The sequence below is a fragment of the Aythya fuligula genome, chromosome 3, assembly GCF_009819795.1.
Source record: "Aythya fuligula isolate bAytFul2 chromosome 3, bAytFul2.pri, whole genome shotgun sequence".
Taxonomy (NCBI): domain Eukaryota; kingdom Metazoa; phylum Chordata; class Aves; order Anseriformes; family Anatidae; genus Aythya; species Aythya fuligula.
In genome coordinates this window covers 49,316,397-49,369,924 of record NC_045561.1, presented here as the reverse complement: position 1 = coordinate 49,369,924, position 53,528 = coordinate 49,316,397, and the positions used below count along the sequence as shown (strand labels likewise).

Sequence of the window (53,528 nt, the reverse complement as noted above, 5' to 3'; positions counted from 1 at the left end):
TCATGCAGTGAGGATCAAAAAGTAAGTACTGCAAAGATCTTGTAATTTGTGCTCATACCTGCTCAAGACAATGTAATATGTACGTGTAATGTACAAACATAACTCTGCAAGGAGAGTATTCGTATGCTGCCAAAGAAGTACGTATTCCTGTACTTCAGAGACTGTTACAATATTGCTCATTAACGTGACTGATTCATTTTCAGGTGGATGTCCAAAACATTTTTTCTTCCAAACAGGTGGAGGGAAAAAAATAAAATCAACCAAGAAATGGTCTGCTAGTGACTTACAGCCAAGGTACAGCTCTTGAGTAGAGCTGTGGCTCTGCATTGGGACTACCTTGTGGGACTGGCTGTGCTAATGGAAAGGCATCTGTGGGAGAACTCGAGCTCCAGTGGAAACAGGTCACTATGGTACACAGCAATACACACACACCAAATTAAGTAGCAGGAGTCCCCTGCCTATGATCTAGTCTGCAAAGTATGTCATACACATCTTCTGTCTCTTGGCTGCAAACTGTTGCCATGACCTGTGGAAGGTTGCTATGTTTCGGGCTGTTTATGCACTCATTCTAAGCTGCAGTTCATATTTTCAAGGGTTTTTAATGGTTGATGAAAATAATGTTGGTTCCTCGGAAAGGATTATTTCTGTGTCTGTTAAGTGAATTCAGTGAAGCTTGTCAGATCAGCTGAAATGAAGTTTCTTTAAAAGAAAGACAATTACAATTGACAGACTGGTGAATACGTGAAACCAAGAAGATGAGGAAGCAGCAATGTATTGGATTGATATGGTGGTACAGCATCATCTTGATACAAGAAAATAGATGATGTAGATACTCAAGATCCCCGTATGCTGTTATCTACCTAAGCATTAAATCTACTTCTTTACTAGCTTTGGCTAGTGATGCAATCTCATGTATGTGGTGGGACTGTCAGGTAGGAGGCAGTGTGATTTCTGGATATTTTTTTTTTCACTCTTCTTGCCCCTTTACTTGCATTTTAAATATAATTGCTTCATCCTCCTCCACTTTCAGCCTAAGGAAAATGCTCTAAGTTGTGTTTGTTTTTTAATGTAATTGAAGGAAGAAATTGATAAGGTCAGTCACCAATAAAATGGATTTCTTGTTTTATGAGGAGCATATAAAAAACAAAGAGATCTATTGCTCAAGAGTATATTGGGGACAAACTTTTCTTGTTTAACTTTCCCACAGCTGCTTTGTAAACAGGAGCATTCTTTCACCTTTTACACAACAGAAACTGTTTTGGATTTTTTTTTTGTTCCTGAATTCAGGATTAATAATCTAGTCATTTATGTTCAGAAAATAACTAATTAAGCATAATTTATAACACTAAAGTGATGCTGACTGTAAAGACCATGTCAAATGCTTTGCCCTGTAATGCTGTGTGTGACGTGGTGAAGGCACACATAAAACAGTAGCAAGAAAAAAAAAATTCACAAAATGAAAAATAAACAGTAATTTTTTCTTAACATGGCTACAGGAATATAACATAAAGGAACCTCCTGTCAACAAGTGATTTGTTGGGGGTCCAAAGATCCCTGAAGCTGATGGTGCATTAGTTAGGCTGGAACACAGCTACTAGAGTCTCTGCATCTGCTTTTGAAGATGGTAGGAGTGTGTAAGTCTCCACAAAGAAAGCACGTTATTCTACTTAAACTGCTATATGGCATGTTACTTTTGGGGCAGATTGCATTTTCTGGAGTGTGCATTAATGGAATAAAATTGTGGTATTCCATGTCAAATGCTTTATGTTGTGCCTTGTTGCACAAGGCCTGAAACTCCCTTTTTTTTTTTTTTTTCCTGAGATAAGTATTTTAATGAGAAACCTCACACTCCATTGGTGGTAAAAGGCTGGTTTCAAACAGCATACATGATCATGAGTACCAATTTACTGTTCCATACCACTTTTCACTTGAGAACCTCAAGGTACTTTGCAATCAGTAAATCTTTACTCCTCCCCTAAGAGTTCACAGAAGCCCTCTGAGTAAATCCAGGGCCTCTTTTCTGTCCCTTTGTGTGAGGTCAAGGAGCCACATTGATGCTAGGGCTACCAGAACTCCAGCTCTGCTTGGGGACGTACTTCCTTGGCATGGATTTCCCACAACAAATACATAAGGCTTCCCAAGATCATCCAGCCAAGAACCGTGTGGGTAACTGCTTGAAGCAAGAATTTAGCTGTGTTCTGGGTTTGTCTGCGACATTTGTTGATATGTGGGCACTGCTGAGGCTGATAGGGCATACTGAAAGGGCCGTCTGGTGAATTATATGGGGACTTTCTGCAGCTTCCAACACATTTCAGGCTGGGGAGGATGCAGAGATGGCTTTTTGTTTTTACTGGATTTATAAAAACCAAACCCACTAGAACAGTTATTTCTGTGTTACTGTAATGTTATTGCAAATTTATGCTGTCTAGTTACTTTTAAAGATAAGGAACTATTATTTTTAAGTTAAGGAAATATGCTATACCAACCTCTGTGCAAAAGCGAAAAAAAAAAATAAAATCTCCTGTAGTGTCCTACCTATTATTTGAATACAGTTTTCCAACACAGTTCCTGAAATGGTTACTCATGCCAGAACTCCTTAGCTTAGTCTACATAAAAGGCTGCTATTAGCACTAAGTAACTAAAACAGCACATGGAGTTATCACTCCCCTGAAACAGCACCTAAAAATGAAAGAAATGGACTAATAGTGCTTATCTGGCAACAGGTTCTTAAAATCTTTAAGCTGTTTTCAGTCTCCACACTTTACTGCATAATACACAGGTATTCCTTTTTACCAGAAAGACTGTACAGCGTGCTGCTTTCTCCTTCCTATAATTAGAGCAAACATTTGGAGATTGCAATAACACTCTCTCAATATCTTTGCAAGAAAGAAAATAACCTAAAAAGGGAAGAAAGGCTAGTCTAGGAAGGAGCACAGCTAATCTAAACATCAGCCAAAACTTGCAATCAGGGAAAAAAACAAACCCAACCACTCCTAAATGCCTTCCCTTCTTCAACCAGATCCTTTCAGGATCTGTGTTTTGGTTTTGTTTTCCAAACTCTGTCTTCACTACAGATTTCCCTACTTGGAAATATTATCATTTGAGATCACTACAGCAACAACAGATAAAGCTGTGCCAAGCTGCAAACAGGCCCATGGTGTAAAAGTTTGCAATCTGTAAAGGACATGCATGCTACAGACACAGGCTACCCTACCGTGGAAATATTACGTTAATCTGTCATTTCAGTAGTGTTCATGTTGTTCAGAGAGCCGTGTGCTATTTCTGTATTTAGTAGACACGTCTCAAATAAGAAAATTGTGAAGAAAAATTCAACTTGGAAAGTTGAATTGTGGATTGTCAAATTCTAGATTACTGTCTTTATTATAATTTCAGCCAGTGATACTTTTGCTATAAGAAAGGGCTTTACTTTTCAAATTCCCCATAGGTAACAAATGATTCAAAACGCTTAAGTTCATGAAAATAACAGGACAACTTTGTGCCAGGAAAAGACAGTAGAAGAAATCATAGGGCCTTGTGTAGCTTTAGGAAACTACAAACATTGCTGTGTTGCTAGTTTGTTGTTAGATTTGAAGCAGCTCTAGGCTCCCACTTAGTAGACTGTGTTGGTCCAAGTATCCTGCTTGAACCTAAAGTGTAAAGGACATGAAAGCACAATTTATATTATCAAAATTCAGACAGGCCACAGTGTTCAGATGGTAGTTTATTCTCACAGAAATGAACAGTTAACACTAGCTTCTGGGACACTTAAAAGTGATTTGATTATTAGGATTCTGGCATGTTTACACCAAAGCTTTTTGATGAGACCTGTAAGGCTTGCCAATTTGGAAGAAGGACCTAATACAACAAAACCAGGAAATGGTCCCGTCTAAGTTTGAGGTTGCAGAAGATGATCAGCTTATAGGGAAGGCTTTTAGGTTTGAGAATAGTGTTGAGAACTGCAGGGAAAGAGTGCTGGTCATGCAATACAAGGATAAGGGGTCATTTTGGCAAATGAAACTGTTTTTTTGTTAATTCCTTAGGGTCACACTTAAAACTAGATTTAGGTTATAGCAATGGCCCAACAGTGAAAAGTACTTCTTCAACTCCTGCAATCCCAAATAATAACAGTATATATAAGCCCCACCATGGGCCTTTGACTCTTGCTAAAATGCTAATTTAGAGATGAGAAATCCATAGACCATGCAAAGCCAGCAGTGGAAATAAAAACACATTTTAATTTGCTTCTGAGCTTGAAGCCAAACCTTATGGTACCTTTAGCTCACCAGTGAACTAATTAGATCCCCAGATCCAGTGATAATCCCCTTCATCCTGCCTGCAGACCTTACCCAGGCCTCAAATTGATAGTATTCTTCAATAAATATTGTTCTATCTGTGCTGCCCCCAACCCACAGGACTTCAGAGTCCCAAGCCAATCTCCAATTCTAATTCTTATCTCAGTCTTGCAGCATTCAGCAAGAAATACAGTTTTTCATTTTTTCTTGTTTTCTCTCCCAGTGTTAACCCTAATCTGAACTATAACCACAGCCTGGAAAGCTATACAGCCATAATCCCTTGACAATCCAACAACAACAACAAATAAACAAAACAAAACAAAAACAAACAAACAAAAAGCTCAAGTCTTCACTTAGTACTTTGCGAGAATGGCCCCCTCATTTATTTAGGTATAGCCTGGAGACCCATTACTGATAGTCATTTACCTCTCTCAGTCCCAAACACTCCTCTTGACCCTGTGGGTTTCTGAGGGAAGAATGTGCAGGGAGTCAAGCTTGTCACTTCCTGACATCTTCAACCTTAATCCAATACCCAATATTGGCAGGCCCAAAATGGATTAAAGCAGGATCTGGAGAAGAAATTGATTAAATTAGCTTTAAACCTAGGATTTTGCACACAATTAAAACATTTCTTATGACTCTACATAGCTTACAGGTCTAAAGTGAGGGCTCAGTACTTACAGGCACAAAGAAATTAATGTTTGTCTTAAGGTACATATGTGTTGCTGGTCTCTTTACATTAAGGCTTAGACAACATCCAGGAACTGAATTATTGGATTGTTGGATCCTTTAATTTCTTGGCTTGAACGGTGCCTGGAATGAACAGCAGCATATGGTTTTAGATAGATGCAAGATGCTTTTAAGGCTTGAATTTTGGGATAGAAAACTATCATTACATTCTGTATTGCCCATAATATTAAAATGAAGGTGTATGCTAAAGGAGTAGATATTTGAAAGACGATTATGAGATAGGTTATGGGTGACTTGACTGTAAGGTTGAGGGAAAAAAAAAAAAAAAAAAAGATTAAAATGAGTTGCTTTGTTTGACAAAAGCAGTAGCGCTCCAGCAAGGGTTGGTGCTAGCAGAAATGGATGGAGGACTGCCAGAATTCCCTCAGCTTTGGTGACGTCTGGGACAGTGGTGGCATGTCACTTACACAAGTTCAATGAGGATCAGGGAAAATGAGCTAAAGCATTCTTAAAAATAAATTTGGCTGCACATAGTCTTCAGCATGTCATCACCACTGAATGCAGGGAGCAAGCAGCCACCTTCTGAGGCAGGACTTCTTTTGACTCGCTGAAAGGCTTTCATCCTGTTCCCAGACCCTGACCTACATAAAGTTACTGCTCCTTCTGTTTCTGTCCTTAAATGCTTCTGCAGCGGGTGTATTCGGACAAGGACCGTCCTATAAATGGTTGGATCGCCTCCTTTTTTCTCAGCCTTTGTGTAAACCCTGAGTATTGCTATGGGCAGGAGTTGCCAGATTACAGCCAGCAGGACAGACCTGCATGCATGCAGTTGGGAGGTGATTTTTAGGCAGCTTTGTAAACCATTTCTCCCCCGAGAAGATACAAACAGAGAACATGTCAACGCCTTGAACACCTAGGCTTTATTTAAGACTATTCCTCGAGAATTGCTTGTAAGGCTGCACGACAGCAGGAATTCAACAGCGTGCGTCCTGCACTGAGTGAAGCAAGTCCCTCAGGTCCAAGTGCCGCCGCTCCAGTCACCCTGCACGACGTGCAACCGGGGCTCACAGGAGCTCAGTTTCGGAGCCCCACCACGGCTGCCCGTCCCCTCAGGGCCGTCCCCATCCCCGTCCCGGTCCCCATCCCGGTCCCGCCCCGGAAGGCCGCGGCGGCACGGAGCGGCCCCCTGGCGGCGGCGGGGCGGCGTGAGGAGAAGGGAGGCGAGGCCGGCTCGCCGTGTAGCCGGGCGGCAGCCATGCTGTTCCGCTTCGGCGTGGTGCTGCCGGGCCGCATGGCGGAGGGCGACGGCGCGGTGCTGGTGGCCGGCTCGCGGCCGGAGCTGGGCCAGTGGGACCCGCAGCGCGCCGTGCCCATGAAGCCGGCGCGGGCGGCGGCGGCGCTGTCGGCGCAGGAGCCGGCGCTGTGGCTGGGCGAGGTGCTGCTGCCCGACGAGGAGGCCGCCAGCCCCTTCTGGTACAAGTTCCTGCGGCGGCAGGGCGGCCGCCTGCTCTGGGAAGGTAACGCCGAGCTGCGCCGTCCTGGCGGCCTCAGGGGGCTGGTTGAGCTTTGCCACAGGAATTACAGGGAAAAAAAAAAAAAAAAAAAAGAACTGGGGAGAAGCGCTCTCACGTCTTTTCCAGCCCCTTTGCTGTCGCAGTCCTGCTTACACCATGCTTCTCCGTGCGGTGTGACATGCTGAGCAACTTCGGCATGCAGGCGGCTTAGTGAGCTGGCCTGGTTTAAATACTGTGCATAAAGTAACACTGCAAAGCTGCCCCTTTGCCTCTTGTCACGAAGGAAAGGATCAGACTTTGTGAAAGGACGGATGACCCGAGAATTTGTGACTGTCATAACATAAAATAGTTTTACAGGCCGTGCACAGAAGTGGCACATTATAAAGCTGTTTCTTTTCATCCATTTTAAGGGCACATACCATGTTTCCAAACTTTTATATGGCCATTCTGCCATATAAACTTAAACATGGATATCGTCATAGCTACTGCATGAAAACACAGTTCACGTCATGAAGTACTGCTTACGTCATGTCATAGCAAATGTTTTATTTTTAGTTACAATAAACCTTACATTCTGCCTGTTTTAACCATGTTTTTCTTTTGCAGACGTGCAGGAAAAGTGAATTTATGAAATAAAAATCTTTGCGTCTGTCCAAGGAAGCAGAATTTTTTTTTTTTTTTTTTGAAGGTGCCGAGTTCTGCATAACATGTCAGTGATACTGGTGTAGAGAGAGTGCTTCGTCACACATGATATAGAAATAATAATTAAAAAGAAAAGAAAAGAAAAAAGGTGTTCCAGTATGTAGAGAATCTGTAATTTTAAGGTGATGGTTACTGTCTAGTTCAGAGTAATGTTCCCTCAGGGTAGTTGTCCATAGCTGGGAGTGCCTTTAGTACATGTAGTAGCTTGTCAAAACAGAGTATTCTTATTACTCTGTAGTTCTATTGATCAAGTTTTAGGATTAACCTGTGTGGAGTTTTGTTCTTGTCATTGTGTATGCTCAGCAGTTTGAGCTTACAGGTTCACTAGAATGATAAAAGATAAACTGGAATATCATCCAAAAGTAGTTATTTTTAGTTAGTCACTCATATTAACCCCTTTTTTTCCTAAGTTGTTATTTACAAAAAAAGAACTATGTTTGCCTAAATCCTGAAACTTATTGTTATTCATAGCTCCCATGAAGGGAGTTTAAGAATGTTTTTCTATTTAATAAAATAAAAAAGACTGAAAGATATTGTTTGTCATTTTTTCTGATTTTATTGAGCTATAGTTGAAGATGCTTGACTGTCATCTGCTTATTCTTGAAAAAATCGTAGTTTGAAAAGACATCTATTGTAAATTTTTTTTTTTTTTTTAATAAGTAAGTGCTATACTTTGGATATTTACTATTCTATGTGTTTAGAATGAAGATGTGCTTTGGGAGACACTTAGCAGATACAAAACATCTGCAAGAAAGAAGACTTGGGCATGAGGAATAGAGGAAGGTGCAGAATGACACTTTAATTCTCTAAATTTATGAGTTGAGGCATTCATGTATTACCAGAGAAACTCTTGATCAGTTACGGATGTCAGACGTTTACATATTTTGGATGTGAAATAATACAAAACTTGACAAAGTGTTGTATTTAAGAAAATTCCTTTTTTTTTTTTTTTTTTATTAATATACTTTGCATGAGAATTCCACTGCAAATTATGCATGTTATTTTTACAACCCTAGAGCATATGTTGCATCATATATTTTGAGTATATATTTAGCTCATCCTCATAGCATTCAACGTGATGGGGAAACTGAAACAGACAATGAGGATTTGTTTCCATGGACTAGAAGAGTCAAAGTCTTGGGCCAGTGTTTGGTGGCTTTTGGGTTTCGCCAGATGGTCTGATAAGAAGCCTTTGGATCAGGCTTGGCCTGTGGGAGGGTTGCTGGCTTGACACCTGTGTCTTGGGGGAAATAGTTTCCCTCTGTAGGAGGATGGGGTGGGAGAGGAGACTTTTGTGCCCCCAGGGGGTTGGATACTTACCTCTGTTGGTTCAGACTGTCCCAGGGTGATGATGCTGGTCTGCATCCAGGGCCTCTAAAGCTGTTGGGCTCCTCTGTCTCAAGTCACGATTCCTGCATGTGCTGTGGTCCAAATAAGGTTTATTGGGAATGGTGCTTTGCTTACCTGCTGTGAGTCCAGATTAAAGGCCTGAAATTCAGGAGGATTTTGAACCATACTGCAGTATGTGTGGAAAACCGGTTGATGGTAATGAGCCTCAGAATCTGGGAAGAGTTTCACCCATTAGAAAAGAAAAGTTTAGAAAAAATAAGAGTTTTTTTTTTTTTTTTTTTTTTTAAGCTATATCCTGTGTAGCTTTCTGTACTCTGCTTTTGATGTAGATTCTTCAGAACTGGGTTTATGCATCTCTGAGTTTGGAAAGTACAAGTATATTGTGCCTGATGTCAAAACTAAATAAATTCAAGATGGAGCTTATGCTTGCATTTATTCTTGTGAGTTCATGCCTGAACACTAACCATGCTTTTTTTTTTTTTTTTTTTTTTTCTTTTTTCTCTGGTCTAAATAAACAATGCAAGGTACTATGTAAGATACAATGTTCCATAAAAGAACAGACAAAATGCCAAGGGTATGCCCTAAACTGTGTTTTGATATGATCAAATTCAATCTCCTGACATACTTTCATATAACCATTGGTTTGAGATAGTAGGTGCTTGCTAGAAGCTTTGCAAAAGATAGAGTCATGCCAGTTAAAGCTTAGAAGCTGGGTTCTAGCAATTTGTGAATGTGAGCAGAGCCTTAATTCCTTACCAAAAAAAAAAAAAAATCAATTCTGGAGAGAATAGAAAAGGAAATGTCTTGTTTAAATTCACTTGTAACTATTGTTCTCTGTGGTTTCTTGGAGGCCCCAAGCAAACAATAACACACAGTTCAATTTAGAAACAACTATGCTGCACAGCCTCTGACTCCCTGTGTTGACCTTCCAATGTTTCCAGCTCGTGCAAGCTTGTTGGTTACAGTATAAGCCCTCTGTTTGATAATGAATGCTTCTCATAACAGTTCAAAAGGACTGGTAAAGTTAGGGTATAATAATATTTTTCATAATATTTTAACAAAACTAGTGGAAATATTACCAGAACTACAACTATTTGCAACTAAATTTTGAAGTATCAAGCACTTGATTAGTAACAATTAGAGCAGTTTGCACGTTTTGCTGTGCATGTGTCCTGGTTTTCTTCTGCAGTTTAAATGCAGCCATCCAGGAGTGGCAGCTTCCTGCTTCTCTTGTCTGTATGAGAAAAAGAAACAGGTATGTGGCAGTGGGATCCTATTCTCTGCTGGTTGTTATGAAGAGTTGAGTTTTTCCCCATATTGCAAGAATTGTTTTACCTACTTTCCAGTGCTGTATCAAGAGCTTTTTTGCATGCAAATAGGAAAAGGAGCTGCTAGGAGCTTTGATCACTATCCTCCAGGTAACTACACTGCAGCTGAGCCTCAGGGATTACTGGGTGCAGAGAGGATGGGGTGCTTGGTTTCTGGGGGAAGCCTGCAGGTGTGGGTCCCTGTTGTCCCTGGTCATGTCTGGCTGCAGGGTGCTGTGCCCAGTCCTGCTTGTAGTGCAGGTCAGACCATTGGGATGAACCCCCTACGTCTCCTGATCCACCAGGCTACAGGGACTGTGGCTTTGTTGCTTGTCTTTGACAGTGGCCACTTGCTTCATAAAGTGCTTCTACAGAACATTTTGCCCTTAGATCTTCCTTGCTGGATCTGCTTGCCCAGGGCTTGGTGCTGCAGGGGATGAATTAGCCGCCCTAGGGTAAGTAAGGCTTGCAACGCAGCCTCTGAGCTGTGCAGAGCTGGGGAAGATAGGGGCTATTGGTATTTTCCTGGAAATGGCAGAGCTCTTCACGGCAGTTGTTCTCACAGTTTAGTCCAGCTGCATACAAAATGAGGGTGAGCAAGTTATTATTATTATTTTTTTTAATAGGTGTTAATTCATTTTTAATGTGGCAACAGAAACCAATCTTACCTCTTGGCCTCAACTGTGTAGAACAAGAACACTTGCTGATTTTAATGCAGTGATGTTTTAAAGGCAGAAAGGGAAGTTAATACCTAGTTGCCATTCAACTTCAAGAGACTGTAACAGAATAAACAAACAAACAGGGCTAAACTGTAGTGGTATAAGGCACAGTAAAACTTTGAGATAATTCTAGAGAAGTACAATTTAATGCAACATTATTTTTCTTTAATTGAAATGCACTTCTTCTTCTTTCTTCCACAAAGCTAATCTACAGATCCCCAAAGGTTACATAGAATTTCTATTACTAAACAAAGAAAAAACACAAAATGAGAGAGTAACATTTCTTTGGTCCTTTTAAAAGAACTATTTTATGTGTCATTATTCCCACTGGGTGTCGCCATTTTACTTGTGTATAGCCAGTGACTGCTTAGCTTCATGCAACTGCTTACAAATTTCATCAGTATTTAGTGTAATCTGTTCCGCTTTTGAAAATAATACAGGATTTTACTTCCCCACCCCAATCTCATTCTTAAGTAGGTAATGTCTGGGAAGGAACATAAAGTGCAATTGGGTTTTGATGGTTGAATAATTATGTATAATATGCTTTTTGTTCATGCAAGGCTATTACTTCCTGAACAATGCTAGATTCCCTAGCACCTTTTAGGTGTGAGGAAACTTTGTTATGATTAAAAGAGAATAATTTTGGAATCTACTACCCAATGCCTCTTTAATGAATGGAGGGGAGTACAATAGCTCCTGTTATTTTGTTATTCAACCCTTTCAAAGCATAGTTATCGTAAATTACAATCATCATAGATGGCCGGTAACAAGTTTTTTGTTCCATCCTCTCTGTATGTCAGCATTAATCAACTTGTACTGAGCAGACATATGAAGCAATGGAGAGTTGCCCAAGAAAGTGCAAAATTAAAAGAATAAAAATAAACATGCACACATACATTTCCCTGGATTTGGCAGGTATGTATAATTTCCTACCCACAGAGATAATCAGGGGCCAGCTCTGGCTGCCGTGAGAGGCTGATAAACATTTGTGCTTATAGTGATGAATTTACAATAAATGTATTACTTAACAAATGCCTTATTTACCATTATTGCCATCACCCACTTCACTCCCTGCCCTCACTCCCAAGGGACAGCAGCATGCAATATGGGTCAAGACTTTATTTTCAATGGTGAGAAACTTCAAGCAGTAATAAGTAACTGCCATGAGCCTTTGGTTAGGATTTTGCCATGGCTACTATCCTGATGTAGCTTTTTTCCTGCCTATAGTTTAGTGATCTTTTCTGGTATGGTCAAAAGCAAAAATCGGTAATATACAGTACAATACCATAGAGAGTTTGAAAGCAGTAAGACTGTATTACATTATGCATTTTATTATCAGGCATTTTTCTATCATCTGCATTTTCTTTATACTTATTTCCACCATCTGTCTAAGAAGAACTTTTGTTTTCGTGAGCTGAATTCCCTTTGAGTTGCTTTTCTCTGGCTTAATCTCCATCTGACTGGACATTTGGCTAAAAATTATGACTATAGTAGCAGCTCCCACTGAGAAACACCTGTGCCTAAGCAGACCTAGAGAGAGAAATAAAGCAGGTGTTTTTGCGAGTTGCCTTTGAAAATTCCTATTTTCTCATCTATAGTTAAAAAAAAAAAAGGCCTTGTTGATTAGCAGCTGAAGAGGGCTTTCTTGTAAACCATTTACTTCTAATTCTGGCATAATTAAAATCTATGAAAAGAATGCTTTTAGAAGTAGACTAATAGGCTAACAAATCATGAGTTCAGTCTGGATTTTAATAGATTTAGAACTTCTTTCCCAGGTTATGCATATTAGTCCTACAACATGAGAAGTTGAAGCAGTCTGCTTTAAATCTGACAGAAAATAAATATGTAATGAAATAGTCTTTTGCTTTTTGGATATTTCTTTGGGACTAGCAAATGCAAGGAAACTTTTCTGAAAATCAAACCAGTCATGAACAAGAAGTTATTGAACTAAGTGTGGCAAGTTAACAATTTTGTCTCAAGTATTTAAGTAATTATTTAAGTAATTCAATAAATTTGCCTACTGTTTTCTGAATCTAATGGGAAGGCAGTTTACTGACAGCGGAAAAAGCATTAAAAAGCAAGGTAAGTGTACTTCTATTAAGCCTGCAAGTAAGGATTAGTACATGACATACAGAATTCAAATGTGTTATTTGACAGTATTTGTCAGAGAGGTAAAAACAAAGGCCAACTGTGCAGGAGCTTTGCTTAGGGTTTAGAAAAGTGGGACTCCCATCTAAGGGTCTGTGGCAGCCTTCCAATGCCAGAATACGTAACCTATTGAGGGGTATTTCTGCCTCCCCTATCTGTTTTTTAACAATCAGTAGCAATTCAGTCTTGGTGGGACTGAGACAGGTCTTATTTCCAGACGTGAAAGACTGAATTTCATTCTAACAGGCAGGAGGAAGGCTTTCATGTCAGAGTCTGATATAAAGGGTAAGTAAATTTGAATATTCTAAGTGTAGTGGTGGAAGTCCAGTTATAATCATGTCTGATAATGACACCTTGCAGAATCACATTCAGATACCGTTCAGGTTGCTGATTCAGGAATCAGGTCCAAACCAGAACTTGAGGACTTTCCCTATTGTAATGTAGGTATGAAAGAAGCTAGCAAATACTTAGGCTTTTAATTTCTTAATTTCAGAGGGTTTTTATACGTTTCATTTAGTTCCTGTTCTATTTTTTTTTTAATCTTTTATTCCTTTATTCCATTTCCTTATCTTCAGAATGTTCATAGAGCTTATGATGTTATTAAACTCTTCCAGGGGAATTTCGAAGCATGAACTCAAGATGTTCATTTACCTTGTTTAAAGGACCTAGTTTAATATTTCAGATTGTTTCAGTTGTACCAAAATGAGTCTGTGTGTTGGCAGACTGTTGGATCATATTTTTTTTCATCTCTGTGGTACAACTGTAGTAAAACAGTATCTGAAGGTTTTTCTTTGTATTCTCTTACTGTATGTGGTTAGTTCAAATCTCAGAAGATCCTCTTCTGGTCCCTGTTGATCTTCTCCTAGTCCTTGATCTTTGGACATATTTTTCTTACGTGTATGTTCATCTGTTTTTCCTTCATTTTATTCTTGTCTCAGTCTTTTGCCAGTCCCATTTTTCAGTTATGTGAAGGTCTTTGGTTTTAATCTTTTGTTTGTTTTTTCTTTGTACAGCCAGCTTCCTTAGTATGCCACTTTGATCATCCTTCATATGCATTAAACTAGGAGCCATATGTGCAGTCATGCAGATTTTGAAAGAGCACTCTGTAAAGCTTGAACCGTAGGCATGACTGCTGATTGCTTTGTTCTTGAGCAATTCCCTAGATCAGTGGATTCCACTGAGCAAGTATCAGCAGTAGAAAGAGCAACAAGTAGGCTACAAAAGCAATGGGATTTGATAATTTAACCCCTAGAAACTTATTTTTCATTTCTCTGTCAGATAAACATTTTTGCTCTGAAGAGTCACACGTATGGAATTTAAACAAAATCATTCTGGACTTTATTGAAGGAAAAGAATGCTACCCCATCATTTAAACTAGGTCCTGTATCTTCTATTAAACTGTTCCAAATTCTTCATGTTCTTTAATTCGGATACCCCACTCAATCATTTAACAAGAGGATTGGTACTGTTCAGATGTTTAACTCACTGCTTTTCATGACTAAATTATACGTGTCTTCAAATGATCTGCATATTTGCCTCCCCAAAATAAACAAAGAAACCATTTTTTGCCACTTGGAAAAAAAAAAAACAATAAAAACAAGATTAAGAAAAATATTAATTTAGAAGTGGCTTGGACTATAAAAACATGCCCTTCCTGTTGTGTGTTGTTCTTTCTCAAAGTGCATATGTGCTTGCTTTCTTTTCCCCAAGGATGAACAGTAGAAAATGGATTTTATATTCTTTTATTTATTTTATTTTATTTTATTTTATTTTATTTTATTTTATTTTATTTTATTTTATTTTATTTTATTTTATTTTATTTTATTTTGTTTTATTTTATTTTATTTTATTTTATTTTATTTTTTTGCTTTACTACTGTCTCCAGGAAAGATGAAATGCTATTAAAATTCTCCCAACTGTTTGAAGATCCATAATGTTTTCTTGACTTCAAAAATTTAAATTCCTCTTAAATAATTGTTTATAAACAATTATTGTTTGTAAAACGTGCCTGTAAGCCTACCCAGTGGCCTGGTGCTGTGTGCTCTGAGCAACATGTGAGAAAATGACATTTAGTTCTGAGACCTGTGCTCTTCTCTTGTAAATGCTGCTAAGGGGATGCACAGCTACTTTGCCTGAGCAGAACATTTAAATGAGAGCTGTGATGAATTCCTGCCCTTGAAGACTGATCGAATCATGGGGAATTTATTCAAAGTATCTTGAAGTCTTTGTACAATGTTTGGCTAAGCTTGGAGAGACTAGCCAGTGTAAGGGAAAGATGTATTTATGCACCAAAGGGTTCCTTTTGGTGAGAGTTTGCCTTGTATCTCACATAGGGATTTTACAGTATGCCTTTATGAGTGAAGTCCAGAATACCCAGCTTCTAACTGGGATGCAAGGTCCTCCATATGCTCAGTTTCCACACTGGACTGGCCAGTGGTGCAGGCCTTATTGCTGGTAAAGATGTGATGCACCTGCGGTCCTGGAAGCATATTGGATTGCAGCAAATTTAGAGCTTCAGGTACAGAGATTAAATTTCAGCAGTAAACCTTCAGTTTTGGTAACTTAGGTTATGAAATGCTCTGTGTATTTGGGAAATAAGTAAATAATAAGTTGTGCTGAGCACAACATTTCTGTGTGGAATGCTGCTGACTGATTTAGTGAAGTCACTTAGAAGATCCAGTGGGGATCCAAGCCCAAGTGGAGTGAGAAGTTAGTGTGAATTCAAGCAGCTTCAACCATGAGGAGACATGTCCAGACTCTGCATGCATGCAGTCCTGTGGTGCTTCTTTCTGCCCTGGGCACTTTTCTTTCTGGTGCTTGAGCAGAAGGTAAGAAATTAGAAAGGCCACCAAGATATTTCCAATGCACTAAGACTTGGACACAGCTGAGCTTGGTCCTACTGCTTTCATCATGATCTGTTTCCTCCCAGACTAACCAACCATAGCACTCAGACAGCCCTGGGCTAGAGAGAGAGGGATGAGGTGATGTTCTTTTGTGTCTGCGGTGCTGCTGGTCACTGCCTGTAGCTAGTACCCTGCCCAACTCTCTCTGCTAGGAATGGAGAAGTCCCACGCCTCAATGATTCAAATCCAGAAAATAATTTGCTTGGCCTATAATGGCAAGGGAGGGGAGAGTATATGTTTCACGTAGTGTACCAAATTTTCATCCTGCCTCAGACAGCTGTTTTGTTCTTGGCACAGACTCTTCCTGTGCTTCTGAGAAGTCTTGAGCTGGGTCTTTGGAGTCACTAAGGCATGATTGCCTGGACGTACTAAGCATTCGTCCATGAGGTTGCATCATGAGGTTGATGCAAAGGGAACTCACGAGGAAAGGTTTATACTGATAGGGTTAGGAAAGAAAGAGCTGAAGATTGCCTAGGTAATGATTTCTGCTCATGCCCCATGCAGTGCCCATTTTTGTAGTTGTATGTGCTCTGCAAATATATAACAGAAAATGTGATCCTATTTGTTTTCTATTTAAAAAATTGTTTATGATCAGTTAACTTAAATAAAAACTGGTTTAATTGGCTGACTTTTATTTTTGGATAAAATGACTCTGGAAGATAAAAGTTAAGAGAATTCATTCTTTAGCTGTTTTATAGCTGCTCTAAATTATAGATGAGTTCTGCATTAGTCCTCTAAACTTGTCATGTGGCTCTACACCTAAAACTGTTTCCTTGCATTGTTATTTTATAGCATCCAAAAAAATGGTTTTCCTGTGACAAACTCTGCTAGCAGAAGCATGATGTAAACTGATAAAACTGTTTTTACTTAAAAAAAATAAAAAAGAAAAAGAAACAAAAAAAGGTTTCTATAATGCATCTTGTGAAGCAAGTGGTGGCAGGAAGGACTTGTGTGGGAAGATATTATTTGGGAAGTAGGATCTTTCGGATATTACCTGGGTAGTGAAATCACAATCATTTGTGGTAAATGCCTTCTTTAATAACTTTTGCAAGAGGAATTTAGCATTCAGTATCCTGAACAATTCAGTATAATCTTTTTTTGTTGTTGTTGTTCTCCATAGCAGAATCCTTTAGATGTAATAGCCCTCTTCCCTTTGTCTCTGAAATAATTTCACTCTATTTGTTTTTGTATTCATGTATGTTCTGTTGCACAGACATCATATTTCAGTAAGAGGGGTGTTAATTCATAGACCAGTTTATAATATAAAGAGAAGTAAAGAGCTGTGTAATTCTCATGAAAGATGATATGAATGCAAGCTGTTACTGTTTACTTGAGTATTAAAATGAAAACAGAAGCATTGGGATGCTCATTTGACTGTAGGCCACAGCAGGAATATGAGGTTGAGTGGTTCAGAAAAATCAACAGTGATAAATAACAGTTAGAGGAGGAAGCTTTTAAGAATGAGATTTGACAAAACCTGTTTGAGGAAACAAATGAAGCAAATGCCTAGTGGCAATTTACTCTTGGCTTCACTTGCGTGCATGTTGTAGGCTAGATAAGGAAACGAATGATGGTGGAGATGAAAAGATTACAAGGCAAGGAAGTTAATGCTACTGCTATTTAAGAGAACAGATGATAGTGAAGAAAGGAAAAAAAAAAAAGAGCAAATAGTTAAAGCTGAGGAAGTATGATGGGCAGTAGAACTGGTGAATGGTAGAAGTACATGTACCTCAGGCAGAAGCAGCTGTAAACGGGCAAATGCAAAGTATGGAGTGGCGCAGTTGTGATCGCAAGCATGAAGCTTCAGACTTGCTTGTCTTGTAGGACCTACTCGCACTTTGGGGAAAGGAGAAATTAGGCAGGAGGGAGAGAACATGGTTTGATTGCAAAAGTTGATGCAGAAACCTTAATGGAAGAGGAGGATCAAATGGAAACAATGCCCACCCCATCTAGGAGCAGGGCACCAGGGGACAGGTTAGGCAACAATATGAGCTTGCAGGTGGATGAGGGTCAGGGTCAGACCCAGCCTTGTAATGGCTGGCCAGGGCTGTGGTGATGTGCATTGCTACAGCTGTCAAGAGTATAAAGCAGGGAAGGCAAGGTGTATTATTTGTGGCTGTAAAGATTTTGTTGAATGCATGATGTCAGTTAAGTGGTGTAAACATCCATAGGTTTTGTTGAAGTAAACCGCTTTCTTCAAATACTGCTTAAACGTGGTAGAGAATGTGTAAGCAATTAGAAATGTAAGATAAAAATAAAGTGATAAGACTGATTTATTTATCAAAAGTCGTGCCGTACCATTGCATATGGTACATAATGGCTCAGCACTATTGAAAGAGAAAATAGTTTTCTGCCTAGTATTTTCTTTTTCTTTTTGGTAAATAATAATATTCACAATTATGGTAAAATCTGCTGCGTTGCATCTGGCAATAAGGAGTTTGTTTCAGCTTTACTATTAAATATTAGTCTTATTCTCTAATCATTGCATTTCATATCTCCTAAAATGAAATTCTCTAGGAAATTTCCCTAAATGCGATGCCTGGAAGCTGGTAATGCATTTATGTGCAGTGTGAAATTGAAGACATTCCTTCAGGCTTCATTTTACTCAGAAATTTTCTAACATTATTAATAATGTATAAATGTAACAAGTTTACATTAAAAGGAAATCTTAGACTAGGTCATTTCTGATCTGCACAATAATTCCTGCATAGCAATTAGTATTACACTAAGTTTGTAAAAACAGAGGGGGAAGAATATTCATATACTGAGTTTTTGGAGGCTAGATAACCTTTTCATTACTGACATGACCCTGTTCACTTCAAATTGCTCACTCTGGCATGGTATTAAAAATCAGTTGCTTGTAATAAAGCTCAGATGACTGATATAAGAGAAGTTGAAGGGGTAATGTATATTAGGTAGTGCATAGCTGTTACAAAAGTTTCTTACTTTACACAAGGCCATGTAAGGCAAGAGTGCTTGCTCAGTATTGCAGATGCACCAGCCTCTCTCAGGGTCACTTTGGACAATTTTCCTGTGTGCAAAGAGACTTTGTAAGTGTGACATATGCATCTAAAGAGCACAAAGCAATCTTTTATTAGTTAACAAACATAAAATGCAGGATTTAATGAGCTCCTAGGCTAGGCATTAGTATGCTGTCAATCCCCAGTACGACACTTGAAGAGTCTTTGCTGGCCAGATAGTTGCAGATCAGATGGAGGAGAGCCAGTCTTCACTGCTCCTCCAAATAAGTCTTCATTGCTGCTGGGTTGCTGTTTTCCACCTGCTTACTTTGCTTCTCTGGGATTTTATGTCATTCCACGTGGGTGTTTTTCCTCTTGAATCCTAGGCTGGTAATTCCAGCATCAACAGCCCTACCTTTGTTTTGCATAGCTATACTCTGTATTTTCTCCAAGGTCTGTCTCAGTTTAGCAATTTCTTTAGAAGTCTGAGGCAAGGTTAAGCAGCTGTGCCTTGGATCATGGAAAGCTAAACCCCGGAGAGGGAGGTCACACAGCACAAATATTAAACACTGAGGTCAAATATTATCAGACATCAAATGAGGAATTTCAATGAAATTAATTATTCTTGAAATTGCAAGTGCCATGGTTCACGATTTGGGATACTTATACAGCTTTAATTTTTCTTTAAATCATTTGCAATAAGTGATTGAAATGCTGCATTTTTTATTTTTATTTTTATTTTTATTTTTATTTTTATTTTTATTTTTATTTTTATTTTTTGTGGGGGGGGGGGCAGTGCTATTGTAGTTATTTCAATTGTTAATCATATGTTCTAGAAATGTAGTCTGAACAGGTAGCAAACACCACTGCTCACCTTAAATACTCAGTTCGCAGCACCTGCAGATCATTTGGAAGATTTTCAGTATATGCAGACTGCAGTCGTCCTTTCTTCTATTCTAGGTAATGGGCCCCATCATGATCGAAACTGTGTTTACGATGAGCGCAATGTAGTCGATGGAGTTTACTGCCTCCCAATAACACACTGGATTGAAGTCTCTGGACATACTGATGAGATGAAACATACAACTGACTTCTATTTTAATATTGCAGGACATCAGGCTATCCATTACTCCAGGTAAAATACAAGTCCATGCCTTGGCCTGTGTCAAGTATTCGAACAGAAAATCAGTATGATATCAGCAAACTTTGAATTAGAAGTGGCCAATGGCAATATGCATGCAACAGTTCCTCAGAAAAGCTGCACAAAGACTAAACACCTCTTTGCAATTAAATGTCTCTTTTTTTTCTCTCTCAATAAAATGCAGAGTTTTGGAGTTCAAGGATACCTGCATTCTATGAAAAGCTGTATGAGTTGCATCACATATGAAAATGCTTATCACTAATTTATGGATAAATTTTTGAGGAACTGTTATCTTCAAGTGTTTGTAAATATGCATCTATACACATGTATACCCAATGTTTTTGTATTTAGGATTATTTTAACAAAGTACATAATTTGGGGAAACAAAAAGAATATATTCCTGGACCAGAACTCTAGGGCATCGTGTTATTGCTTACTTGTGGAAGCAATGGCAATTAGTGACATTTCTTATAGATGACTTCTGCTTCTTAAACAGAATGAATGCATTCCCTTAAAAAAAAATAAAAAATAAAAAGTAAAATTGAGTTAAGTCTTAAAATGCATTTACTTCTGTGGGATTCTGTTGAGTCTAACTGATTCCTTCTTCTTTTTGAGTCTGGAAGACCTCTGTAAACTTGGGTTCCTGTAATTGTAACTCATCTTTGTAGTGCTGGGTTCAAGAAGTGCTACTAGAGCCATTGCTGCTTTGTGAGGTAAAGCAGAATAAGATACAGATATCTCTAAAGCCTGCACTGAAATGAGTCTGATGCGCTCACTAGTGAAGCATGCTGCCTGAATTAGGAACCAGTAAGACTTAAAGAAAAGATAGTAAGCATTCTTCAGGGCTGTACATAAAGCAGAGGCTGTGTTTAGAGCAGTAGACTTGGCACTGGTGGCTGTGCACTGAGGACTTGGGGACCATTTGTAACTTTGACCTTGTCTCCATCTGTGGATGTGACAATAAGTTTGTTGATTGATTATCAGCATCAGTACTGGCAAACCTGATATGCCATGTGCAGCTGATGAGCTGAGGTTGCTTACGGAATAGTTAATGATCTTAGGATCATTATTTATTTTATTTATTTATTGAGAATATTTATTTTTTGAAAATATCAGATGCTTATACTTTCACTGGGTCTTACCATTCCTTTGTGTGAATTTCTACAGATTACCCTTCCGGCTACTCCAGCCTCACTCTCCTGTCTCCTTCTACTGTTTTATCTGAACCCTTATGTAGTGTAGGAAGCAGAACTGTTTTTTTTCTCATGAGAGTTGCAGCGTATGACAGAAAGATTTTCTTTTCTTGGTGTCTTCTGGAATAATACAGATTCATAAATAGTGTCAGGCATATGTGGGTATTCATGTGACTTGGTACCATTCCCCGGAGACCTCCTCAAGCTATATAATACTCCTGACAGATTGTTATCTGTATATCTTAAGCATCCATTTCCAGCGTCCTATCAGAGAAAAGATCTTGTTTCCTCCAAAGCAGAAACTTGTCAATCCCAAATAATCTTAACTTGGCAGAGGAAGTTTGTGAGAAAGAGGAAGAGCTGTCAGAAAAAGAATATTTAAACACCAAAGGCTAACTTATCTTTATTTCCAGAGGCAGCAGTGATCCATTTAATACTTCCTTATCTGCATGACTATGTTTCCAAGATGAGGTAAAAAGCTGCAGATTCCACTAAAGAATATTTGGATAAAATTTTCTGTGTTGCATAGTCAATTCCAGATGAGGATCTCCTGCATTCCCATCTTACATACTTTCACTGCAAGGAAGCCTTACATGTACATCTTCAGGAATTCTTATCTAATTTCTTTAAGCTCTATTAAGTAAGCATACCCTGTGCTGTCATGTAATTATTAATATTTTGAAGATATGCACCCTTAAATGATTTTTCAGATGTTAACAGCTGGGGGCAGTTTCACCCTTCCACTGGTTATTAACACAGCAGCCCAAAGCTAATGGCTAGTTGAGGTATTTTTTTTCTTCAGTTAAAGCAGTTAAAGTGAGCTAATGAAAATGCCATTATTTTTTATGGATTTATTGATTTGGAAGACTACTGTGGACATTAGTATCAACAAAACAAACAAAAATCCAAAACCAACAACACACAAACAAGCAAAAGCTAAGCAGCAGTCCCTCTGTCTTTACAGCTGAAAGCTTAGTTTATAGTCTGGTCTTGTTCCCCAGCTGAGATTACATTTGCCCACGTAAAGCAGCGGTACCACAGGGAGCTTTAGGAGCACAGATTCTGAGTACTGCCACTAGCTGTAAGATCTGCAAAGAACAGTGGCACCTGGAAAGAAGTTATTTATTGGGGAAAACCTGTGATGTGTCTGTTCTCTACATTGGTGCTGATCTGTTACAGTTAATAGGATTGCCATGTGTAAATCAGTTAGAGAGGAAAGTTTTTCTCTGACAAAATGGCCTCCCATGTGTGCTGGTGAAATGATTTACTTGTCATCTGGCTAATCACAATGATTAAAAGCAGTTGCTGCTGTTAACTGTTTCTTTTTAAAACATGTGCTTAAATTTTAAATGGATTGTAGTGGCATGAAATGTTGCCAAAAGTCGTTCTGAATAATGTTGAGGATGACAGCAATGCTTTGAGATTTTTTTTTTTTTTTAATTCAGGGTATATTCATTCATAAATCAGTGAACTTTTTAGACTTACAGGTTGGAGAATAAGTGGTGCATTTTTAAACCATAATAGGATTTTAATTATTTTTTTAAGTGTGAAATGGAGTTCACCTGCAGCTATAGAGTCATGACTGATGTTAGTGTTAGTGTTCACTTTTTTTTTTTTTTGAAATATAGTGACACACATCACTTAAATCTGATTCAGAAAAGAAAAGAAAAAGTCCCTTTCTCTTTTGTGTTAGGTATTATTGTAATAAGATGCCTTAAATTGCAGAACAGTTCATTTAGGACACAGTAATTTTCCAACACAAAGATGAGTTATTTCATCTTTTCTGGGAGAAGGTGGTTTCACAAAGTCAGTAAATGTGGGTCACTTTAATGCTGTATCAGTTCCATCTGTGAAAGGTGGAACATCATAATTCATAGGTGTTATCTGACTTATACTTATTAATATTCTTCTGTAGCTCTCAGAAGAACAGCTCTGCATAAGGATGAAGAGGGAGTGACACCTGAAATTTCAAAATCCTTAAATAATATGTTGGAGACAATGATGCTTGATGGCAGAATTAGGTAATAGGAACACATATCACTGAAAGCAAGGGCCATCTTGTTACAGTTTTCTATTTTCAGACTGTTGTTAGGTCCCCAGATCCATATTTACCACCCTCCCACCTCTGGGAATTACTACAGACAAAAGAAAGGTCAGCATTTATCAGCAGAACACTGCTTTAATGCCTCAAGAGGCTAAACAAGAAGCATCTGGATTTTGCCTTGGGTTATACCTCATTCACTTGCATATCTAAATTGAGATTTTAGTGCAGATCAGGGGTACACATTTTATGTGGCTCTCCTGACCATCCCCACTTTCCACAGTTTGCTTCTTAATGCAGAGCAGTCTAAGAGTGAACAATCCTTTTAGTGAATTTGAATGAAATCTTGTCAGATAAAGCTAAACAACAGTTTAGTAATTCTTCTGTGAAGAATTGAGCATTTATTTGATTGATATGAAACGATCTGATGATAGTTTGGGTTGAAGATAAGAATCTGGTTGGATATGTTTTGCTTGAGGCTCACTGGAGAAAAGAAAACTTAATTTAACTTAACTGGATTGCATTTATTGCTGTTTGAGTGTTGCAACAACGTTGGTATTGATGAATTTAAAGCTATACTTAAAAGACATTTGTGGTAGGACTCAGTTTGAGGCTAAGTACTTACTTTGGATGTCTATATAGAGCAGTTCAACTCACTGGTGAGTAGCTGTCTACTTTAGAGTGAATTGAAGGACTGAATAGATCTGCAAACTACATTGAGTATGCTGATGAGATCTTCATTGATTTATAATGATACTTTAAACATCCAATTCTCGTGTCCTGTTGCTTGAAATTTGATGTCTAGTGTTATTTGAGATGATCTAGAGTTTACTGTCTGGCCTTCAGCTGCTGCAGTACAGGAACACAGTTCATGATAGCTCTTTGGTTGTATCTGTGAGGCCCACACAGATGATCCAGATGCTCTAGTACATCTCAGAGGTTATGAAAGCTGTAATTAGGCAATGCATTGAGCATTGCTGTGTCTGAAAACACCCACAGTTGTAGATACCCAGGGCTAAGTGTCTTTGTCTTGATACTGTACCCCAACTCAAGCCTACATTAATGAGTAATGTCCATCTCAGTTCAGTATGAAGTCAGAATTACCTTTGAATTATGCAACTGGAAAAATGCAAGAGAGAGCTTTTATTTGTTTTTACTCTTTAACTGGAGAAGAGTTTCATTTCTAGTTTAACTGTTTTTTAATTCATTCAGAAAATAAAATACCCTTCTGTTGTATGTTTCTGTGTCATTCTAAAGCAATTTTTTTAATTACTGATTATATATACATATATAGAAGATTTAAAGAGGAAGCTGTCATTCAAAAAGGGGAAAAAAAAAAAAAACAAAAACAAAACCAACTAGAGTTCAGTGAACTATGCTACTGTAGTAGAAAGCTGAACTGATACTTTATGCCTACATTCAGAATTAAGAGAAGAGGTGATGATATCTACGGAGATTACCACAATTAACATTAAAAGCTGAGAGCTAGCTGTCCCCTGTGCCTAGAGAAAGCTTGTGGTAACATTATTAGAGAAAAGAATAAGAACTAATGAGTTCCAGATCAAAAGTCTTCCGTTGTATTCTAGTAAAATAATCTTGATTAAAAATACTTAACAGCAATAGGAGTTTGTCCTCTGATTTCAGTACATGGGGCTCTAACTGTAAAGTTATCTGGCCTTTTTATACATTAAATTATGATAATATTCTAAGCCACATTTTGTGATATGTTTACCCCATAAAGTAGGACGTTTGTGGATTTGTTTGAATTTGTTTTCATCATACCGAGCTACAGCATAGTTTAAATTAGATCCACCTTTTATTTAGCAATAGAATAATCTTTTATATGTTTTAAAAATTATTATTATTTTGTCTCATATTTATCTTTTTTTTTTTTCTTATCACTCTCAAGTGGAGCTGTGAAATGCTTTTACTAGTCTCTGATGTGAAGAAAGCAGGTTTCAAATCAGTGTAAAAAGTGACTTTTAAGTAATTTTACATTCAAGTTCTTGAGAATTCGGAATGTATATGGTGGTATTGTGGGAATGTATATCTGAGGGATTAGGAGCAAGAGTTAGAAAAGAACCATATTGTGAGCTCAGAACTTTATCAATTTTTAAAGTCCTTATTGGTTTATATTTAATTTATCCCTGTAGTGAGTAACAAATGCATTTTTCTTCCACATTTGCTGGTGATGCAAAAAAAATCACAAACTTTGTCCTTTCATGAACTCCCCACATAGAGCCTTCCCTAGCAGTATCTGTAAACTTGAAAACTGATTCTGTTTTTCCAAGTTTTGAGATTTTGCAAGAGCAGAATGGCACTTGGCTGTGTAATCTAAGCCAGGCTAGCAGACAAACCTAAAAACCAGGCTAGCTACAAACCTAAATCCCATGAACTGTGCACAGAAATAGTTAGGATATGTTGTTAGTGAAGTCACAAACTGTGGAACCTTTGTAATGACATGCATAATCTGGATTGAGGGAACTCACATTTTGGTCTTTTTTTTTTTTTTTTTTATTTTGCTGATCATTAGCAAGCATCTGTTGCCAGCATAGCTCTCACTATGACCTACCACATGAGCGTTAAAGAGAAGATTGAAATGGAACTCCTGGATCTCAATTGTTCATTACTAAGCACATTTCTTGTGAGTGCCATAGTAACAAAATCTGACATTAGAACAGGTGATGCAGATTTGCCAGAATAAAAAATCACAGAGCTTTTACATTAAACACTTTTGCATGATGGTCATCAATGTCTGAATTCTCATTATTACCTCTGGCTACAGTAACTTCTCTGTTAACTCTAATAAGTGGCTACTACTCAACATGCCATCAGATTTATTGTGCACTGCAGAGTCTGAGGGACATGAAATATTGTCTAGACATTGAGATGACACTGTTAAAGTAATGACTGATGAATGGTAAATCATCAATGTAAACATGATAAAATTGTGGGAGGGAATGATTTTGGCAGCAAATGGGACTGAAAACTAGCAAACTTGTGAACTAATAATGTCAGGTATTTTTAAAATGTCATGCATTGTTAATATTCAACAACTATTCTGAGTGTTTCTATAAAGCTACAATGTATGTTGTCAGCATTATTGATAAATTAATATTTTTGAGCTTTTTTACATTGTTCTAGGTTATGAAACTATTAGAATAATTCTTGATAGCACACCAAGGGCACACCACACTATGTGGATTTCACTTCTGGTGAAAACCAATGTATTTCTAATGATTCACAGAATATTTTCACAATTCAGAAATTACTGAATCCCCCAAAGTGATGTCTAGCACTCATCTATACTAGAAAAAAATGTCTTCCATAGCACCTTAATTGTACCTTGTTTTCCTTCTTTTTCTTAACTCTGATATACTCCTCCTTATGAAGTTTGTGAAGTTCTTGCCATTTCTTATCCCTTCAAAGAAACATATAGGAACTAAACATTTTGGTTGTTACACATGCGAAAAAGTTTTTCTTTTTTTTTTTTTTTTTCTTTTTTTTTTCCCCTCCTAATCATATTCTGAATCACATCCAGAGGTAATGTCAAGGTCCTTTAAACTTCCACCTGACTGAGCCAACAAAGAACCAGTAAGGCTTCTCTAAACTTTGATGGCTAGGGAGGTGCTATGAATATGCAATAGTCTCTTGATAGTATTACTAGAAACCTTAAGAGTAAGGCCCTGTAGGCACAGGAGAGCTTTTGCAGAAATAAAGTTCTTAATGTAGTTCCATCTCAGAAGTTAGTATAATTTTGTCTGTCACAGGGATAGGATGAGGTTTACGAGATCTGTGCAGTGCCACTGTCAGCATGGGCATGGCAGATACAGAAAGAATGGGACCACCGTATTGATTCTGATGCTTGTAATTCCACATCAGCACAAAGCTCTGAAGGCCAACAGTTGTTAGATGTGACATTCCTCTGGAAAACAAATAATTTTTAAATACAAAACTTGAGCATGGCTCAATGTACTTCTAAGCAGCTAGGTGAATGTGGCAAATTTTCAGAATTTTTAAAAATTGTATTTATCGCCAGCACCAAGAATTACCCTGATCATATTAAACAATGTGTTTGATATGCTGTTTACAGAAATACCCGGTAGGAAGTCTGTAGCTGAGTGTTGTGACATGGCAAGGGGAGAGGAAGCTGCAAAGAGCAGCTACTGTTTAATAGAAGCAAATGTTTTTTCTCCATGTGCTAAGAGCCTACGGCTTGCAGGGAGCTTTAGAAAGAAACCAGGAATGATGGTTCAACTCAAAAGTGCTATAGTAATTTAACCGCATAATTTCCAAACAAGGTGTGTGCAACAGGACCCAAAGGGGAGCTTGGTGTGCTGCTTTGATAGTCTTGTGAGTTTTATCTGGATTTTTCTTTTCCATTCTACCATTCATATGTAGTATTTGGAACTGGCACTTGATTGAGAATTATTTATTTGGAGGGGGTGACTGTTCAGAAATTAGTATTTTGTTAATAAAATGGCAGCAAGCAGAGCCTGGCTGTTGATGGCTAGATGAATGTTTTTCATCAGCTGGCTGGTATTGGGTAATATTTTCTTAAAACTTCTGTTGCTCTTTAAAATGGATCTTTTCATAACTGTGTCAGTACACAAAATGGTTTTCTTACCTTGTAAGAAAAACTCACAATTCTGTGTTATTATGGGAGCAAAAGTCAGAAGGAATACTGGGAACCCTGCATAAAAAAAAAAAAAAATAAATCCTGAGGAGTAAACATACTTATTTGTTCTGTTTTTTCTCTGTGGGAAAGAACAGACAAATGTTGATAGTCTAGTAAGTATGAATTTTATGTGGGGTATCACTGTTAGGGAGCAAAAGCTATTGCTGATCCTAATTTCTCTTTCTGAGCGTACCTCTCTTTTGACTGTATTTCTTCTGAATGTCTTCAGCCTTATCCACTGCCTCTTTGCTCTTTAACATTCAGGTGGCCAGCAAGAGAATAAAGTTCTGCCTCTATTGGAAAGCAATTTGCTGGTGGTGCCGGCTGTGAATAAAATTGCCTGTGATGGTGAAATCCTGCTCCATTTAGCTCACAGCTGGGGCCGTGAGGAAGAGAGGCAACAAAGCTTTTTCACCAAAGACGATGTTTCAGTGGTCTTGCAGATATTTATTGCTTTTTATCTTTTACATATGTTTATCAGGTGCCCTATAATGGCTGGAGTTTCTTAATATAGTTTACCTCTTGATAGTGGGAGTGCTTTTTTGAGACCAGATATTGTACACTCAATCTTCTTGCTATCTACCAGGAGGGAGGGAATTCAGATACTTAGATATTTGGTTGTTATTGAAAGAACTTAACTGAGAAATCTCCAAAATTTACAACCAGCAAAAAAGCTGAACCACTGACTTGTGTTTGCTGTCCCCTTGCCTAGCCTTTCTGTGGTTTTCACAGATACAGCTCCTGGGCCAGGGTAGCCCAGCAAGCCTTCGGCTATCTATTGCAAAGGCAATTTTCTTAGACAAACATCCTCCGAATGAAAGAGTTTTCAGTCTGCAAATGGGAAAGGTGATGCCATCAGATAGTTTACTACCAGCAACTGCTTTAGTGTTTGCTTACTGAGTGTATACCACATATCTGAAACCATTAGTCTCCAACTCAAAATATCTGAAAAAACACCATGTAGTTGTTTCAATGTAAATGACAGGGGAAAAATTTAAAAGATACTTATTTTTTATTTTTTAAACAGTAACAATCTGAAGTTATTAAATTATGAATTCTACCTCTATTTTAATTTTTTATAGGTGCTCATGGATGTAAATGCAAGTTTTTATGTTTGAATGCTCTAGATATTTACAAGATGATTTAAAAAAGGATCCTCCATATAAAAATGTGGCAGATACTATTTAAAGGATAAAAATAACTTATCAGAAAGGAAACTTGAATGTAGTTCTAGTTTCTTTGAAGTTCATATCAGAAACATAAGTATTTCATTTCCCAAGAATAAATGAACGTTATCAAATTGCTGTTGCATCTTCCCATTTATAATTTTCTTTCTGGAACAGAAAGATATATATATATGTATATGTATATGTATATAATAATAATAAAAAAGTGTCTTCCCAGGGGAACATATTAAGAGGCTATACAGAAAACCTCTTGTTCCCTTCTTTAATGCTTGGGAAATTTAATTTCAGAGAGTCAGGTACATAATCCATGATACTGTTCAGAATTTAATGTGTGTCCTCTTGTGAACTATGATAAAAATTGAGTCAAATGTCATAAAGGTTGCCGTGTCATAAGAAATATGGATTTCCTCTTTATTGGCTCAAATGACAATGGTTTGTAAGTTTAAGCAAAATGGCTTTTGATATGAAAAGACTAATAATAGAAAAGATGATTTTAAGCATACAGGAAGAGGAAAAAGGGGAAATACACATTTCAGTTTTAATACAGAGACTATGTATAGAATATAAATTATGTCAATAATGAAGTAGAATCTTGATTTTTTGTCTATTTATTTAATCTATCTATCTATATGTCTACCTACCTAAGTACGGTTTAAAGTAATTGAATGAAGAGTAGCAGCAGAAATAGGATGATAGCATTCATGCACAAAGTCAGCCATGGACCAGCAAGACTCTCCTTGGCTCTGTCATTCAGTTTAGGGGCTGGATGCTAAGTGCTAGTGTTGAAGTTTGTGGGTTTCTGGAGCCTTCCATTTAGTTTATCTAGCTTCTCCAGGGCTGCCTTTTCAAAACTCTTCAGAACAATTATAGTCTATGCCTTCATTGTCCCAGGATGAAGGCCTGATGAGGGGGATATGCAGTTTCTTTGATACAATACTTTCCTTAGCATTCCTTCTTTCTGCTGTCCAGCTGCCATCTTGAAGTGTTGGTCTTGTACAGACCATTCCTAAACACAGGGAACTAACTGTTGTCTTCACTGCAGAAGGCAGATTTGCTGAGCTCTAATACTGAGTTGCTTCAATCTGGTAAGATGAAAGGAAGAAAAACCTTCTTGTATATATTTATGGTCTGGGTAGTAAGGCTATCCAGTATTGAGTAATGTTTTACTAAGTCATGCTTCAGCTGAGAATGTAAAGACATTTACATGAACTTCTATAAGAGTAGATGACTTCAATACATTTTTTCAAATGCCTGCAATTCCAGTCTCCAAGCACGTAAAAATATACTACTAGGAAAAGAAATAAAGCTGAAAAAAAAATATTATTTTTATTTTGGTGGGCGCTTGCTTTTTTAGATATTTATGTGGCTGACTGTGGTGATGATTCATTTTTTTCCCCATATTTTTAAAGTGTTTTCTAGAATACTCAGTCTGTGGTACTCTAGAATGCATCTGCCCCTCTTTAAAATGAATACAAATGAGCTGTTACAGTTTTGGAAATTCTGGATAAATATTTTGACTGGAATAGACTCAGATGCAGAAGCTATCAGGATTGTTGTGTTTGGACAGTACCACAAGAAATGAATGTACTTCTTCCTCTGACTGTCTCTGACAGCTCTGAGGAGATTCCAGTACTCTGTGCTAATGTATTACCATTAGATCGCAAGGAAACTTTTCAATAAACTATGTTTTGCAATTATAAAATTTTCACAAATACATACTGGTTTCAGAAGCATGGTAAAGCATTGTAAAATTTCTATTGGATCTGAAAATCTGCATTTTGAGAAGTAGAGTCATTATTTATTATTTTTGCAGTCTAGGTTTGTAAGCAACTACTAAAAAGAATACAAAAGATATTTTTACCAACACTTCCTGAAACTTCTCAGGTACTAACTTAAAGTTCATCTGCAGTGGTTTAAGTCAACTTTCTTAAGCTCCTTTAACTTAGATGCCAGCAGTGGCATCATTCCCATTACTAAGCATTAATGTTAGAAATTCTCATTACTATTGCCAAGGGATTCATGGCTCATTACTCTCTGGCTTAGTTTAGCAGCCTGTTGTTCTTGTGTTTCCAAGTATTTGTTCTAATTCAAAACAAATGGGAATGTTGGCAACCTAACAGAGACATATGTAGGAAGTAACCATTGGCAACCAGTACATGAGGCAAGATTCTATAACTGGAGCATTTAAATATTAATTCCTACAAGCCAACTGAGAAGTCATTTCCAGAATGTGATCCTGAGATTGTTCAGTACAAGCCTTGGAACTTGCTTCTCTTCTCAGGCTATATTTTTTGTATTTGGCCATCATTTGCTTCAGATCATGTTTATACAAATTAAGTTATGAGAAGAGTCATTCCCTGCCAGGGCAAATGCTGTTTTCCACTGACTGCAGTGTGCTCCTAGAATCAGTAGAAACTTTACGTGTATGTTTCAAAATAAAGCCTGACTAACTCCTATAAGGCTAGATCTGAACACGCCCCTATCAGTGTGCATATAAGATGATGATAAGATTACTTTGTTATCTTCATGGTATCTTATCTTCATGCTAGAAATACACAGTAAAATATGACATAAAGTATTTCATTTTGAATACAGGGAGGATAAAATTTTATCTTCCATAATTTAGTTTTACTCATGTACGTAAAGTATTGTGTGACCAAATTATATCATTTCTAGAATAGAGATAAAATAGACTATTTAAAAATGTATAAGTTATAAATTCATTGGCTTCAAGCTTTCTAATAGAGTGAGATGAATGAGAAGGGAGAAGAGTTTATGGTGGTGTTTTTTTTTTTTTTCTTTTTTTTCTTTTTTTTTTTTTTTTTTTCTCCTGTATAGGTTCCAGTGTACTGTGAGCTTAACAAGAACAATTTCACTGAATTCACTGGAACATGCCACTAATCCCTGAGGCAAAATTAGGTTTCATTTGATCTGTTATTGTGACAGAAGAGCAAAGATGGTTTACAATCCCGTTGCACTTCTGTTTCCCGAGGGATATGTTCTAGTCCTGGCATGGAAGAAGTCAGCTGTATCAGGTTCTCTTTTCAATTCTGTCAGTAACTAACCTTTGTGGTAATGTTGTAATCACTGTTAATGGGAATATACTTCCTCATCTGTGTTGCTTTCTTCGGAGGAACTTTGTGATCAGGTGATACTCCATAAAAAAGAATCCCCAATACTTCTGGTTTGAAGGTCTTTACATCCTCTTTGTATCATGGGATCAATGGGAACGACAGATTTGGTTTTGCAAACCCATTTAAAATATGAAATGACAGAACATTATGTTTTTGGTTCTTTGTCAGGTATTCCATGATGTGAGATATGACTTCATCACAAACTGCAGTGAAAAGCAGAGATAGCTGAGCTAGCTTGGAATGAACGAGGGCATCATCCAGAGGTTGTTTAGCAATCATGACACTGAAGCTGTAGCAAAGTAAATTTGCTTGCAAGGAACTCTGTGTTTCCACAGTTTGACTACTTCTGGTATTTGAGATAGCATAGTTAAATGAAGACTGAGAGAGAACATACGTTATCAGTTAAGAAAGACATTCAGGAATTAGTACAATTCCAGGTTTAAACTGAACCTGCTTTAAGATCAAATGGATATTAATTGGTTCTGAATGAATTTAGAGTGTAAAGTAGAACAAGGTTTCTGACATCAAAGGAATGATGTCTGAATTCTGGCACGACCTTTCAAACAGGGCAGGGAGGATGAGGAACCTAAATTATTTCAAGATGGATCTTGATAAATAAATATAGGTAGTGATTCCAGAGATGGAGATCAAAGTTTAGGATTATGGTATTGTAGGTCATAGGCTCAAAGAGACTTCAGAAAATATCCAGTCCATTTTCTTGCTCTCACTTATTCTCAATTACATTTAAACTATTCCGGTTTTATCCAGTGTGATCTTAAATATGATCTCATCTCAGTTATCAGATTCTACAGCCCTGTCACTGTTCCATTCAATTACCTCACTATTCTTGCCATTAAAAAGCTTTCCTAATGTTAACTTAAGTCTTCCTAGCTGCAATTCATTTCTTGTCCTCTCCACAGCAGTTTTGTAGTTTTTTAATTTTCTGTGCTTCCATCCTTTTGAGGTTAAGTTGTACAGGGTCAGTTAACAGATTTCATGTCTATGTGTTTATTAAGAAATAACTCGATGCAGTAGGAGTGGGTTAGTAGACAATAGGCTTCTGATGTTTCTATTACATGCAGTGCCAGAAGACTTACTTCAGATTGTCTTTCTAGCATGCATAACACTGCCCTTTTATATGTTGCACAAATGATGGTAGCCTATCAGTGGCCCTGATTATCCATGTGAAGCCTTGTTTCTGCTCCTGTTTTATGCCATTTCTGAGTGACACTGGTACCTAATGCCTTTCACACTTCTTTGTGGACAAAATCTGTTAGAAGGCACTGGGATGAGAGCCATGAACTATTTAATCTTGCAACTGCAATAGGTACTCAGAAAGAATACTGAGAGAACTGATAACTTGTATCCTGGGCATTTGTTTTCTGGAGAACAAGGCAAATCTGATGATTTTCTAGGACTCCATGCCATTGCAGCAGTTCTGACTGCAATTAACTGGGGCTCATAACCCAGAGAAATAAGCTGTCATGTTCACTTCACCTTAGGTCATGGGATGATGAGCAGCAGATGTGAAGGGACACAGTTAAGAGTATCTCCTTTGAGTTGGTTCAATGTATTTCATATTCACACATCTCAGAAGCACTTACATGTGCTAGGTGTTGTTTTTTACTGGCACATTTGAATTTTGTGTGTGCTGAAGGCTCCTCTTGTGTTGTGGGATGCTTATTGCGCTGTTCCTGCATATCCGCATTAGGCACAAAGGTGTCTTTGGAGTGAAGCTTCCTCATTCCTCCAAATGGAATCTGGGTTGTGCCCGCCACAACAACTTTGAGAACAAACCTGCCATGAGTGAAGACAGTTCAAATCAACCCAGAACCACAGTGATGTGCTGGACCAAACTGCTAGTGTGGGCAGAGCACCTGAGAGTTGCCTAGCTCTGTTATGTGGGATAGGGTGTACTTCCCAGTCATCTGTGTGTCTTCATCAAATAAGGTCCCTACTGTGGCAGGATTTAGGATGTTAGAAACACCTTTGATCTCTGCTACTGTCTCATGTGATATTTTTGTGAGTTTCTTGTATTATGATAAAGCTCTTATGCTCCTTTTAAGGGAATATGTGGGGTTTCTGTGGAAGATGAAAATAGGCCATAAACAGAAAGTATTATGGACCCACCTATAATAAATTTCTCTTATGAATAACTTTAATTTTTCTCAGGTGGATCCTTCTTATCCAGTGTTCCTAGAACATTCAAAGCTATAACAATTCATATACAGACACAGAATACAGGTTTCCTCCAAATCCACCAAAAGATTATGAATGAGGTGACTATGCTTAGTCATTAGCGTGGCTGCTCTTTGTCTCATAACCTAAAGAGTATACCATGCCACTATCTGTAAATCACAGAATAACAGAATGGTTTGGGTTGGAAGGTACCTTAAAGATTATCCAGTTCCAACTCCCCTCCCATGGGCAGGGACACCTCCCACTACCCCAGGTTGCCCAGTCCCCATCCAACCTGGCCTTGAACACCTCCAGGGATGGGGAATCCACAGCTTTTCTGGGCAACCTGTTCTGGTATCTCACCACCCTCTGAGTGAAGAATTTCCTCCTAACTTCTAATCTAAATCATCCCTCTTTTAGTTTAAAACCATTCCCATTTATCTTGTCAATACCTGTCCAAGTAAAAAGTCACTCTCCATCTTTTTTATAACCTCCCTTTAAGTACTGAAAGGCTCCTCTACTCCAGGCTGAACAATTGCAGCTCTCTCAGCCTTTCTTCATAGGAGAGGTGCTCCAGCCCTCTGATCATCCCTGTGGTCCCTAAATGCAGGGTATTGGGTGAAGAGAGGACAACTTTGTCCCTTCTGTGTCATCAGCCTGATGCTTCAGGAATCTTCTCCTAAGAAGAAGATTCAATAGAACCTGAGGACACTGTACCACTGGAACTGCACTGTGTCTGAATATCTGTGTATTTCAGTTATAGTTTGGTATTACATGTTTTTATTTTAGCACATTGTCAGCTTGAGGTAAAAACTTAATAGTTTGTTAGTTTGTTTGTCTGCGTATCAGCAAATGAAGTAGTTTCATGCCACATTCATACATACATTTGTGAGCATGGAATAAATGTGATATTATTAAGCATAACACTCAGAATTCAAGGGCTTGAGAAACTTTGCGTATTGCTAAGCTGACGAAGTGTTGTTCTAAGGTGATAAAAGCAGGTTTTTCTTTTTAGTTGCCAAGTCTGCTCCCATGTGAGAGGCTAGATAAGTAGTCCAAATTACATCTAAGAAGAAAATTTGCTGGAGCATAATTACTTTTCATCACAATGCCAAATCATAATAATAATTTTAAAAAAAAAAAAAAGGAACTACATTGTAGTCTGCTTAATTCTCCTCATTTAAGGCCCTGAGGTAGAATTCTTAACCTCAGAATAAACTGCACTCTTTCAGTGGTAAAGCAGAATATTTTATCAACAATGACTTATGCTCCTTCTATGTTTGTCATTTATTTTGAACAAAAAATAATTTTTACCTATAAGTAGTCATTACAAGGTTTGCAGCTGTGTCTTTTCAGCAGGATATAGTTTTATCATTAATCGGTGCTTTACTCTGATGACTTCTGCGATGATTATGGCCTTTTAATCCATCTTTATTGATGAGAATGATGTTATTAAGCCTGGCTATTAGATCTTGGTGTTTTGTGAGTTAGCCCATACTATCATCAAACCTTGCTCTCCAACTGTGGCCAGTAGTGCTTGTCCACATGCTGGGCAACGGAGTGCATCAGACTGTGTTCATTCAATCCTGCTTAAATCAAGTCTCTCATCTCAAAGCCTCAGTCAGCTTGTCTTCTGCAAGGAGACTTTATCAGTAAGTCAGCAGGAGTGTCTTCTGCAAGGAGACTTTATCAGTAAGTCAGCAGGAGAAGGTATTAAGACCATGGTCATTTACCCACATGTCATGTGCAATGAATTGTCAGGGTCATGACTCCTCAGTTCTACATTATTATTGCAATAGTAAGGATACGTTTTAGTGAGGGATCTCTCTCTGTCCTTTATTTAAAGAGAATTCAATGAAACCAATATTATTGTAAAAGACCAAATCAGGGATTCATCTGCCTATCTTGACAGTATTTTGGAGGAAGATTCAAGAATTAAAACAAATCCAACCCAACCCAAACCAACCCAACCCAAAAAAACAACCAACCAGTCAAAGAAACCCCACTATTTTACTTATTTCTGAGCAGTTGCTTTGTAGGTGAAGCTATATGGAACCTGAGATTCTGAGATTCTTTATTTCTTTTATGTAGATAGGGCCACTTGCTTTGCTTCTTCCATGTGATTTATCCTTAAGCACTAATCTAATTCTCCCTTAAATACTTTACATTCTTAGTCTGTCCTCATATGGAAATATTTTCATAGGTAATAATTGGCATCTCCTTTACTTTGAATGTTTTAATTTTTCTATGTCTTTTTTTGATACAGTGCAATAGTTAATAAAAGGTTCAAAGTTTGTGTGCATAGACCAAAATCATTGGTTTGAGAAGGCTGTTATAAATTTTGTATTTCTTTCAGTCCACTTCTTTGTACAGGCTAATATTTCTGCTTTGACCTCTCTACAAAGCAACACACCAAGCATAACTGCAAGTATACACTTTTTCCTCTTGGAACTGATTATAGTTAATTTAAACCTCAGTGATGTGTGTGAGATTATTTACTCCAATACATATTACTGAGATGCATCCATCAACTGTGAATATCATCTGCTCCTTTCTTGCATATTCATTTAGTTTTATTTGATAACACTGGCAGTTGTAACTAATAAGATCTTAAATAATTCTGCTTCAGGCAGATTTCACTCTGTCATTGAGTAGCCTAATTTCTTATGAGAGATCTTAACTTGAAACCAGAATTTCATGTTGAAAGTAGGCCAACAGGGTCATACTATAAAAAGACAAGCAGAGAACTATACATAGGGATATAGCCTTTGGGGTACAAGAAGTAATTAATCTTTGCTTCTGCTCAGAACAGGTAGGACCTCTTTCCAGTACTAGGCATAACATCCTAGGAAAGACGTTCACCAGCTGGAGAGTCTAAAGCAAACAAGAATCATCAAATGCTCTTAATGTATGACAAGGAAGGAAAGATTGATTTTTTTTTTAATTTATTATTTATTTATTTTTAGTATAAAGAATCCACAGCTGTGTGGGTGTGTACGAGTAATTTTTGGATATGTAAAAGCATTTTTAAGAGTGGAAGGGAATAACCTGTTCTTCATGTCTGTTGTTGAGGCAATAAGAAGTCATTGTGACCTGTGACTGCACTAGTCTTATTAGACATTAGGAAATTATTTCTGCAGGCAAGAATAACCATCAGTGTGCTTTCTATATCTCAGGCAATATTTGAAAATGTTCAGATTATCCATTGGAGAGCAGAATTTAGTCATTTAAAAATGTTTCTCTGTTTGTTAATGCATTTCAGGACTTTATTTAATAAAGAATTAAGAATTTTGAATTAAGTTCTTAAATTTGAATTAAGAATTCAAACCTTATTCGAATTCTAGCAAGTGCTCTTATTACTTTCATCAATACAAGATCAGAAGGAAAAAACAAGTAAGGTCCAGAAGAGAGATGTTTAAATTGGTACTTCAGCGAAGGCATGCATGTATTTAAGTATATAGTGCATGTGGCATTAAAAAAAATGCTAATGCCAAAACGGGGAACACATACAGGAGGATAGTTGTGGGTTGTCATAATCCAGTGGTATCACTCTTTAAAATGATGTGCCTTGTCACAAGGCAGAGAGAGAGTAAAGGAAAGATGAAAGAGCATCTCATCTACAGCTGGTAGAATTTACTATATTCTCATTTTTAACATGCCCAAAGCAACGCTTTCGGAAATCTCCTTTTTGTCAAGTGAGAGAGAGGGAGAGAAAGGTAGGATCTTTTTTTTGCTTGTATCCCTTGGTCTTCCTTTATTTCTCATCAGGCATTTAATCTTTGAATTAGTTTAAACTTGGTTGAAAACTATAAAGTCTCACTGCAAACTTTTGGTTTTGACAGATCAACATTTTCCATTAAGTTCCACCTTATCAAAAAAGTAGTATGTACCAGTTTCTCTTCCAGTGTCATCAGGAGAGGAAATGGGAATGCATTGTAATTTGAAGCAGTCTTCAGTAGTTACAATTCTGCAAACCCATCTCTAATAGAGTAGCACTTGAAGCCTACATTCCCCTTGGGCTGCTTGCTTGTACTGGTGTCAGGGTTTGCACTGCTGGTTGCACTGCATCAGTACAAAAACGCTCCATGTGCATACGAGCACCACAAAATGCTGGGAGCAATCTTCTGGGAATGCAAAGCAAGTTTTGCTGTAAGTTACATGTAGCTGTAGTTGCGTGCTGCACCTTTAGGAAATCAAAGCCTTAAGGGAGGGCACAGCCAATTTAATCAGTATTTTGCTTGTTGTTTCAGCTAAATTGCTCTACCCTGTTATATGTATATATTAGTACACATCCTGCTGTCATTGGATTCTTAATAAGATCTAAGAGAAGACTGCAGTGCAGTGCAGACAACTAAATGAATTGCAAATTTCAACACTGGGCTACATCTTGACTTGGTGCTAAGGGATGAATCCATCACTTTCCATTTAAAATAATATGCTGGACCTTGATCAAAAATATTATCAATATAAACAAATGGAATAGCTAATGGGTCACTCTGTTGCCAATAACCAGTGAAGAATACCTATAGTTTGGCAAAGTCCTCTTTCTTGATTAAGTCTGGCAACTAAATGGACATCTGAAATATCGTACCCAATAGATCTTCTAAGGAAATGTGTTCCCCAAAGGCTTGAATCCTAGGTTTATGTAAGAGCTGTGCCACCCCAGAAGGGCTGACTGATTTTAGGAGAGTTTGTAAGATGAATTCTCCTAGTGTACTGATGATGGAACAGATCTGGAAACAGTACCTGAGTCATCTCTGTTTACAGCTCAGCATTTTGAGGAAAACTGAAATTGGTGCCCATTTGCTTTAAACCATGATCAACAAAAATAAGGAGCTGCTTAAGAAGCAGTGTCAACATCAGTGTGGTGGAGGAGCAGTTGGCAGCCAGATGCAACAACTTCGTGCCTTCCCCTAGGGCAGGTCACCTGTGCTCTGAATCAGACCCCTACAACTGCAGTGGTTGGGTTGGTATTGTACTGCCTATGGAGGTCTAGGAATTAAAAGTCCTGTGCATCATTCTTTGGGAACATTTCTTCTAGCCTGAAAATGACAATCTGCTCCATTATAAATAAAAGTATGAGAATGCTAATCTTCCATTGCCTCAGACTCATTTTCTCCTTACAGATGGGAAGACTATTTGCATGTGCATTGATTAAATGGAATGCATTTCTTGTTCCAGATGCATTCATAGTGAATAGTTATAATTTAATCTAGGCTGTGCAGGGTCCTGGGGGGAAGCAGCCGAGTGTGATATATATCTGCATCATTAAAAATAATTTAAGTGTGATGACAGCTGGAAAATAACCATACAAGTGATTTCAGGGTGTTCCATATTTATTCCCTAGTAATAATAAATTGTTATTGGGTTTTTCAGTTTATAAGTCAAAATGCAGTTTTTTTAACATGTCAGCCTTCAGTCTGGGATCTGTAAGTCAAGTAAATCAAGCAGATACCTGCCTAACATTTAATCATTTTTACTACAAATTCAAACTTATCACATCCATTCGTTCATTTAATCCCCCAAAGTTCCCTTGAGGTAGGTAAATATCATGTTCACATTACCTATTGGGAACTGAGGCATAATGCAGGCTGAAAGCAACTGTACAGAAAGCAGCTTTAAAGAAAGGGTTTTTAGAAAACCTGCAAGTCTTAATCTCCCAAGTTAGCCAAATATTTTTTGATGTTGCTCTAGGGGATTTCTTCATTGCTAAACTGTGACTGAATTTACTGTGTCTTCTGAGACCATGCACGGTATACTATCCTTAGTAACATAAGGAGTTAACAATACAATAACAAAGTGTCATTTTAATATTAAAACAGAATTCTAAGTAAAATTTTGTTAAAACATGATACTGTTGTGATATTTGGGGAATATAAAAAGTGTTAATGGCTGAAAAGATTAGAGAAAGATTATAGGTTTACCAAACAGACATAATCCCTAAACATTTTTTTTTTTTTAACTGATGTAGGTTTCACTTAATCTACTGCTGGAAAACAATCACATGTGAGCTGGAAAGCAGAAGCTTCCAGGCAGCTCAAAGCAGTATTACATGACAGTAGAGGAAAAAGAATAAAATAACAGAGGTCTCTTTCCCATGCTGGGTACTCTCATTGTTAAAATCTAGTTACCTACTGAAGCACAGAAGCAGTTTACAGAAGGAAGGCCATATTGGAAAAAGAAAACTAAAAGCCTATTACTCATGTAAGAGATGTAAAAAATGAAATTAGCACTTTCTTGTTTTTAATAGGTGTGTTTGCTGGTCCTTAGCACAGTCAAGCCCTCAGCAGGGCTAACAAAAGTCTTTATATGAAATATAGCTGCTAAACTCTTTATCAGTTGCTGTGCTTGCATTTGCACTGACCTTTTCCTTCTTTCCTTCTCATGTAAGACAAAGTCAAGGTATGAACCAGATGAAGCCAAATAGAAATACAAGTACTCTACAGTGGGATTATCCCAGAACTTTTATATAAACCGGCCAATAGAACAGCTGTGCACTCCTGTTCTTTGCAGGAACTGTTTTCCAGAAAAAGAGCAGTAAAGGTACATCCAGCAAGACTAAGTCTTTAGAGTCATTAGTAAGTAAGGAGCTTGAAAACCAAGATCAATGCTGTATCTTTATCCTTTCAAAAGACAAACTCTAGGATGTGATCAGAAGACTAGTACACAAGAGTTTGTCCAAATAGAGGGATATATCAATTGTTGTTGTGGTCATTTTCTGAATATTACCACTGATCTGGCTAACTGAAGGGAAAAACAGTGATAAAAACTTGATAAACCATCAGATGCTCGGTAAATACGTGACTATTATTGTTAAATAAAAAAAGTTTTTCTCATGGACCAGACTTGTTGCACTACAAAAAAAAAAAAAAAAAAAAAAAAAAAATCTATATCCCAGTGGTCTTGCAGATAGTTCATCTGTAATGTTTTCCCATTCAGTAATCACTAGGGAGAAAATTGTAAGGCATTGCTTTATCTGTAAGCAAGAGTACTACCCAGGATTTTATTTATCTCAAGAATGCTTTAGTCACTCCTAATTCAATCAAATGCTAGAAAACATGCTTTTTGTCTCCTGTCAAGGTAACTTATAAGATGTATTAGATGTTTCCCAAAATATCAAGAGAATTACATATGTATGAGTCTCTAGGAAAGCCTTTGATGGAACGATACTAATGTTCTTGTTCTTAAAAGACTATCCTCATATTGTCACAAAGCATTAGTGATATTGCCATTTTTTCTTTCAGGCAGCACAGTTGAAATGGTTATTTTCTATATTTGTCTAAATTCTCGGGTTATCATTCATCGTCTGTGATCCAGAAAGTTGGTACTCAGTTACTCTATCCTGATATCAAGTTCTTTTTCTCACTGGAGTAGGGGCTGTTGGGGCCAATGGCTGTGTTTGGGTAGTTGGTATGCTGCTCATTGTGGATGCAGCTGAAATACAGTAAACAATAATAATAAAAAGTGTTTCATAGAGTGAGTTTCTGGTTTTCACAGTCTTAGAGTCTTAGTCTTCCACAGTCTTAGTAACATTGCAGAATTTAATAATTACCCATTGCACAGCTTAGCTAAATGCTACTTAGTACTTATTTCTGTCATAGTCCTATCAAATGGAAATAGCTAACTGATTAAGGTCTGTTTATATGAGTAACTATTCCTCAGAAAGAATAAGTTTTCCTGAAATTAAAAATGGGAAAAAAAAAAAAAGTATCAGAAATGTATGGCAGATATTTTATTTTTGAGGATCTTGCTTTTGTTGTAGCTTGCATTCATTTTTTTGCAGTTAATAAAGTTTGCAAGATTGGATACTCTACTGTGAGTGTATTTGGTGTAGTTTATGGATTATATGTTCAAAATAGATTCAAATCTATTTTAGATAACATCAGTTTAACTATGTGCAGATTAAATATCTCAATTGACAACAAAGCTCTTAATATTCAGTTTATATAAAAATCTGTTGGGACATAGGATAATTTTATGATTATTATTAACAGGGAAACTATAGAAGTCTTGAAGTTTGATTTGGAGAAGTACCAAAAAAGCAGATGTTTATATGCCCTACACATATCTCTTGAGTTTTCTTGACAAAATTTCTTGTTCTTCAAACCCTGAGGGAAGCTAGACATGTACTGTAATTCTGCATTTGATTTCTACTACTCCACAAGTGAAGAAGAAAATGAGAAGAAAATTACTAATTCATTTTTTAATTTTCTCATGGAAGGGTGGTTAAAGTTGTTCTTGTGTGTGTGTGTTTTTCTCCCTGTCTCCTGTCCTCATACCAGCAGCAACAAAGCTGGAAGAGAGTCCTATGTTTTTGACATTTTACTAGCATAATTCAGATTTGGATCATGTGAATCTTCTGTCTTTTTCTTTTGTGTAAATTGCACAAATCTTCAGAGTTTTCTTATTCTAATCTGTGATGTTAGTAAGTATCCACTGCAGGCTTAATGATTGATGCCTTGGAGACCTGTGCTACTAATTATGCTCTGATTTTTTCTCAGACTCTCTGGCTCTTTGTGGTACGTTAGGAGCTCGATCCCCAACATCAAACATTACAAAATAAACAGTAATAAATTAGGAAATTGCTTACTGTATGACATGGAAATGTTGTACTTTAGAGTATTCATGTGATGGTGCAAAGCAGGTTTTGAGCTGGAACACCACTTAATTTGGCAGTTTCTGCATTTAGATATTTTAATCAAACCTACTTCAATCTCTTCTCCATGCTAGAATTCTGCCAAACATCTGGCTGGGAAGTTGCCCTCGGCAGCTGGAGCATGTGACTGTCAAGCTAAAACACGAGCTGGGTGTTACAGCTGTGATGAACTTCCAGACTGAGTGGGACATTGTTCAGAATTCCTGGGGCTGCAACCGCTACCCAGAACCCATGAGCCCTGAAATACTCATGAAACTATACAAAGAAGAAGGTCTTGCCTATGTCTGGATGCCAACCCCAGATATGAGCACTGAAGGTAATGCTCAGACCAATCTTGCAGCTAACTTAATAGTAACAAAATCTGTTAGTTACTAATATGTTGTTTCTGTTGCTTTCATGACTGCTTTTTTTTTTTTTTTTTTTTTTTTTTTTTTTTTTTTTTTTCTGTGTAAATTTCGTGTGAAAATATAGCTAGAGCCCAATGTGCATTTTCAGTTTTATTCGTATATTCTGGTATCTAAAATACTTCGTATCTGCAGTATATGTATATTTGAGTTTAAATCCAGACGACATTGATAACTGCTTGACTGTTGTTGCTTTCAGTTTGAATTCAACCTGTATAATGAAAATGTGCTGTGTAGGTGGAAGACTGCAAGCTTGCACAGCAGGACAGCTTGCCATCCTTGCTGGTTAAAAACGGTGAGGCAGTGCTGCGTGTCTGGCTCAGCCGCTCCTTTCCCCTAGCAAATCATTTCTCTTTATCTATAATATCCCAGTCTGATGAGTCTTTACAATCATTTCTTGCCGAGACCACCAGCTCTGGTGCAGGCATGTTCTGCAGTGGAGCAGAGAGTCACAGTGCACAGGCAAATTTCCTGAGCTGGGAAAACCCCAAGGGAGCGCAGAGACCACGGAGGGCCAAGAGTAATGGCGGCCACCATGACAGCTGCAACCCACTTGTGAGGAGCTCCAGTCATGGCATCCACCCAACAGAAAGTTGTGTCCTCCATGTCCCTTATGGCCTCTCTAGCCACAGGAACCAACACAGCTACCCAGACAGAGCACCCAAGGGAACGTGTGGCTACACAGGTCTCAGGCTGCACAATGTGCCCGAGTTTTCTGACAGTGTCTGATGGCAACAATGAGTACACCTGTGGGAGGTACACCATGTAGAAGAATGGCTCAGGCTGGTGACAGAGGTTTGGGAGGAGGTGGGCATGCTGAGGAGCATCAGGGAGTCAGGGGAGATTGACTGGTGAAATTGTGCTCTCCAATGCAAGAAACAAAGGATCCTATACCATCTTTCCACCAGGTAGGAGGGGACCTAAGGGATGGCAGGGAATTGAAGCAGGTTTCTGTTTGGGGTAGCAGGCAAATCCCCTCCCTGCCTATCTCACCTTCTTAGGTGCCCTTACACAACAGGTGTGAGGCTCTGGCATTTGACGGGCAGGCAAATGATGCAGACGAAGGTCTGTTCAGGTTAGAGGGGTCACTTAAGCAAGTCAGCCTATCCCCTATATTGCAATCACCTTCATCATCATGAAGAAAAGAAGGGTTGTGACTCCCTTCTGAGGGGAACGGGGGGCCTGATATGCTGACTGCACTCAACCCATAGGGAAGTCTGCTGCCTCCCTGTGGACCAAGTAAAAGCTGTTACTAGAAAGCTCACTAGCCTGGTACAGCCCTGTAATTATTATCCATTATTTGTTTTTCATGTTGGCAGTGATGAAATAGCAAAGAGAAATCCAAGGGCAAACAAAAAAGACTTCAGGACCTTGGGGCAATTGGTTAAAGGATTAGGGGCACAGGTAGCGTGTTATTCTATCTTTCCAGTAGCAGGAAACAATATTGAGAAGAACAGGCAGACCTAGCTGTTCAAAATGTGGCTCTGAGGCTAATGTTATCAGCAGAATTTTGGATTTATTGATCGTGGGATGTTCTACACAACATCAGGCCAGCTGGAGCCTGATGTGTTGCATCTTTCTCAGAGAAAGGGAGAAAGATTTTTGCACAGGAGCTAGGGCTGATTGATAGAGCTTTAAACTAGATTTAAAGGAGTAGAGGGATAAAACCATGCTTTCCAGTGATAAGCTAAGGGACAGCATGACAAAATTTGAGGGATTGGATGCTAGTGATATCCTTTGGTGAGCTCCATGAGGTGCTGGGTACAATGAAAGCACATTTGAAAAATTTCTACACAAATACACACAACATGAGGAACAAGTATGAGAAGCTAGAAGTCTTGGCTCAGTCCCAGAGGGTTGGTAGGCATTGGAATAGGCTGCCCAGGGAAGTGGTTGAGTCATCCTCCCTGGAGGTCTTTAAAAGATGTTTAGATGTAGAGCTCAGTGATATGGTTTAGTGGAGGATTTGTTAGTGTTAGGTCAGAGGTTGGACTCGGTGATCTTGGAGGTCTCTTCCAACCTATATGATTCTGTGATTCTGTGACATCATTGGCATAATGATGGGAAGAAAAGTCTTGTGTCTGGTTTGTTATGATGGATGATTACAGGCTCTTCAGAAGGGGCAAGCAGGGCACACGAAGCAGGGGGGTGCTGCTGCATGTAATGGAGGTGCTGGGCTGTATGGAGCTGGTATCTGGTAATGACAGGGTTGAATGTCTCTGGGTAAGGATTAAGAGACAAGCAAATAATGTGGATGTCATTGTGGTAGTCTACTATCAGCCACCCAGCCAGTATGATGACACCAATAAATTGTTCTTTAAGGAACTAAGAGATACCTCTAGATCATCCACTCTTGTCTTTATGGGTGGCTTCGACTTACCAGATGTGAACTGGGCTGGTTCTCATTAAAGTTTTCATAAGTGACTTGGATGCAGGACTTGAAGGTATAATAAATTTAGAGATTACACTAAACTGGGAGGACCTGTTGACTCTGTTGAAGGTAGAGAGGCCTTGCAGAAAGATCTTAACAAATTAGAGGGCTGGGCAATCACCAACCATATGAAGTTTAAGAAGAACAAATGCTGGATTCTGCAGCTGGGATGGGGCAGCACTGGCTCTATGTACTGCCTAGGGGTTGAGAGGCTGGAGAGCAGCCCCGTGGAAAGGAATCTGAGGTTTCTGGTTGATGGCAAAATGTATATGAGTCAACAGTGTGCCCTGGCAGCCAAAAGGGCCAACCATATCCTGGGATGCATCAAGCATGGCATTACTAACTGGTTGAGGGAAGTGACTGTCCAGCCACTTCCACAGGTGTGGTCTCTACACTACACAGACCACTACACAGGTGTGGTCTCACCTCGAGCACTGTGTGCAGTTTTGGGCACCACAACATAAGAAGAACATGAAACTATTAGAGCATGTCCAAAGGAAGGCTATGAAGGTAGTAAACGGTCTAGAGGAGATGTATAAGGAGTGGCTGAGGTCCCTTGGTTTGTACAGTCCAGGAAAGGGGAGGCTGAGGGTAGGCCTGATGGCTGCCTACAGCTTTCTCACAAGGGGAGTGAAGGTGCAGATGCTGATCTATTTTCTGTGGTAACCAGAGATAGAAACCGAGGAAATGACGGGGAGCTGTGACAGGGGAGGTTCAGATTGGGTGTCAGGAAAAAGTTCTTCACTGAGAGGGTGGTCAGGCAGTGGAACAGGCTCCTCAGGGAAGTGGTCACAGTACCAAACCTACTAGACCGAGTTCAAGAAGTGTGTAGACAGTGCTCTCAGATGCATGGTCTTATTTTTGTGTGATCCTATGTGGAGCCAGGAGTTGGACTCGATGATACTTGTGGGTTCCTTCCAGCTCAGGACATTCTATGATTCTATGATTCTATGATTATGTGTTTTATATAATTATTAATTATTCATTATTTAGGACACCCATGGTGCATTCTGTCATAACATAATCTTTTTAATTTCTACATTAGAATGCTTAGTCCAAAATCTTGGTTTTAGCCAGTAGTCTAGGAAGCGTGCATGTTTTTGAGTGAGTAGTCTACCAGCTGAACAGAATGCTTCCAATAGAGTGAAGTATCACTGCCACAAATAGGGAGCTGTCATATCTGTAATAGGATATCAGGGAGGACAGGAGAGAGAGGACAGGAGACCTTAAGACAGGGATTTGAAAGGACTTAATGTCAGTGCTCATCTGTGCCATGTGGAAAAGTTAAACTTTGATGTTTGCAGCTTCAATTTGCAGAGTAGTAGGGAGAGGTATAAGGAAATGTGATATTATCAAGAAATACAGTATTCTGACTCCCTTGGGAGTCAGAAAGGCTGTTTTTCACTTTTTTACCATATCCTTAGTACACGAGTATATCATAAAATGTCAAGGAGTACAGGAAAACTATCTTTTGTTCTCCCTCCCTCCCTCCCTTACTATTGGCATTATGGTCTTCATTACCAGGTTTTGGAAAGCAGCAGTATGTAGGTAGATACACAGACTGGTGGTAAAAAATATTTTATTTTTGGCTTGCTAACATTAATGATATATAAGACGTGCTGCTTGATGTAATTTGCTGCCTTATCTCAGTCCCTGTGAAAATGAATACGCCACACACATCCAGCGTTAATCAGGGTGTGTATTTAGAGAAGACTTGGGGCATTTTACAGATTTTGTGTGATCCAAATCTACATTGCAAGAAGAAATGAAGGTTAAAATAGAAGGTCATTTGAAAGAAAATAATAAATACATCAGGTTTGCCCTTGTGACTCACAGTGAATCAGGCTATACTGATAAAATCTCAACCATGAACATAACTTTCTCAAATACTTGTGACTGTGCCTTGTTTTTATCCTTAGGAAGAATACAGATGTTGCCACAAGCTGTCTGCCTATTGCATGGGCTGCTGGAGAATGGACACACTGTCTATGTTCACTGCAACGCTGGCGTTGGCAGGTCTACGGCTGCTGTCAGTGGCTGGCTGAAGTACGTGATGGGATGGAACATACGGAAGGTGCAGTACTTCTTGGCTTCCCGGAGACCAGCTGTCTACATAGACGAGGAAGCCCTGATTCGTGCTGAAGATGATTTCTACCAGAAATTTGGACCTCTTCGTTCCTCATGCAAAGTGCAAGAGTAGAAAAGCAGGAGAGGAAAAGGAAGGTGAAGACAAATCCTTGCATGTGAACCCCAAGGATTTAGAAATCATGAGTCAAATTCCTGCCTTTTCTCATCAGATTATACACTTGTCATAACAGCCTGAAAATTTTGTTAAGAAGTGCCTTTGAGTGTTTTTTTATTTGCCTTCTTTAAGTTGATGCGATTCATGTTTTCAGGCCTTTAGCTGCAAATACAAGACCTAGAAGCTCTGCAAAGGGAAACTAAGATTTTGTTTTAATTACTTGCCTACAGGAACTTAAGCAAGGTTCCTAGGTTTTTAGGGTAGACACTAAATAAGATAAGACATAATTACTGTTGGCAGTATTTTAGTGAGAAGAAATTCTGAAAAAGAATTCTCAGAAAAACAGATACACATGTTGACTGACTTCATGTTCAAGTTTTGATGGGGCTGATAGTCAAAGTTACTCAGTTATTTTAGAGTGTACATTATTGAAATGTTTTCTAGTAATTTTTAGAATAATGGTATTAATGAGAAAGACCAGAATGAAAGTGATTTTCCATATGAGTTCCTTAAACAAAAACTGATGGCTAATGCAGTGAACTAAAGTTTGCTTTCTTTGCCTGTCCAGTCAATGTTAAATGTTATGAGTTACAGCTATGTTCTTTTATGACATTGAGGTTAAGCTACAATGTGACATGAAGAGAGGAAGCAGCTCCACTTAATAGAGTCTTACTGTGTTGCAGAGAAAAACTGCTATTTATTACATTATCCTAGTCTGTGAGCTCTGTAAGTCACAGGTACGTTTTGCTTTTCTGGTACATGCAGTGCTATGAAGTGGGGTCTCTGGGTGCTATGTCAATCAGTGACATAGTGACCACTAGCCTAAAGCAGAACTATTTGGTGAGCATCTGCATATGACTGGCAGCACAGCCTCTGTGTTGTTCACCTAGATGGATTTCTTCTCTACAGCAGAAATCTCTTAATGTGGAAGAAGTCTTTTCAGCCTGTGGAAGCTGATGGTGGGCTGTCTCTGGGGTGAATGGAGCAAGTGTGTTCCTCTATAGGAGCAAAGAAAAACTCTTTGGGCAGTTTACTCAGGAATGTGGTCTAGGTCAGGCTGGTGTTGGCTCTGTGGATGATCCCTAATGTTTTCCAGAGCTGCTCAGTCCCTTAGCTAAACTAAGAAGTGGTACCAGTAGCTTCCAGCCCTGCTCAGGTAAAACCAATTTATCGTAGGTTATGTCCAAGAGAGATCAAGGGAGAGAAAGCGTTCCCTAAGTAACAGAGGATTAAGTATGCATCAAGATATGAATTTAATTTCTATGGGTTCAGTAAAATCTCTTTACTTTTCAGCCAGACATCTTATTCCTCTAAAGAACCAGTCAGTGCCAGAGTAGTTTAGCTGATATATTTTGATTATCTGAATACTTAATGGAAAAACTATTGGATTTGAACTGTTTATGGAGAAAGTCCAGCATAATGCAATGTAATGTTTTATTTATCTTTAATTATCTTCAAAAGGAAGATGGCAATTTAAGTTATTCTAAGTGCATGGTTTTGATCTCGATTTTATTTTTTTTTGTTGTTTTGTTTTGTTTTGCTTTGAAATAACATTGCCTGTTTAGATATGAACTGTTAATGGATAATGTCCAGCATAACACAATATGTTTTATTTATCTTGTATTTATATCATCTTCAAAAAGAAAAGTTTATTTAAGTTATTCTATAAGTGTGATTTTGATAATTACTTTGTTTCTGGTTTTGTTTTTGTTTTTTGCTTTGAAATAACACTGCCTGTTTAGAAAGTGGATGACAAAAGTTCACTATTAAATAACTATTCACTATTAATTCCAGCACTTTATTTTCTTGTATGTGTTTGGCTCCCAATTTCATAAATAGCAAGAAGGGCAATGGCAGATATTTCTGTATAGACGTGGGACCAGCCACTTGAATGGTTATGATCTATTGCTTGTCCGCTATACTGAGTAAGTTTTGATGGGCTGTTGAGAAGGAAATCTCAAAAAGCAGAGCCCAGCAAAGATGTGTGGGTGATAAGGCACCTCTGGTACCTGCACAGACCAAAACCAGGGGTTACTCTGCAGCCCAATGGGATAGCAGAAGGGGTGTGTGAGTGCTGCTCCCAGACTGTTTTGGGTGCTGCTGCTGTCTGCCCCTCCAAAACAAGCACTGAGAATGGGAGGATGGCACAAGAAGTAGAAACTAGAACTCACTTAATTTTACAGTTCTTTTGAGATATGTTTGAAACCCCAAGCTTAAAATGTGTTTCAAAGCCTCCCTGACAGACAGTCCTTTCCATTAGATGCAACTTGTAATGCATGTTGGGACCAGCAATTGCAGTTTTGCTCCTGACATTTTATTTGTTTCACAGCTGATTATATTTATTTTTAGTGCTCTTGGGACTGTACAGTGCATAACATGGCATAAACAAGTGAGTATATAGCTAAAGAGGTATAACCATGCTGTGTTGGCTATTCCCTAATACTGATTTTGTTGGCAGTGGAAGCAGACTTTTGCTTCATCTCTTGAAGGGTAAAAATTCAAATTATACAGAAGCTATACATTCAAGGAAGGCCTAGCAAGGGGACGTTAATTGTTTATTGTCATTTCAGCTTCCTTGTCTGCTAACCTGCTGGGGGGCAATATCATATACAGATTGCATTAGCTGATGAAAAACACGAAAACAACTTGCCAAAGTCACATTAACAATGAATGCAAAGAGTTCCCATGACTTGCAGTCCCTTTGTACCTATTTGTAGCTTACTTTTTTTTTTTTTTTTTTTAATCATTGCCACATTCCTGCTTTTCTCATTGAAGACCACCCTGTTGGGTAACATTCATTAAAAGTTCTGTCTGCTGAAAGTCACCAGGAATTTAAATGGTAAAGCGATTGTTGCAAGAGGGTACAGTAACAAAAAAAGCAATCATATAAAAATATTCAACTTCTCCAACTGTATAATTACATGATAGAGCTGCATCTAGAGGTTAACTATTAGAATTGCAATCTGTAATATATTCTTTTGCTGATTGGATCATTAGCTGTTTCCACATACTAGACTCCTTATGCAATTTGGATGTCAGGATGAGGACAGCTCTGATGTATCCTTGTATACTTCTTCACTAGGTTAGTTATAAAAGTGCTGTGATGCTTAGACGAGAACAACTCCTATAGAAGGAATCACAAAGAAATAAAGAATATAAGTTATTTTACAGCGCACCCAAGAAGCCAAACACATGCATACATAGACAACAATGGGAACTAGGTATAAATATTTTGATATTTCATCGTCTTAAAACATTGTTTGGAGAAAATACTTTTCAGATATGAAAGTATTCTCTGCTCTGTTCCAGCATATTTTTTATCTTTGTGAAATTGAAGAAGTGGAGTTTGCTACTTGGGATGGGACTATTTATGATTCGGGGTACTTAGGGAAACTCAATGCATTATTAGGCCTAGCCAGAGCTGCATAGATAGCAGAGCTATGCTCAGATAGCTCTTAGAAGCAATTTTGTAACAAACTAAGCCCCTTGAAGGATGGGTTGGGATTTGAGTGGTCTGGTTTCATGATTTTGTTGCCTTATGACATCAGAAGGTGAGTAATGGGGATCTCCTGTGTGAGATTTTAGGTAGGCAATGCGGTCTGGTGGTGGAGACTGGGTTGGCTGGCAGGGCTGCTAAATACCTTCATTTCTCTCTTCCTCCTTATGGGTAATTGCACACTTCAAACTTTGTTCCTTTTGGTACTTTTCTGCTCTAGGTGCTTAGGTTACAAGTTTTCCCTGTCTGTTTGTACAGTGTCAAGCACAGTGGAGCTCTGGATGAGGCCAGGACTGCTGTATTTTTACTATGTTGTGCTTTTGAGTAACTGAAAAGTCTTGCAACTGTTAACTGAGTGGGGTGTGCTGCACAAAAACATATGCAAAACTCTCTGCTCTGGGGTAGAATTAGGGTTTGGACTGCAGGCCAGTCCTCCTGAGCAAAGATAATAGAAAAGGCTAGGCTGTATGTTGTGCAGGAGCAGGTAATAAACCCCGTTTAAAACAAGAATGTTCAACACACAAGAAAATACTAGGCAACTCTGTACATGCCAAGGTCAGACTCCTCTTTCTGAGTTCAAATTCATAGCTTAACACATTGACTTTACTTGTCTGCAGCTGAGAAAAAAAGTTTGATTGAAATTCATCAAATAAATTTGCCATAACTTTATTATCTCACCTCTTCTTTCATACTTCATCATTAAATTGCAGTGAGAGTTTTCGTATCAACGGTACTTTAACTACATATATATATATTAATATAATTCGTTTAAATAAATACACTGGGAGGCTGTGAAGAAGTATTTGGAAGCATAATAACTGCCACAAAAGCATATATTTGGCAAGCAAGCCCTAACTTCCTGAAGGATAATGAACATCAAGCTGCCCTTAGCTAAAATGGAATTGGATTAATGTAACAGAGGGTAGGATATATAGGGCTTTCTCCAACTCTAGCTGTTTGCATTCTCAGTGTTAAACCAGCACCTCTGCAGTTATTTCTTTAAACAAATTCTGCTGGAAAAAAATAATGGTTTATTTTCCACATTTATATAGCTTAAAGGAAAAGGGGCAGCTCTGAGGAAGAAGCCTTTTGAACAGTGGAAGCTAAAGAATTAACCCTTTTCCTGTTGCACCATGACACAACAATGACATCACCAATGAAACCAAACTATATTAATTCATAATTGATCTTCCTAAATTAGCAAAGAAAAGCAAATTTTTCAAGAGCAATGACATTGCCATATATTAGCATAATTGCATAGTTGTGATATAATCAACCAAATACATGTTGTTGGCCCTTCAGCTTTGATAACATTGAACCTATAGGGTATTTGTTCTCAGTTAGATATCTATTTTCTTGCTGCATACTCTTACCTCAAGATGATTCATCTTGGTCTTGACTAATTTTGTTGACTCCTTTCTTGACAAGAAAGGAATCTTGACTAAACATTACAGTATTTGTAAAGATAAGTAATAAGCATTTTTAAAAAAAACACCTTTTATAAGTATCAAAGCTTGTCTGGGGATAAGGAAATAAGAACAGTTATGCCCTGTAAAATAAGCATGGTGACAATGTGAGCCCTAGCCCTATGCAATTCAGACTTTTTGCACTTAAACATGTCCTATTTGGAAGACTGAATTTGTAAAGATTGCAGAATAATGTCTGTGATTTGGCAATTATTTCCATGCTGATATTTTTATATTTACATCAAGGAAATTAGAAGGCCTGTTTATTTACGTGCTGGTAAAATATTAAATGATACCTCATTCTTGATTTAGATGATGTGAGGAAAAAGCATAAAACAGATGCCAAGAAAAAACTTCTAATGCTGGGCAGGTTTCTATGGCCTTTACTTAATGTCATTATAACAAAATTTGTTTTGTGCTAATGCAGTTTCAGCAGGGAAATATTTAACAGTCAGGCCATCATCCAACAGTAGCAGCCATAAGTTGGGCAGCCAGCCCAAAGTCACTGCAACAAATCAAATCCTGAAAATGAATCTAATCTCCAAAAATTCAATAAAATACATAAACATAGAGGTTAAATTAATGTAAGGATTGTATTTGGAGAAGGGGAAAATACATAGATATATAGTATAATTGTGTCTAATGTCAAAGGGAAAGGTATTTGGAGTGGGATAGCAAACACCATGACTCACTTGA

General features: G+C 38.1%; 1 protein-coding gene across 1 annotated transcript; it reads left to right on the top strand.

The window, feature by feature from the left end:
* Positions 1 to 6,237: 6,237 nt before the first annotated feature.
* EPM2A (EPM2A glucan phosphatase, laforin) lies at positions 6,238 to 50,012 on the top strand. Its single transcript, XM_032185685.1, has 4 exons — positions 6,238 to 6,499; positions 19,546 to 19,720; positions 42,868 to 43,109; positions 47,548 to 50,012. Exons 1-4 carry the CDS (start codon positions 6,238 to 6,240, stop codon positions 47,826 to 47,828), a joined length of 960 nt encoding a protein of 319 aa, XP_032041576.1. The 3' UTR covers positions 47,829 to 50,012.
* The last annotated feature ends 3,516 nt before the right edge of the window (positions 50,013 to 53,528 follow it).

Coding starts and splice junctions, on each gene's coding strand:
- EPM2A (XM_032185685.1), top strand. CDS start 6,238: ATGCTGTTCCGCTTCGGCGTGGTGCTGCCGGGCCGCATGGCGGAGGGC. Junction 19,721..42,867: donor CAGGCTATCCATTACTCCAG/GTAAAATACAAG, acceptor TCTCCATGCTAG/AATTCTGCCAAACATCTGGC. Junction 43,110..47,547: donor CCCAGATATGAGCACTGAAG/GTAATGCTCAGA, acceptor TTTTATCCTTAG/GAAGAATACAGATGTTGCCA.